Source organism: Rhipicephalus microplus, unplaced genomic scaffold (assembly GCF_043290135.1).
Source record: "Rhipicephalus microplus isolate Deutch F79 unplaced genomic scaffold, USDA_Rmic scaffold_12, whole genome shotgun sequence".
Classification (NCBI taxonomy): Eukaryota; Metazoa; Arthropoda; class Arachnida; order Ixodida; family Ixodidae; genus Rhipicephalus; species Rhipicephalus microplus.
In genome coordinates, this window is record NW_027464585.1 from 12,870,091 (window position 1) to 12,942,179 (window position 72,089).

Here is a 72,089-nt window from a genome sequence, read left to right on the forward strand (position 1 = left end):
CGCCCATCAAAACATATCTTCAAAGCTATCAGTGCAAAGAAAAAAGCAACAAACCACTCCCTGGAGGTCTCGAGGATTCAACCTTTCGAGTAACAGCCGATCGCGCTAGCCAATTGCGCCACCGAGATAGTCCTGCTCCACTCTCACCACCATTAGGACATAGCTTCAAAGCTATCAGCCCAAAGAAAAAAAAGCGCCGCTCCACCACCGGGTGGGCTCGAAACTCCGACCTTTCGGTTAACAGCCGATCACGCTAGCATTGCGCCACGGAGACAGTCCTGCTCCACTCTCACCACCATCAGAACATATCTTCAAACTATCAGCCCAAAGAAAAAAAAGCGCCGCACCACCACCGGGTGAGCTCGAACCTCCAACCTTTCGGTTAAGAGCCGATCGCGCTAGCTATTTGCGCCACGGAGACAGTCGTGCTTCACACTCACCACCATCAGAACATATCTTTAAAGCTATCAGCGCAAAGAAAAAAGCAACACACCGCTCCAGGGAGGGCTCGAAACTCCAACCTTTCGGTTGACAGCCGATTCAGCTAGTCAATTGCGCAACAGAGACAGTCTTGCTCCACTCTCACCACCATCAGAACATATCTTCAAAGCTATCATCCCAAAGAAAAAAAAGCAACACACCACTCCCGGGAAAGCTCTAACCTCCAACTTTTCGGTTAAACACCGATCGCGCTAGCCAATTGCGCCACGGAGACAGTCGTGCTCCACTCTCACCACCATCAGAACATATCTTCAAAGCTATCGGCGCAAAGAAAAAAAGCGCCGCACCACCACTGGGGTGGCTCGAACCTCCAACCTTTCGGTTAACAGCCGATCGCGCTAGCCAATTGCGCCACGGAGACAGTCCTGCTCCACTCTAACCACCATCAGAACATATCTCCAAAGCTGTCAGCGCAAAGAAAAAAAAGCGCCGCACAACCACCGTGTGGGCTCGAACCTCCAACTTTTCGGTTAAGAGCCGATCGCGCTAGCCATTTGCGGCACGGAGACAGTCGTGCTCCACTCTCACCACCATCAGAACATATCTTCAAAGCTGTCAGCGCAAAGAAAAAAAAGCGCCGCACAACCACCGTGTGGGCTCGAACCTCCAACTTTTTGGTTGACAACCGATCGCGCTACCCAATTGCGCCACGGAGACAGTCGTGCTCCACTCTCACCACCATCAAAACATATCTTCAAAGCTGTCAGCGCAAAGAAAAAAAAGCGCCGCACCACCACCGGGTGGGCTCGAACCTCCAATTTTTCGGTTAATAGCCGATCGCGCTAGCCAATTGCGCCACGGAGACAGTCCTGCTCCACTCTCACCACCATCAGAACATATCTTCAAAGCTATCAGCCTAAAGAAAATAAAAGCGCCACACCACCACCGGGTGGGCTCGAACTTCCAACCTTTTGGTTAACAGCCGATCGCGCTAGCCAATTGCGCCACGGAGACAGTCGTGCTCCACTCTCCCCACCATCAAAAAATATCTTCAAAGCTATCAGTGCAAAGAAAAAAGCAACAAACCACTCCCTGGAGGTCTCGAGGATTCAACCTTTCAGTTAACAGCCGATCGCGCTAGCCAATTGCGCCACCGAGATAGTCCTGCTCCACTCTCACCACCATTAGGACATAGCTTCAAAGCTATCAGCCCAAAGAAAAAAAAGCGCCGCTCCACCACCGGGTGGGCTCGAAACTCCGACCTTTCGGTTAACAGCCGATCACGCTAGCATTGCGCCATGGAGACAGTCCTGCTCCACTCTCACCACCATCAGAACATATCTTCAAACTATCAGCCAAAAGAAAAAAAAGCGCCGCACCACCACCGTGTGGGCTCGAACCTCCAACTTTTTGGTTGACAACCGATCGCGCTACCCAATTGCGCCACGGAGGCAGTCGTGCTCCACTCTCACCACCATCAGAACATATCTTCAAAGCTGTCAGCGCAAAGAAAAAACAGCGCCGCACCACCACCAGGTGGGCTCGAACCTCCAATTTTTCGGTTAATAGCCGATCGCGCTAGCCAATTGCGCCACGGAGACAGTCCTGCTCCACTCTCACCACCATCAGAACATATCTTCAAAGCTATCAGTGCAAAGAAAAAAGCAACAAACCACTCCCTGGAGGTCTCGAGGATTCAACCTTTCGGTTAACAGCCGATCGCGCTAGCCAATTGCGCCACCGAGATAGTCCTGCTCCACTCTCACCACCATTAGGACATAGCTTCAAAGCTATCAGCCCAAAGAAAAAAAAGCGCCGCTCCACCACCGGGTGGGCTCGAAACTCCGACCTTTCGGTTAACAGCCGATCACGCTAGCATTGCGCCACGGAGACAGTCCTGCTCCACCCTCACCACCATCAGAACATATCTTCAAACTATCAGCCCAAAGAAAAAAAAGCGCCGCACCACCACCGGGTGAGCTCGAACCTCCAACCTTTCGGTTAAGAGCCGATCGCGCTAGCTATTTGCGCCACGGAGACAGTCGTGCTTCACACTCACCACCATCAGAACATATCTTTAAAGCTATCAGCGCAAAGAAAAAAGCAACACACCGCTCCAGGGAGGGCTCGAAACTCCAACCTTTCGGTTGACAGCCGATTCAGCTAGTCAATTGCGCAACAGAGACAGTCTTGCTCCACTCTCACCACCATCAGAACATATCTTCAAAGCTATCATCCCAAAGAAAAAAAGCAACACACCACTCCCGGGAAAGCTCGAACCTCCAACTTTTCGGTTAAACACCGATCGCGCTAGCCAATTGCGCCACGGAGACAGTCGTGCTCCACTCTCACCACCATCAGAACATATCTTCAAAGCTATCGGCGCAAAGAAAAAAAGCGCCGCACCTCCACTGGGGTGGCTCGAACCTCCAACCTTTCGGTTAACAGCCGATCGCGCTAGCCAATTGCGCCACGGAGACAGTCCTGCTCCACTCTAACCACTATCAGAACAAATCTTCAAAGCTATCAGCTCAAAAAAAAGCGCCGCACCACCACCTTGTGTGCTCGAACCTCCAATTTTTCGGTTAAGAGCCGATCGCGCTAGCCATTTGCGGCACAGAGACAGTCATGCTCCACTCTCACCACCATCAGAACATATCTTCAAAGCTGTCAGCGCAAAGAAAAAAAAGCGCCGCACCACCACCGGGTGGGCTCGAAACTCCGACCTTTAGGTTAACAGCCGATCACGCTAGCATTGCGCCACGGAGACAGTCCTGCTCCACTCTCACCACCATCAGAACATATCTTCAAAGCTATCAGCCCAAAGAAAAAAAAGCGCCGCACGACCACCGGGTGAGCTCGAACCTCCAACCTTTCGGTTAAGAGCCGATAGCGCTAGCCAATTGCGCCACGGAGACAGTCCTGCTCCACTCTCACCACCATCTGAACATATCTTCAAAGCTATCAGCCCAAAGAATAAAAAGCACCGCACCACCACCGGGTGGGCTCGAACCTCCAACCTTTCAGTTAACAGCCGATCGCGCTAGCTAATTGCGCACTGGAGACAGTCGTGCTCCACACTCACCACCATCAGAACATATCTTTAAAGCTATCAGCGCAAAGAATAAAGCAACACACCGCTCCAGGGAGGGCTCGAAACTCCAACCTTTCGGTTGACAGCCGATTCAGCTAGTCAATTGCGCAACAGAGACAGTCTTGCTCCACTCTCACCACCATCAGAACATATCTTCAAAGCTATCAGCCTAAAGAAAAAAAAGCAACACACCACACCCGGGAAAGCTCGAACCTCCAACTTTTCGGTTAACAACCGATCGCGCTAGCCAATTGCGCCACGGAGACAGTCGTGCTCCACTCTCACCACCATCAGAACATATCTTCAAAGCTATCGGCGCAAAAAAGAGCGCTGCACCACCACCGGGGTGGCTCGAACCTCCAACCTTTCGGTTAACAGCCGATCGCGCTAGCCAATTGCGCCACGGAGACAGTCCTGCTCCTCTCTCACCACTATCAGAACATATCTTCAAAGCTATCAGCCAAAAAAAAAAGCGCCGCACCACCACCTTGTGGGCTCGAACCTCCAATTTTTCGGTTAAGAGCCGATCGCGCTAGCCAATTGCGCCACGGAGACAGTCGTGCCCCACTTTCACCACCATCAGAACATATCTTCAAAACTATCAGTCCAAAGAAAAAAAAGCGCCGCACAACCACCGTGTGGGCTCGAACCTCCAACTTTTTGGTTAACAACCGATCGCGCTACCCAATTGCGCAACGGAGACAGTCGTGCTCCACTCTCACCACCAACAGAACATATCTTCAAAGCTATCAGCCTAAACAAAATAAAAGCGCCACACCACCACCGGGTGGGCTCGAACCTCCAACCTTTTGGTTAACAGCCGATCGCGCTAGCCAATTGCGCCACGGAGACAGTCGTGCTCCACTCTCCCCACCATCAAAACATATCTTCCAAGCTATCAGTGCAAAGAAAAAAGCAACAAACCAGCACCGGGTGGGCTCGAACCTCCAATTTTTCGGTTAATAGCCGATCGCGCTAGCCAATTGCGCCACGGAGACAGTCCTGCTCCACTCTCACCACCATCAGAACATATCTTCAAAGCTATCAGCCTAAAGAAAATAAAAGCGCCACACCACCACCGGGTGGGCTCGAACCTCCAACCTTTTAGTTAACAGCCGATCGCGCTAGCCAATTGCGCCACGGAGACAGTCGTGCTCCACTCTCCCCACCATCAAAACATATCTTCAAAGCTATCAGTGCAAAGAAAAAAGCAACAAACCACTCCCTGGAGGTCTCGAGGATTCAACCTTTCGGTTAGCAGCCGATCGCGCTAGCCAATTGCGCCACCGAGATAGTCCTGCTCCACTCTCACCACCATTAGGACATAGCTTCAAAGCTATCAGCCCAAAGAAAAAAAAGCGCCGCTCCACCACCGGGTGGGCTCGAAACTCCGACCTTTCGATTAACAGCCGATCACGCTAGCATTGCGCCACGGAGACAGTCCTGCTCCACTCTCACCACCATCAGAACATATCTTCAAACTATCAGCCCAAAGAAAAAAAAGCGCCGCACCACCACCGGGTGAGCTCGAACCTCCAACCTTTCGGTTAAGAGCCGATCGCGCTAGCTATTTGCGCCACGGAGACAGTCGTGCTTCACACTCACCACCATCAGAACATATCTTTAAAGCTATCAGCGCAAAGAAAAAAGCAACACACCGCTCCAGGGAGGGCTCGAAACTCCAACCTTTCGGTTGACAGCCGATTCAGCTAGTCAATTGCGCAACAGAGACAGTCTTGCTCCACTCTCACCACCATCAGAACATATCTTCAAAGCTATCATCCCAAAGAAAAAAAAGCAACACACCACTCCCGGGAAAGCTCGAACCTCCAACTTTTCGGTTAAACACCGATCGCGCTAGCCAATTTCGCCACGAAGACAGTCGTGCTCCACTCTCACCACCATCAGAACATATCTTCAAAGCTATCAGCTCAAAAAAAAGCGCCGCACCACCACCTTGTGTGCTCGAACCTCCAATTTTTCGGGTAAGAGCCGATCGCGCTAGCCTTTTGCGGCACGGAGACAGTCGTGCTCCACTCTCACCACCATCAGAACATATCTTCAAAGCTGTCAGCGCAAAGAAAAAAAAGCGCCGCACCACCACCGGGTGGGCTCGAAACTCCGACCTTTCGGTTAACAGCCGATCACGCTAGCATTGCGCCACGGAGACAGTCCTGCTGCACTCTCACCACCATCAGAACATATCTTCAAAGCTATCAGCCCAAAGAAAAAAAAGCGCCGCACCACCACCGGGTGAGCTCGAACCTCCAACCTTTGGGTTAAGAGCCGATCGCGCTAGCCAATTGCGCCACGGAGACAGTCCTGCTCCACTCTCACCACCATCAGAACATATCTTCAAAGCTATCAGCCCAAAGAATAAAAAGCACCGCACCACCACCGGGTGGGCTCGAACCTCCAACCTTTCAGTTAACAGCCGATCGCGCTAGCTAATTGCGCAACGGAGACAGTCGTGCTCCACACTCACCACCATCAGAACATATCTTTAAAGCTATCAGCGCAAAGAATAAAGCAACACACCGCTCCAGGGAGGGCTCGAAACTCCAACCTTTCGGTTGACAGCCGATTCAGCTAGTCAATTGCGCAACAGAGACAGTCTTGCTCCACTCTCACCACCATCAGAACATATCTTCAAAGCTATCAGCCTAAAGAAAAAAAAGCAACACACCACTCCCGGGAAAGCTCGAACCTCCAACTTTTCGGTTAACAACCGATCGCGCTAGCCAATTGCGCCACGGAGACAGTCGTGCTCCACTCTCACCACCATCAGAAAATATCTTCAAAGCTATCGGCGCAAAAAAAAGCGCTGCACCACCACCGGGGTGGCTCGAACCTCCAACCTTTCGGTTAACAGCCGATCGCGCTAGCCAGTTGCGCCACGGAGACAGTCCTGCTCCTCTCTCACCACTATCAGAACATATCTTCAAAGCTATCAGCCCAAAAAAAAGCGCCGCACCACTACCTTGTGGGCTCGAACCTCCAATTTTTCGGTTAAGAGCCGATCGCGCTAGCCAATTGCGCCACGGAGACAGTCGTGCCCCACTTTCACCACCATCAGAACATATCTTCAAAACTATCAGTCCAAAGAAAAAAAAGCGCCGCACAACCACCGTGTGGGCTCGAACCTCCAACTTTTTGGTTAACAACTGATCGCGCTACCCAATTGCGCAACGGAGACAGTCGTGCTCCACTCTCACCACCATCAGAACATAACTTCAAAGCTGTCAGCGCAAAGAAAAAAAGTGCCGCACCACCACCGGGTGGGCTCGAACCTCCAATTTTTCGGTTAATAGCCGATCGCGCTAGCCAATTGCGCCACGGAGACAGTCCTGCTGCACTCTCACCACCATCAGAACATATCTTCAAAGCTATCAGCCTAAAGAAAATAAAAGCGCCGCACCACCACCGGGTGGGCTCGAACCTCCAACCTTTTGGTTAACAGCCGATCGCGCTAGCCAATTGCGCCACGGAGACAGTCGTGCTCCACTCTCCCCACCATCAAAACATATCTTCAAAGCTATCAGTGCAAAGAAAAAAGCAACAAACCACTCCCTGGAGGTCTCGAAGATCCAACCTTTCGGTTAACAGCCGATCGCGCTAGCCAATTGCGCCACCGAGATAGTCCTGCTCCACTCTCACCACCATTAGGACATAGCTTCAAAGCTATCAGCCCAAAGAAAAAAAAGCGCCGCACCTCCACCGGGTGGGCTCGAAACTCCGACCTTTCGGTTAACAGCCGATCACGCTAGCATTGCGCCACGAGACAGTCCTGCTCCACTCTCACCACCATCAGAACATATCTTCAAAGCTATCAGCCCAAAGAAAAAAAAGCGCCGCACCACCACCGGGTGAGCTCGAACCTCCAACCTTTCAGTTAACAGCCGATCGCGCTAGCTAATTGCGCCACGGAGACAGTCGTGCTCCAAACTCACCACCATCAGAACATATCTTTAAAGCTATCAGCGCAAAGAAAAAAGCAACACACCGCTCCAGGGAGGGCTCGAAACTCCAACCTTTCGGTTGACAGCCGATTCAGCTAGTCAATTGCGCAATAGAGATAGTCTTGCTCCACTCTCAACACCATCAGAACATATCTTCAAAGCTATCAGCCCAAAGAAAAAAAAGCAACACACCACTCCCGGGAAAGCTCGAACCTCCAACTTTTCGGTTAACAACCGATCGCGCTAGCCAATTGCGCCACGGAGACAGTCGTGCTCCACTCTCACCACCATCAGAACATATCTTCAAAGCTATCGGCGCAAAGAAAAAAAGCGCCGCACCACCACCGGGTGGGCTCGAACCTCCAACCTTTCAGTTAACAGCCGATCGAGCTAGCTAATTGCGCAACGGAGACAGTCGTGCTCCACACTCACCACCATTAGAACATATCTTTAAAGCTATCAGCGCAAAGAAAAAAGCAACACACCGCTCCAGGGAGGGCTCGAAACTCCAACCTTTCGGTTGACAGCCGATTCAGCTAGTCAATTGCGCAACAGAGACAGTCTTGCTCCACTCTCACCACCATCAGAACATATCTTCAAAGCTATCAGCCCAAAGAAAAAAAGCAACACACCACTCCCGGGAAAGCTCGAACCTCCAAATTTTCGGTTAACAACCGATCGCGCTAGCCAATTGCGCCACGGAGACACTCGTGCTCCACTCTCACCACCATCAGAACATATCTTCAAAGCTATCGGCGCAAAGAAAAAAAGCGCCGCACCACCACCGGGGTGGCTCGAACCTCCAACCTTTCGGTTAACAGCCGATCGCGCTAGCCAATTGCGCCACGGAGACAGTCCTGCTCCTCTCTCACCTATATCAGAACATATCTTCAAAGCTATCAGCCCAAAAAAAAGCGCCGCACCACCACCTTGTGGGCTCGAACCTCCAATTTTTCGGTTAAGAGCCGATCGCGCTAGCCATTTGCGGCACGGAGACAGTCGTGCTCCACTCTTACCACCATCAGAACATATCTTCAAAGCTATCAGCGCAAAGAAAAAAAGCGCCGCACCACCACCGGGGTGGCTCGAACCTCAGACCTTTCGGTTAACAGCCGAGCGCGCTAGCCAATTGCACCACGGAGACAGTCCTGCTCCTCTCTCACCACTATCAGAACATTTCTTCAGAGCTATCAGCCCAAAGAAAAAAAAGCGCCGCACCACCACCGGGTAAGCTCGAACCTCCAACCTTTCGGTTAACAGCCGATCGCGCTAGCCAATTGCGCCACGGAGACAGTCGTGCCCCACTTTCACCACCATCAGAACATATCTTCAAAGCTATCACCCCAAAGAAAAAAAAGAGCCGCACCACCACCGGGTGGGCTCGAACCTCCAACTTTCGGTTAACAACCGATCGCGCTAGCCAATTGCGCCCCAGAGATAGTCGTGCTCCACTCTCACCACCATCAGAACATATCTTCAAAGCTATCAGCGCAAAGAAAAAAAGCGCCGCACCACCACCGGGTGGGCTCGAACCTCCAACTTTTCGGTTAACAGCCGCACGCGCTAGCCAATTGCGCCACGGAGACAGACCTGCTCCTCTCTCACCACTATCAGAACATATCTTCAAAGCTATCAGCCCAAAAAAAAGCGCCGCACCACCACCTTGTGGGCTCGAACCTCCAACCTTTCGGTTAACAGCCGATCGCGCTAGCCAATTGCGCCACGGAGACAGTCCTGCTCCACTCTCACCACTATCAGAACATATCTTCAAAGCTATCAGCCCAAAGAAAAAAAAGCGCCGCACCACCACCGGGTGGGCTCGAACCTCCAACCTTTCGGTTAACAGCCGATCGCGCTAGCCAATTGCGCCACGGAGACAGTCGTGCCCCACTTTCACCACCATCAGAACATATCTTCAAAACTATCAGTCCAAAGAAAAAAAAGCGCCGCACAGCCACCGTGTGGGCTCGAACCTCCAACTTTTTGGTTAACAACCGATCGCGCTACCAAATTGCGCCACGGAGACAGTCGTGCTCCACTCTCACCACCATCAGAACATATCTTCAAAGCTGTCAGCGCAAAGAAAAAAAAGCGCCGCACCACCACCGGGTGGGCTCGAACCTCCAATTTTTCGGTTAATAGCCGATCGCGCTAGCCAATTGCGCCACGGAGACAGTTCTGCTCCACTCTCACCACCATCAGAACATATCTTCAAAGCTATCAGCCTAAAGAAAATAAAAGCGCCGCACCACCACCGGGTGGGCTCAAACCTCCAACCTTTTGGTTAACAGCCGATCGCGCTAGCCAATTGCGCCACGGAGACAGTCGTGCTCCACTCTCCCCACCATCAAAACATATCTTCAAAGCTATCAGTGCAAAGAAAAAAGCAACAAACCACGCCCTGGAGGTCTCGAAGATCCAACCTTTCGGTTAACAGCCGATCGCGCTAGCCAATTGCGCCACGGAGACAGTCCTGCTCCACTCTCACCACCATCAGAACATATCTTCAAAGCTATCAGCCCAAAGAATAAAAAGCACCGCACCACCACCGGGTGGGCTCGAACCTCCAACCTTTCAGTTAACAGCCGATCGCGCTAGCTAATTGCGCAACGGAGACAGTCGTGCTCCACACTCACCACCATCAGAACATATCTTTAAAGCCATCAGCGCAAAGAAAAAAGCAACACACCGCTCCAGGGAGGGCTCGAAACTCCAACCTTTCGGTTGACAGCCGATTCAGCTAGTCAATTGCGCAACAGAGACAGTCTTGCTCCACTCTCACCACCATCAGAACATATCTTCAAAGCTATCAGCCCAAAGAAAAAAAAAGCAACACACCACTCCCGGGAAAGCTCGAACCTCCAACTTTTCGGTTAACAACCGATCGCGCTAGCCAATTGCGCCACAGAGACAGTCGTGCTCCACTCTCACCACCATCAGAACATATCTTCAAAGCTATCGGCGCAAAGAAAAAAAGCGCCGCACCACCACCGGGGTGGCTCGAACCTCCAACCTTTCGGTTAACAGCCGATCGCGCTAGCCAATTGCGCCACGGAGACAGTCCTGCTCCTCTCTCACCACTATCAGAACATATCTTCAAAGCTATCAGCCCAAAAAAAAAGCGCCGCACCACCACCTTGTGGGCTCGAACCTCCAATTTTTCGGTTAAGAGCCGATCGCGCTAGCCAATTGCGCCACGGAGACAGTCGTGCCCCACTTTCACCACCATCAGAACATATCTTCAAAACTATCAGTCCAAAGAAAAAAAAAGCGCCGCACAACCACCGTGTGGGCTCGAACCTCCAACCTTTTGGTTAACAGCCGATCGCGCTAGCCAATTGCGCCACGGAGACAGTCGTGCTCCACTCTCCCCACCATCAAAACATATCTTCAAAGCTATCAGTGCAAAGAAAAAAAGCAACAAACCACTCCCTGGAGGTCTCGAAGATCCAACCTTTCGGTTAACAGCCGATCGCGCTAGCCAATTGCGCCACGGAGACAGTCCTGCTCCACTCTCACCACCATCAGAACATATCTTCAAAGCTATCAGCCCAAAGAAAAAAAAGCGCCGCACCACCACCGGGTGAGCTCGAACCTCCAACCTTTCGGTTAAGAGCCGATCGCGCTAGCCAATTGCGCCACGGAGACAGTCCTGCTCCACTCTCACCACCATCAGAACATATCTTCAAAGCTATCAGCCCAAAGAATAAAAAGCACCGCACCACCACCGGGTGGGCTCGAACCTCCAACCTTTCAGTTAACAGCCGATCGCGCTAGCTAATTGCGCAACGGAGACAGTCGTGCTCCACACTCACCACCATCAGAACATATCTTTAAAGCTATCAGCGCAAAGAAAAAAGCAACACACCGCTCCAGGGAGGGCTCGAAACTCCAACCTTTCGGTTGACAGCCGATTCAGCTAGTCAATTGCGCAACAGAGACAGTCTTGCTCCACTCTCACCACCATCAGAACATATCTTCAAAGCTATCAGCCCAAAGAAAAAAAGCAACACACCACTCCCAGGAAAGCTCGAACCTCCAACTTTTCGGTTAACAACCGATCGCGCTAGCCAATTGCTCCACGGAGACAGTCGTGCTCCACTCTCACCACCATCAGAACATATCTTCAAAGCTATCGGCGCAAAGAAAAAAAGCGCCGCACCACCACCGGGGTGGCTCGAACCTCCAACCTTTCGGTTAACAGCCGATCGCGCTAGCCAATTGCGCCACGGAGACAGTCCTGCTCCTCTCTCACCACTATCAGAACATATCTTCAAAGCTATCAGCCCAAAAAAAAGCGCCGCACCACCACCTTGTGGGCTCGAACCTCCAATTTTTCGGTTAAGAGCCGATCGCGCTAGCCAATTGCGCCACGGAGACAGTCGTGCCCCACTCTCACCACCATGAAAACATATCTTCAAAGCTATCAGCGCAAAGAAAAAAAGCGCCGCACCACCACCGGGTGGGCTCGAACCTCCAACCTTTCGGTTAACAGCCGCACGCGTTAGCCAATTGCGCCACGGAGACAGACCTGCTCCTCTCTCACCACTATCAGAACATATCTTCAAAGCTATCAGCCCAAAATAAAAGCGCCGCACCACCACCTTGTGGGCTCGAACCTCCAACCTTTCGGTTAACAGCCGATCGCGCTAGCCTATTGCGCCACGGAGACAGTCCTGCTCCACTCTCACCACCATCAGAACATATCTTCAAAGCTATCAGCCCAAAGAAAAAAAAAGCCGCACCACCACCGGGTGGGCTCGAACCTCCAACCTTTCAATTAACAGCCGATCGCGCTAGGCAATTGCGCCACGGAGACAGTCGTGCTCCACTCTCACCACCATCAGAACATATCTTCAAAGCTATCGGCGCAAAGAAAAAAAAGCGCCGCACCACCACCGGGGTGGCTCGCACCTCCAACCTTTCGGTTAACAACCGATCGCGCTACCCAATTGCGCCACGGAGACAGTCGTGCTCCACTCTCACCACCATCAGAACATATCTTCAAAGCTGTCAGCGCAAAGAAAAAAAAGCGCCGCACCACCACCGGGTGGGCTCGAACCTCCAATTTTTCCGTTAATAGCCGATCGCGCTAGCCAATTGCGCCACGGAGACAGTCCTGCTCCACTCTCACCACCATCAGAACATATCTTCAAAGCTATAAGCCTAAAGAAAATAAAAGCGCCGCACCACCACCGGGTGGGCTCGAACCTCCAACCTTTTGGTTAACAGCCGATCGCGCTAGCCAATTGTGCCACGGAGACAGTCGTGCTCCACTCTCCCCACCATCAAAACATATCTTCAAAGCTATCAGTGCAAAGAAAAAAGCAACAAACCACTCCCTGGAGGTCTCGAAGATCCAACCTTTCGGTTAACAGCCGATCGCGCTAGCCAATTGCGCCATCGAGATAGTCCTGCTCCACTCTCACCACCATTAGGACATAGCTTCAAAGCTATCAGCCCAAAGAAAAAAAAGCGCCGCACCACCACCGGGTGGGCTCGAAACTCCGACCTTTCGGTTAACAGCCGATCACGCTAGCATTGCGCCAAGGAGACAGTCTTGCTCCACTCTCACCACCATCAGAACATATCTTCAAAGCTATCAGCCCAAAGAAAAAAAAGCACCGCACCACCACCGGGTGAGCTCAAACCTTCAACCTTTCGGTTAAGAGCCGCTCGCGCTAGCCTATTGCGCCACGGAGACAGTCCTGTTCCACTCTCACCGTCATCAGAACATATCTTCAAAGCTATCAGCCCAAAGAATAAAAAGCGCCGCACCACCACCGGGTGGGCTCGAACCTCCAACCTTTCAGTTAACAGCCGATCGCGCTAGCTAATTGCGCCACGGAGACAGTCGTGCTCCACACTCACCACCATCAGAACATATCTTTAAAGCTATCAGCGCAAAGAAAAAAGCAACACACCGCTCCAAGGAGGGCTCGAAACTCCAACCTTTCGGTTGACAGCCGATTCAGCTAGTCAATTGCGCAACAGAGACAGTCTTGCTCCACTCTCACCGTCATCAGAACATATCTTCAAAGCTATCGGCGCAAAGAAAAAAAGCGCCGCACCACCACCGGGGTGGCTCGCACCTCCAACCTTTCGGTTAACAGCCGATCGCGCTAGCCAATTGCGCCACGGAGACAGTCCTGCTCCTCTCTTACCACTATCAGAACATATCTTCAAAGCTATCAGCCCAAAAAAAAAGCGCCGCACCACCACCTTGTGGGCTCGAACCTCCAATTTTTCGGTTAAGAGCCGATCGCGCTAGCCATTTGCGGCACGGAGACAGTCGTGCTCCACTCTCACCACCATCAGAACATATCTTCAAGGCTATCAGCGCAAAGAAAAAAAGCGCCGCACCACCAACGGGGTGGCTCGAACCTCCAACCTTTCGGTTAACAGCCGATCGCGCTAGCCAATTGCGCCACGGAGACAGTCCTGCTCCTCTCTATCCACTATCAGAACATTTCTTCAGAGCTATCAGCCCAAAGAAAAAAAAGCGCCGCACCACCACCGGGTGGGCTCGAACTTCCAACCTTTCGGTTAACAGCCGATCGTGCAAGCCAATTGCGCAACAGAGACAGTCATGCCGCACTTTCACCACCATCAGAACATATCTTCAAAGCTATCAGCCCAAAGAAAAAAAGCGCCCAACCACCACCGGGTGGGCTCGAACCTCCAACCTTTCGGTTAACAGCCGCACGCGCTGGCCAATTGCGCCACGAAGACAGTCCTGCTCCTCTCACCACTATCAGAACATATCTTCAAAGCTATCAGCCCCAAAAAAAAGCGCTGCACCACCACCTTGTGGGCTCGAACCTCCAACCTTTCGGTTAACAGCCGATCGCGCTAGAGAATTGCGCCACGGAGACAGTCCTGCTCCACTCTCACCACCATCAGAACATATCTTCAAAGCTATCAGCCCAAAGAAAAAAAGCGCCGCACCACCACCGGTGGGCTCGAACCTCCAACCTTTCGGTTAACAGCCGATCGCGCTAGCCAATTGCGCCACGGAGACAGTCGTGCCCCACTTTCACCACCATCAGAACATATCTTCAAAGCTATCAGCCCAAAGAAAAAAAAGCGCCGCACCCCCACCGTGTGGGCTCGAACCTCCAACTTTTTGGTTAACAACCGATCGCGCTACCCAATTGCGCCACGGAGACAGTCGTGCTCCACTCTCTCCACCATCAGAACATATCTTCAAAGCTATCAGCGCAAAGAAAAAAAAGCGCCGCACCACCACCGGGTGGGCTCGAACCTCCAATTTTTCGGTTAATAGCCGATCGCGCTAGCCAATTGCGCAACAGAGACAGTCTTGCTCCACTCTCACCACCATCAGAACATATCTTCAAAGCTATCAGCCCAAAGAAAAAAAAGCAACACACCACTCCCGGGAAAGCTCGAACCTCCAACTTTTCGGTTAACAACCGATCGCGCTAGCCAATTGCGCCACAGAGACAGTCGTGCTCCACTCTCACCACCATCAGAACATATCTTCAAAGCTATCGGCGCAAAGAAAAAAAGCGCCGCACCACCACCGGGGTGGCTCGAACCTCCAACCTTTCGGTTAACAGCCGATCGCGCTAGCCAATTGCGCCACGGAGACAGTCCTGCTCCTCTCTCACCACTATCAGAACATATCTTCAAAGCTATCAGCCCAAAAAAAAGCGCCGCACCACCACCTTGTGGGCTCGAACCTCCAATTTTTCGGTTAAGAGCCGATCGCGCTAGCCAATTGCGCCACGGAGACAGTCGTGCCCCACTTTCACCACCATCAGAACATATCTTCAAAACTATCAGTCCAAAGAAAAAAAAAGCGCCGCACAACCACCGTGTGGGCTCGAACCTCCAACCTTTTGGTTAACAGCCGATCGCGCTAGCCAATTGCGCCACGGAGACAGTCGTGCTCCACTCTCCCCACCATCAAAACATATCTTCAAAGCTATCAGTGCAAAGAAAAAAAGCAACAAACCACTCCCTGGAGGTCTCGAAGATCCAACCTTTCGGTTAACAGCCGATCGCGCTAGCCAATTGCGCCACGGAGACAGTCCTGCTCCACTCTCACCACCATCAGAACATATTGTCACGAGCGGTTGCAATGCACGGCGCATACAGCGCGAATGAACATTCAGAAAAAAAGGTGAAGAAGGAAGACGACGTTGGGTGTGCTGTCTCGAGACCCCTTGTGGAAGTAAACGCGAACCATCCAGGCTCGCCTGTTTTTCAACCTTTTCGTGTACTTCTTGCGTGTAACATTTGGTGGAGCTGTGCTGGGTACCTCCCACGACCTACGACGGAGCCGTCAGCACCAGAACTTCGTAGAAGCCGTCGCCTTGCCGGACTTTCGCCATCGCGCCCCGACATGTCTCTGGAGCAAAATGACCCCCTCAGCAATGCCTCGGCAAGACCACCGCTGTATCAGCATTACCGAGAGCCACGGCCGTTCTCAGCAAAGCCAGGGGAAGACTTCGATGAATGGCTGACCCATTACGAAAGGGTAAGCCAATGCAACAACTGGAACCCGGCCAGCCAGCTCAGGCATGTCGTTTTTTATTTGACGGACACGGTCCTGGTTTGGTATGAAAACCACGCCGACACGCTTACTACATGGAGCAGTCTTATTGAAGAAATGAAGAAGTGCTTTAGCGACTCGGACACTAAGAAGAAACGAGCGGAAACAGCTTTAGCTCAGAGAGCTCAGGTGATCGGCGAGACTTGCACGACATATATTGAAGAAGTTCTCAAGCTGTGTAAGACCATCGACTCTCGAATGCCCGAGGAAGATAAAGTGGGACACCTTTTAAAAGGTATTGCGGAAGACGTCTATAACTTCCTCATTGGAAAAGACAACCTGAACACCGTATCAGACGTGATTCGGCACTGCCGCACATTCGAGGCGCTGAAAACTCGCCGAATCACGCCGAAGTTTGGACGGCTAGCCAATGTCACGACTGTGGCCAGCGTTGACGCGAGTCCGCAGACAGACCTCTCAGCTACCATTCGGCAGATTGTCCGTGAGGAGCTCCTGCGGCACGAAGAACAAACGCGTTATGCGGTGCCGCGTTGCGCCTCCGTCGCTTTCCGAGACGCCGTCTGCGCATCTCCTCCGGCTACTTGGCAGCATTCGGTGAATGCTGCGGATTGTAACAGCTACCGACACGACCCGCATTATGGCCAGACCGAACAACGCCATTACGACTCGATTGATCGGCGTTTTGATCAGCATCCACGCGACGTTCGCCCACGAAGACCCAGCACTGCCTACGACATCCAAGGGGAGGGGATGAGTTACTCTCAGCCTGTGGCCGCTGTGGAATATTTCAATCAGCGTCCGGAAGTTCGCCCTCTGCCCGTGTGTTACAACTGTGGCACGCCTGGCCACATAGCTAGGTATTGTAACCGACGTCAGGCATTCAGCAATGGACAGTCGGGATCGTTTATGCAACACGGTGGTCGTGCAATGGACACTAATAGGCCAGGAAACACCACTTTTGAAGGCTACTTCCGAGAAGAAAGAAGCCGTCACTTCCCTCTGGACAGCTATTCTGGAGAACAAGAAAGGTATCGAAACCGTTACCGCTCTCCTGCCTCCGAACGTACTCTGACACCACCACCAGCTTTCCGAGCGTCTCGATCTCCATCTCCCAGACGGCGTGTGACGTCATCATCTCCTCGACGCCGCTTCGCGTCACCACCGCCGGGAAACTAGCCAGCGCGGCCGATGGAGGTGAGGTCGCTGGAAAATCTTTGCTGCCGACTCGGATACCTCCACCTATCTTCATGCTGAAGAATAAGGTTAATGTACTTATTGATGGCGTTTCTACCATGGCTTTAGTCGACACGGGAGCAACTGTTTCTGTCATGAGTGTGGTGTTCAAAAATCTGCTGGGACGCAAGGTTATGTTTCATTGGGACCACAGCACAAGCTTTCGTGGAGTGAGTGGGGACTCATTATACCCGGTTGGTGTGTGTAACGTGGATGTCTCCTTGGGTGGTCAAACCTTTAACACTGAGTTTACCGTGCTTCCGCGTTCCACACACGATGTAATTCTCGGCATTGACTTTTTGAAATTGTGTGGCGCCAATGTTGACTGCCGAACAGGAGAACTCAGTATTTGCGGAAGTGTGTCCTCTGCGCTCTTAGAAGAATCATCCCAGCAAGAGAGTGTGTTTTGTGTTTCTGAAGACACTGTTGTGCCCGCTTTATCCGCGATGCGCGTTCCTGTTGTTTGTTCGTCTTCTGTTAGTACTTCGTTCGATGTTGCGGTGGAACCGGTCCATAGAAACTGTCTTAAGAAAAATGTGTTGGTTCCGTATTGTATGGTTTCAGTTACCGATGGATGCGCAGGGCTATGGACGCTAAATTGCTCCACTGAAGCCGTAGTGCTGTCTCAAGGCCTAAAACTTGCTACGTTTCAGGGAGAGTCATTTATACCTATGGCAGTGCTTACAGAACTACCGGATACAGCACAAACCAGTGTCTCGCACACCGCAAACGAACACATGCTCGGAATGGTAGCTACATCGCTCAGTGACCATGAACGTCGTGTTTTGATGGCCCTGCTCTCGAAACACTCTTCAATATTCGACTTTGCACAGCACGACGGCCCCACATCGATTCCTGCATCCCGTACTCGCCATCGCATCAACACAGGATCCGCTGAACCGATTCGTCAAAAACCATATCGTGTGTCCTCTGCGGAGCGAAAGATCATCAGCGCTCAAGTCGAAGAAATGATGGGTAAAGGAGTAATTCGGGAATCGTCTAGCCCTTGGGCAGCTCCAGTGATACTGGTGAAGAAGAAAGACGGCACGTGGCGATTCTGTGTCGATTACCGTCGCCTAAATGCCGTTACTAGGAAAGACGTATACCCACTCCCACGAATTGACGACGCCATCGATTGCCTCTTTGCGGCTTCTTACTTCTCTTCTGTGGATTTACGATCAGGTTACTGGCAAATCCCTATGCACCCGGATGACAGAGAGAAGACCGCTTTTGTAACGCCCGATGGACTATTTGAATTCAACGTGATGCCTTTCGGGCTTTGTAACGCCCCCGCAACGTTTGAAAGGTTCATGGACACTATACTTCGCGGTTTGAAGTGGGAAGTTTGTATGTGCTACCTAGACGACGTTGTGATCTTCGGCCGAACATTTCGTGAGCATAACGAGCGCCTGGACTTGGTACTGAACTGCTTGAGGAAGGCCGGCCTTGTGCTTAATTCTAAAAAGTGCCATTTTGGTGAACGACAGACACTTGTGCTGGGACACCTGATCGACAAAGAAGGTATACGACCAGATCCACAAAAGACAACAGCTGTGGAGGCATTCGAGGCACCTCGCTCTGTGAAGCAGCTACGAAGTTTTTTAGGGTTATGCTCCTACTTTCGCCGTTTCATTCCCAAATTTGCTGACATAGCTCATCCGATCACATGCCTTCTCCAAAAAGGTGTTCCTTTCGAGTGGAGCTCGGAATGCGACTCATCGTTTCGGCAGCTAAAGCTACTGTTGACGTCCCAGCCTATTCTTCGCCACTTCAATCCGTCATCACCGACAGAAGTTCATACCGATGCTAGTGGTGTTGGCATTGGCGCCGTACTAGTTCAGCGTGTCGGCGACAGCGAGCATGTGATATCGTACGCTAGCCGCTCATTGAGTCGCCCCGAGCGCAACTACACTGTCACCGAACAAGAGTGTCTGGCGGTCGTCTTCGCTGTGCAACGGTTTCGATCGTATCTCTACGGGCGCCCCTTTACTGTCGTCACGGATCATCACTCTCTATGCTGGCTTGTGAATCTTCGGGATCCCTCTGGTCGACTAGCACGCTGGGCGCTCCGTCTGCAGGAGTATGATTTCGTTGTTTCCTACAAGAGCGGCCGGCGACACGCTGATGCTGATTGTCTCTCTCGCCTGCCACTCCCAACGACTGAATGTGACGCGGACAACTTTGATGAATACATCGCTTTTGTGTCCACGGGATTTCCGGATATGGATACCTTCATATCAGAGCAGAGGAAAGACGACAGCTTACAGCCGCTATTCGCGGCCGCGCGGGAGTCCGCTGCAGACAATCGTTTTCGCTTACGTGACGGCGCCCTATATAAGACGAACTTCTCGGCTACCGGTGCGCGCTACCTTTTGGTTGTCCCCAAGAGCCTTCGCAGTCACGTATTATCTGCCATGCACGACGAACCAACTTCCGGACATCTTGGATGCACAAGAACACTCTACCGTGCTCAGGAACGCTTTTATTGGCCCCGGATGCGCAATGATACCGAACGGTACGTCGCCAGCTGCACCCAATGTCAGCGTTACAAGCGACCAACTGACGCGCCGTCTGGTCGCCTTCAGCCTGTTTCGCCTCCTAGCACCCCCTTTGAGCAAGTTGGTATAGATCTTCTGGGCCCTTTTCCGCGATCCACAGACGGCAATCGTTGGGTCATCGTTTGCGTAGACCACTTAACCCGTTATTGTGAGACGGCAGCACTGCCGTCGGCCACAGCAAAAGACGTTTCCATCTTCTTGCTGTTTCAAGTTATCCTCAGACACGGACCTCCTCGCATCGTAATCAGCGACCGTGGGCGGCAATTTACCGCGGATGTTGTCGAAGAGACCCTTCGTCTGTGCTCATCAAGCTTCCGCCATTCCACTCCATACCATCCACAGACTAATGGTCTAGTGGAACGCACGAACCGAACGCTTGCCAACATGCTGTCCATGTACATCGACTCCGCGCACAAAAACTGGGACACAATTTTGCCTTTCATCACCTATGCTTTCAACACCGCAAGACATGAGACCACTGGTTACTCACCTTTCTTTCTCCTTTATGCTCGTCCACCACGCTATAATCTTGACACTATGCTTCCCTACTCTGCTCATCACAGTGAGCCGATCAACGAGATTCTCTGTAGAGCAGAAGAAGCGCGACGCCTCGCTCGGCTACGCACCGTCACCTCGCAAGACCGGTCAAAGATCCGCTATGACGACCGTCACCGACATGTTCACTTCAATCCTGGAGATCAGGTGTGGCTCTGGACGCCTTTACGGAAACGTGGCCTGTACCAGAAATTTCTCGCTCACTATGTCGGGCCCTACGTTATCCTCGAACGCCTCAGTGAGGTCAACTACCGCATAGCACGGCTCACAAGCACTGGACGGCGCTCGGCTAAAACAGAAGTGGCGCACGTCGCTCGCATGAAGCTATGCAATGCACGAACCACTGAGTGACTCGCCCGGCGGGCTTCGTCTGCCAACGGGGAAATGTCACGAGCGGTTGCAATGCACGGCGCATACAGCGCGAATGAACATTCAGAAAAAAAGGTGAAGAAGGAAGACGACGTTGGGTGTGCTGTCTCGAGACCCCTTGTGGAAGTAAACGCGAACCATCCAGGCTCGCCTGTTTTTCAACCTTTTCGTGTACTTCTTGCGTGTAACAATATCTTCAAAGCTATCAGCCCAAAGAAAAAAAAGCGCCGCACCACCACCGGGTGAGCTCGAACCTCCAACCTTTCGGTTAAGAGCCGATCGCGCTAGCCAATTGCGCCACGGAGACAGTCCTGCTCCACTCTCACCACCATCAGAACATATCTTCAAAGCTATCAGCCCAAAGAAAAAAAAAGCCGCACCACCACCGGGTGGGCTCGAACCTCCAACCTTTCAATTAACAGCCGATCGCGCTAGGCAATTGCGCCACGGAGACAGTCGTGCTCCACTCTCACCACCATCAGAACATATCTTCAAAGCTATCGGCGCAAAGAAAAAAAGCGCCGCACCACCACCGGGGTGGCTCGCACCTCCAACCTTTCGGTTAACAACCGATCGCGCTACCCAATTGCGCCACGGAGACAGTCGTGCTCCACTCTCACCACCATCAGAACATATCTTCAAAGCTGTCAGCGCAAAGAAAAAAAAGCGCCGCACCACCACCGGGTGGGCTCGAACCTCCAATTTTTCCGTTAATAGCCGATCGCGCTAGCCAATTGCGCCACGGAGACAGTCCTGCTCCACTCTCACCACCATCAGAACATATCTTCAAAGCTATAAGCCTAAAGAAAATAAAAGCGCCGCACCACCACCGGGTGGGCTCGAACCTCCAACCTTTTGGTTAACAGCCGATCGCGCTAGCCAATTGTGCCACGGAGACAGTCGTGCTCCACTCTCCCCACCATCAAAACATATCTTCAAAGCTATCAGTGCAAAGAAAAAAGCAACAAACCACTCCCTGGAGGTCTCGAAGATCCAACCTTTCGGTTAACAGCCGATCGCGCTAGCCAATTGCGCCATCGAGATAGTCCTGCTCCACTCTCACCACCATTAGGACATAGCTTCAAAGCTATCAGCCCAAAGAAAAAAAAGCGCCGCACCACCACCGGGTGGGCTCGAAACTCCGACCTTTCGGTTAACAGCCGATCACGCTAGCATTGCGCCAAGGAGACAGTCTTGCTCCACTCTCACCACCATCAGAACATATCTTCAAAGCTATCAGCCCAAAGAAAAAAAAGCACCGCACCACCACCGGGTGAGCTCAAACCTTCAACCTTTCGGTTAAGAGCCGCTCGCGCTAGCCTATTGCGCCACGGAGACAGTCCTGTTCCACTCTCACCGTCATCAGAACATATCTTCAAAGCTATCAGCCCAAAGAATAAAAAGCGCCGCACCACCACCGGGTGGGCTCGAACCTCCAACCTTTCAGTTAACAGCCGATCGCGCTAGCTAATTGCGCCACGGAGACAGTCGTGCTCCACACTCACCACCATCAGAACATATCTTTAAAGCTATCAGCGCAAAGAAAAAAGCAACACACCGCTCCAAGGAGGGCTCGAAACTCCAACCTTTCGGTTGACAGCCGATTCAGCTAGTCAATTGCGCAACAGAGACAGTCTTGCTCCACTCTCACCGTCATCAGAACATATCTTCAAAGCTATCGGCGCAAAGAAAAAAAGCGCCGCACCACCACCGGGGTGGCTCGCACCTCCAACCTTTCGGTTAACAGCCGATCGCGCTAGCCAATTGCGCCACGGAGACAGTCCTGCTCCTCTCTTACCACTATCAGAACATATCTTCAAAGCTATCAGCCCAAAAACAAAGCGCCGCACCACCACCTTGTGGGCTCGAACCTCCAATTTTTCGGTTAAGAGCCGATCGCGCTAGCCATTTGCGGCACGGAGACAGTCGTGCTCCACTCTCACCACCATCAGAACATATCTTCAAGGCTATCAGCGCAAAGAAAAAAAGCGCCGCACCACCAACGGGGTGGCTCGAACCTCCAACCTTTCGGTTAACAGCCGATCGCGCTAGCCAATTGCGCCACGGAGACAGTCCTGCTCCTCTCTATCCACTATCAGAACATTTCTTCAGAGCTATCAGCCCAAAGAAAAAAAAGCGCCGCACCACCACCGGGTGGGCTCGAACTTCCAACCTTTCGGTTAACAGCCGATCGTGCAAGCCAATTGCGCAACAGAGACAGTCATGCCGCACTTTCACCACCATCAGAACATATCTTCAAAGCTATCAGCCCAAAGAAAAAAAGCGCCGCACCACCACCGGGTGGGCTCGAACCTCCAACCTTTCGGTTAACAGCCGCACGCGCTGGCCAATTGCGCCACGAAGACAGTCCTGCTCCTCTCACCACTATCAGAACATATCTTCAAAGCTATCAGCCCCAAAAAAAAGCGCTGCACCACCACCTTGTGGGCTCGAACCTCCAACCTTTCGGTTAACAGCCGATCGCGCTAGACAATTGCGCCACGGAGACAGTCCTGCTCCACTCTCACCACCATCAGAACATATCTTCAAAGCTATCAGCCCAAAGAAAAAAAGCGCCGCACCACCACCGGTGGGCTCGAACCTCCAACCTTTCGGTTAACAGCCGATCGCGCTAGCCAATTGCGCCACGGAGACAGTCGTGCCCCACTTTCACCACCATCAGAACATATCTTCAAAGCTATCAGCCCAAAGAAAAAAAAGCGCCGCACCCCCACCGTGTGGGCTCGAACCTCCAACTTTTTGGTTAACAACCGATCGCGCTACCCAATTGCGCCACGGAGACAGTCGTGCTCCACTCTCTCCACCATCAGAACATATCTTCAAAGCTATCAGCGCAAAGAAAAAAAAGCGCCGCACCACCACCGGGTGGGCTCGAACCTCCAATTTTTCGGTTAATAGCCGATCGCGCTAGCCAATTGCGCCACGGAGACAGTCCTGCTCCACTCTCACCACCATCAGAACATATCTTCAAAGCTATCAGCCTAAAGAAAATAAAAGCGCCGCACCACCACCGGGTGGGCTCGAACCTCCAACCTTTTTGGTTAACAGCCGATCGCGCTAGCCAATTGCGCCACGGAGACAGTCGTGCTCCACTCTCCCCACCATCAAAACATATCTTCAAAGCTATCAGTGCAAAGAAAAAAGCAACAAACGACTCCATGGAGGTCTCGAAACTCCAACCTTTCGGTTAACAGACGATCGCGCTAGCCAATTGCGCCACCGAGATTGTCCTGCTCCACTCTCACCACAATTAGGACATAGCTTCAAAGCTATCAGCCCAAAGAAAAAAAAGTGCCGCACCACCACCGGGTGGGCTCGAAACTCCGACCTTTCGGTTAACAGCCGATCACGCTAGCATTGCGCCACGGAGACTGTCCTGCTCCTCTCTCACCACCATCAGAACATATCTTCAAAGCTATCAGCCCAAAGAAAAAAAAGCGCCGCACCACCACCGGGTGAGCTCGAACCTCCAACCTTTCGGTTAAGAGCCGATCGCGCTAGCCAATTGCGCCACGGAGACAGTCCTGTTCCACTCTCACTATCATCAGAACATATCTTCAAAGCTATCAGCCCAAAGAATAAAAAGCGCCGCACCACCACCGGGTGGGCTCGAACCTCCAACCTTTCAGTTAACAGCCGATCGCGCTAGCTAATTGCGCCACGGAGACAGTCGTGCTCCACACTCACCACCATCAGAACATATCTTTAAAGCTATCATCGCAAAGAAAAAAGCAACACACCGCTCCAGGGAGGGCTCGAAACTCCAACCTTTCGGTTGACAGCCGATTCAGCTAGTCAATTGCGCAACAGAGACAGTCTTGCTCCACTCTCACCACCATCAGAACATATCTTCAAAGCAATCAGCCCAAAGAAAAAAAAGCAACACACCACTCCCGGGAAAGCTCGAACCTCCAACTTTTCGGTTAACAACCGATCGCGCTAGCCAATTGCGCCACGGAGACAGTCCTGCTCCTCTCTCACCACTATCAGAACATATCTTCAAAGCTATCGGCGCAAAGAAAAAAAGCGCCGCACCACCACCGGGGTGGCTCGCACCTCCAACCTTTCGGTTAACAGCCGATCGCGCTAGCCAATTGCGCCACGGAGACAGTCCTGCTCCTCTCTTACCACTATCAGAACATATCTTCAAAGCTATCAGCCCAAAAAAAAAGCGCCGCACCACCACCTTGTGGGCTTGAACCTCCAATTTTTCGGTTAAGAGCCGATCGCGCTAGCCATTTGCGACACGGAGACAGTCGTGCTCCACTCTCACCACCATCAGAACATATCTTCAAGGCTATCAGCGCAAAGAAAAAAAGCGCCGCACCACCAACGGGGTGGCTCGAACCTCCAACCTTTCGGTTAACAGCCGATCGCGCTAGCCAATTGCGCCACGGAGACAGTCCTGCTCCTCTCTATCCACTATCAGAACATTTCTTCAGAGCTATCAGCCCAAAGAAAAAAAAGCGCCGCACCACCACCGGGTGGGCTCGAACTTCCAACCTTTCGGTTAACAGCCGATCGTGCAAGCCAATTGCGCAACAGAGACAGTCATGCCGCACTTTCACCACCATCAGAACATATCTTCAAAGCTATCAGCCCAAAGAAAAAAAGCGCCGCACCACCACCGGGTGGGCTCGAACCTCCAACCTTTCGGTTAACAGCCGCACGCGCTGGCCAATTGCGCCACGAAGACAGTCCTGCTCCTCTCACCACTATCAGAACATATCCTTAAAGCTATCAGCCCAAAAAAAAAGCGCTGCACCACCACCTTGTGGGCTCGAACCTCCAACCTTTCGGTTAACAGCCGATCGCGCTAGACAATTGCGCCACGGAGACAGTCCTGCTCCACTCTCACCACCATCAGAACATATCTTCAAAGCTATCAGCCCAAAGAAAAAAAGCACCGCACCACCACCGGGTGGGCTCGAACCTCCAACCTTTCGGTTAACAGCCGATCGCGCTAGCCAATTGCGCCACGGAGACAGTCGTGCCCCACTTTCACCACCATCAGAACATATCTTCAAAGCTATCAGCCCAAAGAAAAAAAAGCGCCGCACCCCCACCGTGTGGGCTCGAACCTCCGACTTTTTGGTTAACAACCGATCGCGCTACCCAATTGCGCCACGGAGACAGTCGTGCTCCACTCTCTCCACCATCAGAACATATCTTCAAAGCTATCAGCGCAAAGAAAAAAAAGCGCCGCACCACCACCGGGTGGGCTCGAACCTCCAATTTTTCGGTTAATAGCCGATCGCGCTAGCCAATTGCGCCACGGAGACAGTCCTGCTCCACTCTCACCACCATCAGAACATATCTTCAAAGCTATCAGCCTAAAGAAAATAAAAGCGCCGCACCACCACCGGGTGGGCTCGAACCTCCAACCTTTTTGGTTAACAGCCGATCGCGCTAGCCAATTGCGCCACGGAGACATTCGTGCTCCACTCTCCCCACCATCAAAACATATCTTCAAAGCTATCAGTGCAAAGAAAAAAGCAACAAACGACTCCCTGGAGGTCTCGAAACTCCAACCTTTCGGTTAACAGACGATCGCGCTAGCCAATTGCGCCACCGAGATTGTCCTGCTCCACTCTCACCACAATTAGGACATATCTTCAAAGCTATCAGCCCAAAGAAAAAAAAGCGCCGCACCACCACCGGGTGAGCTCGAACCTCCAACCTTTCGGTTAAGAGCCGATCGCGCTAGCCAATTGCGCCACGGAGACAGTCCTGTTCCACTCTCACTATCATCAGAACATATCTTCAAAGCTATCAGCCCAAAGAATAAAAAGCGCCGCACCACCACCGGGTGGGCTCGAACCTCCAACCTTTCAGTTAACAGCCGATCGCGCTAGCTAATTGCGCCACGGAGACAGTCGTGCTCCACACTCACCACCATCAGAACATATCTTTAAAGCTATCATCGCAAAGAAAAAAGCAACACACCGCTCCAGGGAGGGCTCGAAACTCCAACCTTTCGGTTGACAGCCGATTCAGCTAGTCAATTGCGCAACAGAGACAGTCTTGCTCCACTCTCACCACCATCAGAACATATCTTCAAAGCAATCAGCCCAAAGAAAAAAAAGCAACACACCACTCCCGGGAAAGCTCGAACCTCCAACTTTTCGGTTAACAAACGATCGCGCTAGCCAATTGCGCCACGGAGACAGTCCTGCTCCTCTCTCACCACTATCAGAACATTTCTTCAGAGCTATCAGCCCAAAGAAAAAAAAAGCGCCGCACCACCACCGGGTGGGCTCGAACCTCCAACCTTTCGGTTAACAGCCGATCGTGCAAGCCAATTGCGCCACGGAGACAGTCATGCCCCACTTTCACCACCATCAGAACATATCTTCAAAGCTATCAGCCCAAAGAAAAAAAGCGCCGCACCACCACCGGGTGGGCTCGAACCTCCAACCTTTCGGTTAACAGCCGCACGCGCTAGCCAATTGCGCCACGGAGACAGTCCTGCTCCTCTCTCACCACTATCAGAACATATCTTCAAAGCTATCAGCCCAAAAAAAAGCGCCGCACCACCACCTTGTGGGCTCGAACCTCCAACCTTTCGGTTAACAGCCGATCGCGCTAGCCAATTGCGCCACGGAGACAGTCCTGCTCCACTCTCACCACCATCAGAACATATCTTCAAAGCTATCAGCCCAAAGAAAAAAAAAGCGCCGCACCACCACCGGGTGGGCTCGAACCTCCAACCTTTCGGTTAACAGCCGATCGCGCTAGCCAATTGCGCCACGGAGACAGTCGTGCCCCACTTTCACCACCATCAGAACATATCTTCAAAGCTATCAGCCCAAAGAAAAAAAAGCGCCGCACCACCACCGGGTGGGCTCGAACCTCCAATTTTACGGTTAATAGCCGATCGCGCTAGCCAATTGCGCCACGGAGACAGTCCTGCTCCACTCTCTCCACCATCAGAACATATCTTCAAAGCTATCAGCCAAAAGAAAATAAAAGCGCCGCACCACCACCGGGTGGGCTCGAACCTCCAACCTTTTGGTTAACAGCCGATCGCGCTAGCCAATTGCACCACGGAAACAGTCGTGCTCCACTCTCCCCACCATCAAAACATATCTTCAAAGCTATCAGTGCAAAGAAAAAAGCAACACACCGCTCCAGGGAGGGCTCGAAACTCCAACCTTTCGGTTGACAGCCGATTCAGCTAGTCAATTGCGCAACAGAGACAGTCTTGCTCCACTCTCACCACCATCAGAACATATCTTCAAAGCTATCAGCCCAAAGAAAAAAAAGCAACACACCACTCCCGGGAAAGCTCGAACCTCAATCTTTTTGGTTAAAAGCCGATCGCGCTAGCTAATTGCGCCACGGAGACAGTCGTGCTCCACTTGCAACACCATCAGAACATATCTTCAAAGCTATCAGCCCAAAGAAAAAAAAAGCCGCACAACCACCGGGTGGGCTCGAACCTCCAACCTTTCGGTTAACAGCCGATCGCGCAAGCCAATCGCGCCACGGAGACAGTCGTGCTCCACCCTCACCACCATTAGAACATATCTCCAAAGCTATCAGCGCAAAGAAAAAAAGCAACACACCACTCTCGGGAGGGCTCCAACCTCCAACTTTACGGTTAACAGCCGATCGCGCTAGCCAATTGCCCCACGGAGACAGTCCTGCTCCACTCTCACTGCCATAAGAACATATCTTCAAAGCTATCAGCCCAAAGAAAAAAAAGCGTCGCCCGACCACCGTGTGTGCTCGAACCTCCAACCTTTCGGTTAACAGCCGATCGCGCTAGCCATTTGCCCCACGGAGACAGTCGTGCTCCACTCTCACCACCATCAGAACATTTCTTCAGAGCTATCAGCCCAAAGAAAAAAAAGCGCTGCACCACCACCGGGTGGGCTTGAACCTCCAACCTTTCGGTTAACAGCCGATCGTGCAAGCCAATTGTGCCACGGAGACAGTCATGCCCCAATTTCACCACCATCAGAACATATCTTCAAAGTTATCAGCCCAAAGAAAAAAAAGAGCCACACCACCACCGGGTGGGCTCGAACCTCCAGCTTTTCGGTTAACAACCGATCGCGCTAGCCAGTTGCGCCACGGAGACAGTCATGCTGCACTCTCACCACCATCAGAACATATCTTCAAAGCTATCAGCGCAAAGAAAAAAAGCGCCGCACCACCACCGGGGTGGCTCGAACCTCCAACCTTTCGGTTAACAGCCGATCGCGCTAGCCAATTGCGCCACGGAGACAGTCGTGCTCCACACTCACCACCATTAGAACATATCTTCAAAGCTATCAGCGCAAAATAAAAAAAACAACACACCACTCCCGGGAGGGCTCGAACCTCAAACCTTTCGGTTAAGAGCCGATCGCGCTAGCCATTTGTGGCACGGAGACAGTCCTGCTCCATTCTCACCCCCATCAGAACATAACTTCAAAGCTATCAGCCCAAAGAAAAAAAAGAGCCGCACTACCACCGGGTGGGCTCGAAACTCCAACCTTTCGGTTAACAGCCGATCGCGCTAGCCAATTGCGCCACGAAGACAGTCGTGGTCCGCTCTCACAACCATCAGAACATTTCTTCAGAGCTATCAGCCCAAAGGAAAAAAAGCGCCGCACCACCACCGGGTGGGCTCGAACCTCCAACCTCTCGGTTAACAGCCGATCGCGCTAGCCGATTGCGCCACAGAGACAGTCATGCTCCACTCTCACCACCATCAGAACATATCTTCAATGCTATCAGCCCAAAGAAAAAAAAAGCGCCGCACCATCACCGGGTGGGCTCGAACCTCCAACCTTTCAGTTAACAGCCTATCGCGCTAGCTAATTGCGCCACGGAGACAGTCGCGCTTCACACTCACCACCATTAGAACATATCTTCAAAGCTATCAGCCCAAAATAAAAAAAGCAACACACCACTCCCGGGAGGGCTCGAACCTCAAACCTTTCGGTTAACAGCCGATCGAGCTAGCCAATTGCGCCACGGAGACAGTCGTGCTCCACTCTCACCACCATCAGAACATATCTTCAAAGCTATCAGCCTAAAGAAAAAAAAGTGCCCCGCCTTCACCGGGTGGGCTCGTACCTCCAACCTTTCGGTTAACAGCCGATCGCGCTAGCCAATTGCGCCACGGAGACAGTCGTGCTCCACTCTCACCACCATCAGAACATATCTTCAAAGCTATCAGCCCAAAGAAAGAAAAGCACCGCACCACCACCGGGTGAGCTCGAACCTCCAACCTTTCGGTTAACAGCCGATCGCGCTAGCCAATTGCGCCACGGAGACAGTCCTGCTCACCTCTCACCACCATCAGAACATATCTTCAAAGCTATCAGCCCAAAGAAAAAAAAAGCGCCACACCACCACCGGGTGGGCTCAAACCTTCAACCTTTCAGTTAACAGCCGATCGCGCTGGTTAATTGCGCCATGGAGACAGTCGTGCTCCACACTCACCACCATCACAACATATCTTTAAAGCTATCAGCGCAAAGAAAAAAGCAACACACCACTCCAGGGAGGGCTCGAAACTCCAACCTTTCGGTTGACAGCCGATTCAGCTAGTCAATTGCGCCACAGAGACAGTCTTGCTCCACTCTCACTACCATCAGAACATATCTTCAAAGCTATCAGCCCAAAGAAAAAAAAGCAACAAACCACTCCCGGGAATGCTCGAACCTCAAACTTTTCAGTTAAAAGCCGATCGCGCTAGCTAATTGCGCCACGGAGACAGTCGTGCTCTACTTTCACTACCATCAGAACATATCTTCAAAGCTATCAGCCCAAAGAAAAAAAAAGCCGCACAACCACCAGGTGGGCTCGAACCTCCAACCTTTTGGTTAACAGCCGATCGCGCAAGCAAATCGCGCCACGGAGACAGTCGTGCTCCACACTCATCACCATTAGAACATATCTTCAAAGCTATGAGCGCAAAGAAAAAAGCAACACACCACTCTCGGGAGGGCTCCAACCTCCAACTTTACGTTCAACAGCCGATCGCGCTAGCCAATTGCGCCACGGAGACAGTCGTGCTCCACTCTCACCACCATCAGAACATATCTTCAAAGCTATCAGCGCAAAGAAAAAAAGCGCCTTACCACCACCGGGTGGGCTCGAACCTCCAACCTTTCGGTTAACAGCCGATCGCGCTAGCCAATTGCGCCACGGAGACAGTCCTGCTCCTCTCTCACCACTATCAGAACATATCTTCAAGGCTATCAGCCCAAAGAAAAAAAAGCGCCGCCCAACCACCGTGTGGGCTCGAACCTCCAACCTTTCGGTTAACAGCCGATCGCGCTAGCCATTTGCGCCACGGAGACAGTCGTGTGCCACTCTCACCACCGTCAGAACATTTCTTCAGAGCTATCAGCCCAAAAAAAAGCCCCGCACCACCACCGGGTGGGCTCGAACCTCCAACCTTTCGGTTAACAGCCGATCGTGCAAGCCAATTGCGCCACGGAGACAGTCGTGCTCCACTCTCTTCACCATCAGAACATATCTTCAAAGCTATCAGCGCAAAGAAAAAAAAGCGCCGCACCACCACCGGGTGGGCTCGAACCTCCAATTTTTCGGTTAATAGCCGATCGCGCTAGCCAATTGCGCCACGGAGACAGTCCTGCTCCACTCTCACCACCATCAGAACATATCTTCAAAGCTATCAGCCTAAAGAAAATAAAAGCGCCGCACCACCACCGGGTGGGCTCAAACCTCCAACCTTTTTGGTTAACAGCCGATCGCGCTAGCCAATTGCGCCACGGAGACAGTCGTGCTCCACTCTCCCCACCATCAAAACATATCTTCAAAGCTATCAGTGCAAAGAAAAAAGCAACAAACGACTCCCTGGAGGTCTCGAAACTCCAACCTTTCGGTTAACAGACGATCGCGCTAGCCAATTGCGTCACCGAGATTGTCCTGCTCCACTCTCACCACAATTAGGACATAGCTTCAAAGCTATCAGCCCAAAGAAAAAAAAGCGCCGCACCACCACCGGGTGGGCTCGAAACTTCGACCTTTCGGTTAACAGCCGATCACGCTAGCATTGCGCCACGGAGACAGTCCTGCTCCTCTCTCACCACCATCAGAACATATCTTCAAAGCTATCAGCCCAAAGAAAAAAAAGCGCCGCACCACCACCGGGTGAGCTCGAACCTCCAACCTTTCGGTTAAGAGCCGATCGCGCTAGCCAATTGCGCCACGGAGACAGTCCTGTTCCACTCTCACTATCATCAGAACATATCTTCAAAGCTATCAGCCCAAAGAATAAAAAGCGCCGCACCACCACCGGGTGGGCTCGAACCTCCAACCTTTCAGTTAACAGCCGATCGCGCTAGCTAATTGCGCCACTGAGACAGTCGTGCTCCACACTCACCACCATCAGAACATATCTTTAAAGCTATCATCGCAAAGAAAAAAGCAACACACCGCTCCAGGGAGGGCTCGAAACTCCAACCTTTCGGTTGACAGCCGATTCAGCTAGTCAATTGCGCAACAGAGACAGTCTTGCTCCACTCTCACCACCATCAGAACATATCTTCAAAGCAATCAGCCCAAAGAAAAAAAAGCAACACACCACTCCCGGGAAAGCTCGAACCTCCAACTTTTCGGTTAACAACCGATCGCGCTAGCCAATTGCGCCACGGAGACAGTCCTGCTCCTCTCTCACCACTATCAGAACATATCTTCAAAGCTATCAGCCCAAAAAAAAAGCGCCGCACCACCACCTTGTGGGCTCGAACCTCCAATTTTTCGGTTAAGAGCCGATCGCGCTAGCCATTTGCGGCACGGAGACAGTCGTGCTCCACTCTCACCACCATCAGAACATATCTTCAAAGCTATCAGCGCAAAGAAAAAAAGCGCCGCACCACCACCGGGGTGGCTCGAACCTCCAACCTTTCGGTTAACAGCCGATCGCGCTAGCCAATTGCGCCACGGAGACAGTCCTGCTCCTCTCTATCCACTATCAGAACATTTCTTCAGAGCTATCAGCCCAAAGAAAAAAAAGCGCCGCACCACCACCGGGTGGGCTCAAACCTCCAACCTTTCGGTTAACAGCCGATCGTGCAAACCAATTGCGCCACGGAGACAGTCATGCCCAACTTTCACCACCATCAGAACTTATCTTCAAAGCTATCAGCCCAAAGAAAAAAAGCGCCGCACCACCACCGGGTGGGCTCGAACCTCCAACCTTTCAGTTAACAGCCGCACGCGCTAGCCAATTGCGCCACGGAGACAGTCCTGCTCCTCTCTCACCACTATCAGAACATATCTTCAAAGCTATCAGCCCAAAAAAAAGCGCCGCACCACCACCTTGTGGGCTCGAACCTCCAACCTTTCGGTTAACAGCCGATCGCGCTAGCCAATTGCGCCACGGAGACAGTCCTGCTCCACTCTCACCACCATCAGAACATATCTTCAAAGCTATCAGCCCAAAGAAAAAAAAAGCGCCGCACCACCACCGGGTGGGCTCGAACCTCCAATTTTACGGTTAATAGCCGATCGCGCTAGCCAATTGCGCCACGGAGACAGTCCTGCTCCACTCTCACCACCATCAGAACATATCTTCAAAGCTATCAGCCAAAAGAAAATAAAAGCGCCGCACCACCACCGGGTGGGCTCGAACCTCCAACCTTTTGGTTAACAGCCGATCGCGCTAAACAATTGCGCAACGGAGACAGTCGTGCTCCACTCTCCCCACCATCAAAACATATCTTCAAAGCTATCAGTGCAAAGAAAAAAGCAACAAACCAATCCCTGGAGGTCTCGAAACTCCAACTATTCGGATAACAGACGATCGCGCTAGCCAATTGCGCCACCGAGATAGTCCACTCCACTCTCACCACCATTAGGACATAGCTTCAAAGGTATCAGCCCAAAGAAAAAAAAAGCGCCGCACCACCACCGGGTGGGCTCGAAACTCCGACCTTTCGGTTAACAGCCGATCACGCTAGCATTGCGCCACGGAGACAGTCCTGCTCCACTCTCACCGCCATCAGAACATATCTTCAAAGCTATCAGCCCAAAGAAAAAAAAGCGCCGCACCACCACCGGGTGAGCTCGAACCTCCAACCTTTCGGTTAAGAGCCGATCGCGCTAGCCAATTGCGCCACGGAGACAGTCCTGTTCCACTCTCACCATCATCAGAACATATCTTCAAAGCTATCAGCCCAAAGAATAAAAAGCGCCGCACCACCACCGGGTGGGCTCGAACCTCCAACCTTTCAGTTAACAGCCGATCGCGCTAGCTAATTGCGCCACGGAGACAGTCGTGCTCCACACTCACCACCATCAGAACATATCTTTAAAGCTATCATCGCAAAGAAAAAAGCAACACACCGCTCCAGGGAGGGCTCGAAACTCCAACCTTTCGGTTGACAGCCGATTCAGCTAGTCAATTGCGCAACAGAGACAGTCTTGCTCCACTCTCACCACCATCAGAACATATCTTCAAAGCTATCAGCCCAAAGAAAAAAAAGCAACACACCACTCCCGGGAAAGCTCGAACCTCCAACTTTTCGGTTAAGAGCCGATCGTGCTAGCCATTTGCGGCACGGAGACAGTCGTGCTCCACTCTCACCACCATCAGAACATATCTTCAAAGCTATCAGCGCAAAGAAAAAAAGCGCCGCACCACCACCGGGGTGGCTCGAACCTCCAACCTTTCGGTTAACAGCCGATCGCGCTAGCCAATTGCGCCACGGAGACAGTCCTGCTCCTCTCTATCCACTATCAGAACATTTCTTCAGAGCTATCAGCCCAAAGAAAAAAAAAGCGCCGCACCACCACCGGGTGGGCTCGAACCTCCAACCTTTCGGTTAACAGCCGATCGTGCAAGCCAATTGCGCCACGGAGACAGTCATGCCCCACTTTCACCACCATCAGAACATATCTTCAAAGCTATCAGCCCAAAGAAAAAAAGCGCCGCACCACCACCGGGTGGGCTCGAACCTCCAACCTTTCGGTTAACAGCCGCACGCGCTAGCCAATTGCGCCACGGAGACAGTCCTGCTCCTCTCTCACCACTATCAGAACATATCTTCAAAGCTATCAGCCCAAAAAAAAGCGCCGCACCACCACCTTGTGGGCTCGAACCTCCAACCTTTCGGTTAACAGCCGATCGCGCTAGCCAATTGCGCCACGGAGACAGTCCTGCTCCACTCTCACCACCATCAGAACATATCTTCAAAGCTATCAGCCTAAAGAAAAAAAAGTGCCCCGCCTTCACCGGGTGGGCTCGTACCTCCAACCTTTCGGTTAACAGCCGATCGCGCTAGCCAATTGCGCCACGGAGACAGTCGTGCTCCACTCTCACCACCATCAGAACATATCTTCAAAGCTATCAGCCCAAAGAAAGAAAAGCACCGCACCACCACCGGGTGAGCTCGAACCTCCAACCTTTCGGTTAACAGCCGATCGCGCTAGCCAATTGCGCCACGGAGACAGTCCTGCTCACCTCTCACCACCATCAGAACATATCTTCAAAGCTATCAGCCCAAAGAAAAAAAAAGCGCCACACCACCACCGGGTGGGCTCAAACCTTCAACCTTTCAGTTAACAGCCGATCGCGCTGGTTAATTGCGCCATGGAGACAGTCGTGCTCCACACTCACCACCATCACAACATATCTTTAAAGCTATCAGCGCAAAGAAAAAAGCAACACACCACTCCAGGGAGGGCTCGAAACTCCAACCTTTCGGTTGACAGCCGATTCAGCTAGTCAATTGCGCCACAGAGACAGTCTTGCTCCACTCTCACTACCATCAGAACATATCTTCAAAGCTATCAGCCCAAAGAAAAAAAAGCAACAAACCACTCCCGGGAAAGCTCGAACCTCAAACTTTTCAGTTAAAAGCCGATCGCGCTAGCTAATTGCGCCACGGAGACAGTCGTGCTCTACTTTCACTACCATCAGAACATATCTTCAAAGCTATCAGCCCAAAGAAAAAAAAAGCCGCACAACCACCAGGTGGGCTCGAACCTCCAACCTTTTGGTTAACAGCCGATCGCGCAAGCAAATCGCGCCACGGAGACAGTCGTGCTCCACACTCATCACCATTAGAACATATCTTCAAAGCTATCAGCGCAAAGAAAAAAGCAACACACCACTCTCGGGAGGGCTCCAACCTCCAACTTTACGGTCAACAGCCGATCGCGCTAGCCAATTGCGCCACGGAGACAGTCGTGCTCCACTCTCACCACCATCAGAACATATCTTCAAAGCTATCAGCGCAAAGAAAAAAAGCGCCTTACCACCACCGGGTGGGCTCGAACCTCCAACCTTTCGGTTAACAGCCGATCGCGCTAGCCAATTGCGCCACGGAGACAATCCTGCTCCTCTCTCACCACTATCAGAACATATCTTCAAGGCTATCAGCCCAAAGAAAAAAAAGCGCCGCCCAACCACCGTGTGGGCTCGAACCTCCAACCTTTCGGTTAACAGCCGATCGCGCTAGCCATTTGCGCCACGGAGACAGTCGTGTGCCACTCTCACCACCGTCGGAACATTTCTTCAGAGCTATCAGCCCAAAAAAAAGCCCCGCACCACCACCGGGTGGGCTCGAACCTCCAACCTTTCGGTTAACAGCCGATCGTGCAAGCCAATTGCGCCACGGAGACAGTCATGCCCCACTTTCACCACCATCAGAACAAATCTTCAAAGCTATCAGCCCAAAGAAAAAAAAAGAGCCGCACCACCACCGGGTGGGCTCGAACCTCCAACTTTCGGTTAACAACCGATCGCGCTAGCCAATTGCGCCACGGAGACAGTCCTGCTCCTCTCTCACCACTATCAGAACATATCTTCAAGGCTATCAGCCCAAAAAAAAGCGCCGCACCACCACCTTGTGGGCTCGAACCTCCAACCTTTCGGTTAGCCGATCGCGCTAGCCAATTGCGCCACGGAAACAGTCCTGCTCCTCTCTCACCACTATCAGAACATATCTTCAAGGCTATCAGCCCAAAAAAAGCGCCGCACCACCACCTTGTGGGCTCGAACCTCCAACCTTTCGGTTAACAGCCGATCGCGCTAGCCAACTGCGCCACGGAGACAGTCGTGCCCCACTTTCACCACTATCAGAACATATCTTCAAAGCTATCAGCCCAAAGAAAAAAAAGCGCCGCACCACCACCGTGTGGGCTCGAACCTCCAACTTTTTGGTTAACAGCCGATCGCGCTACCCAATTGCGCCACGGAGACAGTCGTGCTCCACTCTCACCACCATCAGAACATATCTTCAAAGCTATCAGCGCAAAGAAAAAAAAGCGCCGAACCACCACCGGGTGGGCTCGAACCTTCAATTTTTCGGTTAATAGCCGATCGCGCTAGCCAATTGCGCCACGGAGACAATCCTCTTCCACTCTCCTCACCATCAAAACATATCTTCAAAGCTATCAGTGCAAAAAAAAAGCAACAAACCACTCCCTGGAGGTCTCGAAACTCCAACCTTTCGGTTAACAGACGATCGCGCTAGCCAATTGCGCCACCGAGATAGTCCTGCTCCACTCTAACCACCATTAGGACATAGCTTCAAAGCTATCAGCCCAAAGAAAAAAAAGCGCCGCACCACCACCGGGTGGGCTCGAAACTCCGACCTCTCGGTTAACAGCCGATCACGCTAGCATTGCGCCACGGAGACAGTCCTGCTCCACTCTCACAACCATCAGAACATATCTTCAAAGCTATCAGCCCAAAGAAAAAAAAGCGCCGCACCACCACCGGGTGAGCTCGAACCTCCAACCTTTCGGTTAAGAGCCGATCGCGCTAGCCAATTGCGCCACGGAGACAGTCCTGCTCCACTCTCACCACCATCAGAACATATTTTTAAAGCTATCAGCGCAAAGAAAAAAGCAACACACCGCTCCAGGGAGGGCTCGAAACTCCAACCTTTCGGTTGACAGCCGATTCAGCTAGTCAATTGCGCAACAGAGACAGTCTTGCTCCACTCTCACCACCATCAGAACATATCTTCAAAGCTATCAGCCCAAAGAAAAAAAAGCAACACACCACTCCCGGGAAAGCTCGAACCTCAATCTTTTTGGTTAAAAGCCGATCGCGCTAGCTAATTGCGCCACGGAGACAGTCGTGCTCCACTTGCACCACCATCAGAACATATCTTCAAAGCTATCAGCCCAAAGAAAAAAAAAGCCGCACAACCACCGGGTGGGCTCGAACCTCCAACCTTTCGGGTAACAGCCGATCGCGCAAGCCAATCGCGCCACGGAGACAGTCGTGCTCCACTCTCACTGCCATAAGAACATATCTTCAAAGCTATCAGCCCAAAGAAAAAAAAGCGCTGCACCACCACCGGGTGGGCTTGAACCTCCAACCTTTCGGTTAACAGCCGATCGTGCAAGCCAATTGTGCCACGGAGACAGTCATGCCCCACTTTCACCACCATCAGAACATATCTTCAAAGTTATCAGCCCAAAGAAAAAAAGAGTCACAACACCACCGGGTGGGCTCGAACCTTCAACCTTTCAGTTAACAGCCGATCGCGCTAGCTAATTGCGCCACGGAGACAGTCGCGCTCCACACTCACCACCATTAGAACATATCTTCAAAGCTATCAGCCCAAAATAAAAAAAGCAACACACCACTCCAGGGAGGGCTCGAAACTCCAACCTTTCGGTTGACAGCCGATTCAGCTAGTCAATTGCGCCACAGAGACAGTCTTGCTTTCACTCTCACCACCATCAGAACATATCTTCAAAGCTATCAGCCCAAAGAAAAAAAAGCAACACACCACCTCGGGAAAGCTCGAACCTCAAACTTTTCGGTTAAAAGCCGATCGCGCTAGCTAATTGCGCCACGGAGACAGTCGTGCTCTACTTTCACTACCATCAGAACATATCTTCAAAGCTATCAGCCCAAAGAAAAAAAAAGCCGCACAACCACCAGGTGGGCTCGAACCTCCAACCTTTTGGTTAACAGCCGATCGCGCAAGCAAATTGCGCCACGGAGACAGTCGTGCTCCACACTCATCACCATTAGAACATATCTTCAAAGCTATAAGCGCAAAGAAAAAAGCAACACACCACTCTCGGGAGGGCTCCAACCTCCAACTTTACGGTTAACAGCCGATCGCGCTAGCCAATTGCCCCACGGGGACAGTCCTGCTCCACTCTCACTGCCATAAGAACATATCTTCAAAGCTATCAGTCCAAAGAAAAAAAAGCGCCGCCCGACCACCGTGTGGGCTCGAACCTCCAACCTTTCGGTTAACAGCCGATCGCGCTAGCCATTTGCGCCACGGAGACAGTCGTGCGCCACTCTCACAACCGTCAGAACATTTCTTCAGAGCTATCAGCCCAAAGAAAAAAAAGCGCCGCACCACCACCGGGTGGGCTCGAACCTCCAACCTTTCGGTTAACAGCCGATCGTGCAAGCCAATTGCGCCACGGAGACAGTCATGCCCCACTTTCACCACATTCAGAACAAATCTTCAAAGCTATCAGCCCAAAGAAAAAAAGAGCCGCACCACCACCGGGTGGGCTCGAACCTCCAACTTTCGGTTAACAACCGATCGCGCTAGCCAATTGCGCCACGGAGACAGTCGTGCTCCACTCTCACCACCATCAGAACATATCTTCAAAGCTATCAGCGCAAAGAAAAAAAGCGCCTTACCACCACCGGGTGGGCTCGAACCTCCAACCTTTCGGTTAACAGCCGATCGCGCTAGCCAATTGCGCCACGGAGACAGTCCTGCTCCTCTCTCACCACTATCAGAACATATCTTCAAAGCTATCAGCCCAAAAAAAAGCGCCGCACCACCACCTTGTGGGCTCGAACCTCCAACCTTTCGGTTAACAGCCGATCGCGCTAGCCAATTGCGCCACGGAGACAGTCCTGCTCCACTCTCACCACCATCAGAACATATCTTCAAAGTTATCAGCCCAAAAAAAAAGCGCCGCACCACCACCGGGTGGGCTCGAACCTCCAACCTTTCGGTTAACAGCCGATCGCGCCAGCCAATTGCGCCACGGAGACAGTCGTGCCCCACTTTCAAAACTATCAGAACATATCTTCAAAGCTATCAGCCCAAAGAAAAAAAAGCGCCGCACCACCACCGAGTGGGCTCGAACCTCCAACTTTTTGGTTAACAGCCGATCGCGCTACCCAACTGCGCCACGGAGACAGTCGTGCTCCACTCTCACCACCATCAGAACATATCTTCAAAGCTATCAGCGCAAAGAAAAAAAAGCGCCGAACCACCACCGGGTGAGCTTGAACCTTCAATATTTCGGTTAATAGCCGATCGCGCTAGCCAATTGCGCCACGGAGACAATCCTCTTCCACTCTCCTCACCATCAAAACATATCTTCAAAGCTATCAGTGCAAAGAAAAAAGCAACAAACCACTCCCTGGAGGTCTCGAAACTCCAACCTTTCGGTTAACAGCCGATCGCGCTAGCCAATTGCGCCACGGAGACAGTCCTGCTCCACTCTCACCACCATCAGAACATATCTTCAAAGCTATCAGCCCAAAGAAAAAAAAGCGCCCCACCACCACCGGGTGAGCTCGAACCTCCAACCTTTCGGTTAAGAACCGATCGCGCTAGCCAATTGCGCCACGGAGACAGTCCTGCTCCACTCTCACTGCCATAAGAACATATCTTCAAAGCTATCAGCCCAAAGAAAAAAAAGCGCCGCCCGACCACCGTGTGGGCTCGAACCTCCAACCTTTCGGTTAACAGCCGATCACGCTAGCCATTTGCGCCACGGAGACAGTCGTGCGCCACTTTCACCACCGTCAGAACATTTCTTCAGAGCTATCAGCCCAAAGAAAAAAAAGCGCCGCACCACCACCGGGTGAGCTCGAACCTCCAACCTTTCAGTTAACAGCCGATCACGCTAGCTATTGCGCCACGGAGACAGTCGTGCTCCACACTCACCACCATCAGAACATATCTTTAAAGCTATCAGCCCAAAGAAAAAAAAGCGCCGCACCACCACCGGGTGAGCTCGAACCTCCAACCTTTCAGTTAACAGCCGATCACGCTAGCTATTGCGCCACGGAGACAGTCGTGCTCCACACTCACCACCATCAGAACATATCTTTAAAGCTATCAGCGCAAAGAAAAAAGCAACAAACCACTCCCTGGAGGTCTCGAAACTCCAACCTTTCGGTTAACAGCCGATCGTGCAAGCCAATTGCGCCATTGAGACAGTCCTGCTCCTCTCTCACCATTATCAGAACATATCTTCAAAGCTATCAGCCCAAAAAAAAGCGCCGCACCACCACCTTGTGGGCTCGAACCTCCAACCTTTCGGTTAACAGCCGATCGCGCTAGCCAATTGCGCCACCGAGATAGTCCTGCTCCACTCTCACCACCATTAGGACATAGCTTCAAAGCTATCAGCCCAAAGAAAAAAAAGCGCCGCACCACCACCGGGTGGGCTCGAAACTCCGACCTTTCGGTTAACAGCCGATCACGCTAGCATGGCGCCACGGAGACAGTCCTGCTCCACTCTCACCACCATCAGAACATATCTTCAAAGCTATCAGCCCAAAGAAAAAAAAGCGCCGCACCACCACCGGGTGAGCTCGAACCTCCAACCTTTCAGTTAACAGCCGATCACGCTAGCTATTGCGCCACGGAGACAGTCGTGCTCCACACTCACCACCATCAGAACATATCTTTAAAGCTATCAGCGCAAAGAAAAAAGCAACACACCGCTCCAGGGAGGGCTCGAAACTCCAACCTTTCGGTTGACAGCCGATTCAGCTAGTCAATTGCGCAACAGAGACAGTCTTGCTCCACTCTCACCACCATCAGAACATATCTTCAAAGCTATCAGCCCAAAGAAAAAAAAGCAACATACCACTCCCGGGAAAGCTCGAACCTCAATCTTTTCGGTTAACAGCCGATCGTGCAAGCCAACTGTGCCACGGAGACAGTCATGCCCCACTTTCACCACCATCAGAACATATCTTCAAAGCTATCAGCCCAAAGAAAAAAAAGAGCCACACCACCACCGGGTGGGCTCGAACCTCCAACTTTTCGGTTAACAACCGATCGCGCTAGCCAATTGCGCCACAGAGACAGTCGTGCTCCACTCTCACCACTATCAGAACATATCTTCAAAGCTATCAGCCCAAAAAAAAAGCCGCACCACCACCTTGTGGGCTCGAACCTCCATTTTTTCGGTTAAGAGCCGATCGCGCTAGCCATTTGCGGCACGGAGACAGTCCTGCTCCTCTCTCACCACTATCAGAACATATCTTCAAAGCTATCAGCCAAAAAAAGCGCCGCACCACCACCTTGTGGGCTCGAACCTCCAACCTTTCGGTTAACAGCCGATCGCGCTAGCCAATTGCGCCACGGAGACAGTCCTGCTCCACTCTCACCACCATCAGAACATATCTTCAAAGTTATCAGCTCAAAAAAAAAAGCGCCGCACCACCACCGGGTGGGCTCGAACCTCCAACCTTTCGGTTAACAGCCGATCGCGCCAGCCAATTGCGCAACGGAGACAGTCGTGCCCCACTTTTACCACTATCAGAACATATCTTCAAAGCTATCAGCCCAAAGAAAAAAAAGCGCCGCACCACCACCGTGTGGGCTCGAACCTCCAACTTTTTGGTTAACAGCCGATCGCGCTACCCAATTGCGCCACGGAGACAGTCGTGCTCCACTCTCACCACCATCAGAACATATCTTCAAAGCTATCAGCGCAAAGAAAAAAAAGCGCCGAACCACCACCGGGTGGGCTCGAACCTCCAATTTTTCGGTTAATAGCCGATCGCGCTAGCCAATTGCGCCACGGAGACAGTCCTGCTCCACTCTCCACACCATCAAAACATATCTTCAAAGCTATCAGTGCAAAGAAAAAAGCAACAAACCACTCCCTGGAGGTCGCGAAACTCCAACCTTTCGGTTAACAGCCGATCGCGCAAGCCAATTGTGCCACGGAGACAGTCATGCCCCACTTTCACCACCATCAGAACATATCTTCAAAGTTATCAGCCCAAAGAAAAAAAAGAGCCACACCACCACCGGGTGGGCTCGAACCTCCAACTTTTCGGTTAACAACCGATCGCGCTAGCCAGTTGCGCCACGGAGACAGTCATGCTCCACTCTCACCACCATCAGAACATATCTTCAAAGCTATCAGCGCAAAGAAAAAAAGCGCCGCACCACCACCGGGGTGGCTCGAACCTCCAACCTTTCGGTTAACAGCCGATCGCGCTAGCCAATTGCGCCACGGAGACAGTCGTGCTCCACACTCACCACCATTAGAACATATCTTCAAAGCTATCAGCGCAAAATAAAAAAAACAACACACCACTCCCGGGAGGGCTCGAACCTCAAACCTTTCGGTTAAGAGCCGATCGCGCTAGCCATTTGCGGCACGGAGACAGTCCTGCTCCATTCTCACCCCCATCAGAACATAACTTCAAAGCTATCAGCCCAAAGAAAAAAAAGAGCCGCACTACCACCGGGTGGGCTCGAAACTCCAACCTTTCGGTTAACAGCCGATCGCGCTAGCCAACTGCGCCACGAAGACAGTCGTGCTCCGCTCTCACAAACATCAGAACATTTCTTCAGAGCTATCAGCCCTTAGGAAAAAAAGCGCCGCACCACCACCGGGTGGGCTCGAACCTCCAACCTCTCGGTTAACAGCCGATCGCGCTAGCCGATTGCGCCACAGAGACAGTCATGCTCCACTCTCACCACCATCAGAACATATCTTCAATGCTATCAGCCCAAAGAAAAAAAAAGCGCCGCACCATCACCGGGTGGGCTCGAACCTCCAACCTTTCAGTTAACAGCCTATCGCGCTAGCTAATTGCGCCACGGAGACAGTCGCGCTCCACACTCACCACCATTAGAACATATCTTCAAAGCTATCAGCCCAAAATAAAAAAAGCAACACACCACTCCCGGGAGGGCTCGAACCTCAAACCTTTCGGTTAACAGCCGATCGAGCTAGCCAATTGCGCCACGGAGACAGTCGTGCTCCACTCTCACCACCATCAGAACATATCTTCAAAGCTATCAGCCTAAAGAAAAAAAAGTGCCCCGCCTTCACCGGGTGGGCTCGTACCTCCAACCTTTCGGTTAACAGCCGATCGCGCTAGCCAATTGCGCCACGGAGACAGTCGTGCTCCACTCTCACCACCATCAGAACATATCTTCAAAGCTATCAGCCCAAAGAAAGAAAAGCACCGCACCACCACCGGGTGAGCTCGAACCTCCAACCTTTCGGTTAACAGCCGATCGCGCTAGCCAATTGCGCCACGGAGACAGTCCTGCTCACCTCTCACCACCATCAGAACATATCTTCAAAGCTATCAGCCCAAAGAAAAAAAAGCGCCACACCACCACCGGGTGGGCTCAAACCTTCAACCTTTCAGTTAACAGCCGATCGCGCTGGTTAATTGCGCCATGGAGACAGTCGTGCTCCACACTCACCACCATCACAACATATCTTTAAAGCTATCAGCGCAAAGAAAAAAGCAACACACCACTCCAGGGAGGGCTCGAAACTCCAACCTTTCGGTTGACAGCCGATTCAGCTAGTCAATTGCGCCACAGAGACAGTCTTGCTCCACTGTCACCACCATCAGAACATATCTTCAAAGCTATCAGCCCAAAGAAAAAAAAGCAACAAACCACTCCCGGGAAAGCTCGAACCTCAAACTTTTCGGTTAAAAGCCGATCGCGCTAGCTAATTGCGCCACGGAGACAGTCGTGCTCTACTTTCACTACCATCAGAACATATCTTCAAAGCTATCAGCCCAAAGAAAAAAAAGCCGCACAACCACCAGGTGGGCTCGAACCTCCAACCTTTTGGTTAACAGCCGATCGCGCAAGCAAATCGCGCCACGGAGACAGTCGTGCTCCACACTCATCACCATTAGAACATATCTTCAAAGCTATCAGCGCAAAGAAAAAAGCAACACACCACTCTCGGGAGGGCTCCAACCTCCAACTTTACGGTCAACAGCCGATCGCGCTAGCCAATTGCGCCACGGAGACAGTCGTGCTCCACTCTCACCACCATCAGAACATATCTTCAAAGCTATCAGCGCAAAGAAAAAAAGCGCCTTACCACCACCGGGTGGGCTCGAACCTCCAACCTTTCGGTTAACAGCCGATCGCGCTAGCCAATTGCGCCACGGAGACAGTCCTGCTCCTCTCTCACCACTATCAGAACATATCTTCAAGGCTATCAGCCCAAAGAAAAAAAAGCGCCGCCCAACCACCGTGTGGGCTCGAACCTCCAACCTTTCGGTTAACAGCCGATCGCGCTAGCCATTTGCGCCACGGAGACAGTCGTGTGCCACTCTCACCACCGTCAGAACATTTCTTCAGAGCTATCAGCCCAAAAAAAAGCCCCGCACCACCACCGGGTGGGCTCGAACCTCTAACCTTTCGGTTAACAGCCGATCGTGCAAGCCAATTGCGCCACGGAGACAGTCATGCCCCACTTTCACCACCATCAGAACAAATCTTCAAAGCTATCAGCCCAAAGAAAAAAAAGAGCCGCACCACCACCGGGTGGGCTCGAACCTCCAACTTTCGGTTAACAACCGATCGCGCTAGCCAATTGCGCCACGGAGACAGTCCTGCTCCTCTCTCACCACTATCAGAACATATCTTCAAGGCTATCAGCCCAAAAAAAAGCGCCGCACCACCACCTTGTGGGCTCGAACCTCCAACCTTTCGGTTAACAGCCGATCGCGCTAGCCAATTGCGCCACGGAGACAGTCCTGCTCCTCTCTCACCACTATCAGAACAAATCTTCAAGGCTATCAGCCCAAAAAAAAGCGCCGCACCACCACCTTGTGGGCTCGAACCTCCAACCTTTCGGTTAACAGCCGATCGCGCTAGCCAATTGCGCCACGGAGACAGTCGTGCCCCACGTTCACCACTATCAGAACATATCTTCAAAGCTATCAGCCCAAAGAAAAAAAAGCGCCGCACCACCACCGTGTGGGCTCGAACCTCCAACTTTTTGGTTAACAGCCGATCGCGCTACCCAATTGCGCCACGGAGACAGTCGTGCTCCACTCTCACCACCATCAGAACATATCTTCAAAGCTATCAGCGCAAAGAAAAAAAAGCGCCGAACCACCACCGGGTGGGCTCGAACCTTCAATTTTTCGGTTAATAGCCGATCGCGCTAGCCAATTGCGCCACGGAGACAATCCTCTTCCACTCTCCTCACCATCAAAACATATCTTCAAAGCTATCAGTGCAAAGAAAAAAGCAACAAACCACTCCCTGGAGGTCTCGAAACTCCAACCTTTCGGTTAACAGACGATCGCGCTAGCCAATTGCGCCACCGAGATAGTCCTGCTCCACTCTCACCACCATTAGGACATAGCTTAAAAGCTATCAGCCCAAAGAAAAAAAAGCGCCGCACCACCACCGGGTGGGCTCGAAACTCCGACCTTTCGGTTAACAGCCGATCACGCTAGCATTGCGCCACGGAGACAGTCCTGCTCCACTCTCACAACCATCAGAACATATCTTCAAAGCTATCAGCCCAAAGAAAAAAAAGCGCCGCACCACCACCGGGTGAGCTCGAACCTCCAACCTTTCGGTTAAGAGCCGATCGCGCTAGCCAATTGCGCCACGGAGACAGTCCTGCTCCACTCTCACCACCATCAGAACATATTTTTAAAGCTATCAGCGCAAAGAAAAAAAGCAACACACCGCTCCAGGGAGGGCTCGAAACTCCAACCTTTCGGTTGACAGCCGATTCAGCTAGTCAATTGCGCCACAGAGACAGTCTTGCTTTCACTCTCACCACCATCAGAACATATCTTCAAAGCTATCAGCCCAAAGAAAAAAAAAGCAACACACCACCTCGGGAAAGCTCGAACCTCAAACTTTTCGGTTAAAAGCCGATCGCGCTAGCTAATTGCGCCACGGAGACAGTCGTGCTCTTCTTTCACTACCATCAGAACATATCTTCAAAGCTATCAGCCCAAAGAAAAAAAAAGCCGCACAACCACCAGGTGGGCTCGAACCTCCAACCTTTTGGTTAACAGCCGATCGCGCAAGCAAATTGCGCCACGGAGACAGTCGTGCTCCACACTCATCACCATTAGAACATATCTTCAAAGCTATCAGCGCAAAGAAAAAAGCAACACACCACTCTCGGGAGGGCTCGAACCTCCAACTTTCGGTTAACAACCGATCGCGCTAGCCAATTGCGCCACGGAGACAGTCGTGCTCCACTCTCACCACCATCAGAACATATCTTCAAAGCTATCAGCGCAAAGAAAAAAAGCGCCTTACCACCACCGGGTGGGCTCGAACCTCCAACCTTTCGGTTAACAGCCGATCGCGCTAGCCAATTGCGCCACGGAGACAGTCCTGCTCCTCTCTCACCACTATCAGAACATATCTTCAAAGCTATCAGCCCAAAAAAAAAGCGCCGCACCACCACCTTGTGGGCTCGAACCTCCAACCTTTCGGTTAACAGCCGATCGCGCTAGCCAATTGCGCCACGGAGACAGTCCTGCTCCACTCTCACCACCATCAGAACATATCTTCAAAGTTATCAGCCCAAAAAAAAAGCGCCGCACCACCACCGGGTGGGCTCGAACCTCCAACCTTTCGGTTAACAGCCGATCGCGCCAGCCAATTGCGCCACGGAGACAGTCGTGCCCCACTTTCAAAACTATCAGAACATATCTTCAAAGCTATCAGCCGAAAGAAAAAAAAGCGCCGCACCACCACCGTGTGGGCTCGAACCTCCAACTTTTTGGTTAACAGCCGATCGCGCTACCCAATTGCGCCACGGAGACAGTCGTGCTCCACTCTCACCACCATCAGAACATATCTTCAAAGCTATCAGCGCAAAGAAAAAAAAGCGCCGAACCACCACCGGGTGGGCTTGAACCTTCAATATTTCGGTTAATAGCCGATCGCGCTAGCCAATTGCGCCACGGAGACAATCCTCTTCCACTCTCCTCACCATCAAAACATATCTTCAAAGCTATCAGTGCAAAGAAAAAAGCAACAAACCACTCCCTGGAGGTCTCGAAAGTCCAACCTTTCGGTTAACAGCCGATCGCGCTAGCCAATTGCGCCACGGAGACAGTCCTGCTCCACTCTCACCACCATCAGAACATATCTTCAAAGCTATCAGCCCAAAGAAAAAAAAGCGCCCCACCACCACCGGGTGAGCTCGAACCTCCAACCTTTCGGTTAAGAACCGATCGCGCTAGCGTATTGCGCCACGGAGACAGTCCTGCTCCACTCTCACTGCCATAAGAACATATCTTCAAAGCTATCAGCCCAAAGAAAAAAAAGCGCCGCCCGACCACCGTGTGGGCTCGAACCTCCAACCTTTCGGTTAACAGCCGATCACGCTAGCCATTTGCGGCACGGAGACAGTCGTGCGCCACTTTCACCACCGTCAGAACATTTCTTCAGAGCTATCAGCCCAAAGAAAAAAAAGCGCCGCACCACCACCGGGTGAGCTCGAACCTCCAACCTTTCAGTTAACAGCCGATCACGCTAGCTATTGCGCCACGGAGACAGTCGTGCTCCACACTCACCACCATCAGAACATATCTTTAAAGCTATCAGCCCAAAGAAAAAAAAGCGCCGCACCACCACCGGGTGAGCTCGAACCTCCAACCTTTCAGTTAACAGCCGATCACGCTAGCTATTGCGCCACGGAGACAGTCGTGCTCCACACTCACCACCATCAGAACATATCTTTAAAGCTATCAGCGCAAAGAAAAAAGCAACAAACCACTCCCTGGAGGTCTCGAAACTCCAACCTTTCGGTTAACAGCCGATCGTGCAAGCCAATTGCGCCATGGAGACAGTCCTGCTCCTCTCTCACCATTATCAGAACATATCTTCAAAGCTATCAGCCCAAAAAAAAGCGCCGCACCACCACCTTGTAAGCTCGAACCTCCAACCTTTCGGTTAACAGCCGATCGCGCTAGCCAATTGCGCCACCGAGATAGTCCTGCTCCACTCTCACCACCATTAGGACATAGCTTCAAAGCTATCAGCCCAAAGAAAAAAAAGCGCCGCACCACCACCGGGTGGGCTCGAAACTCCGACCTTTCGGTTAACAGCCGATCACGCTAGCATGGCGCCACGGAGACAGTCCTGCTCCACTCTCACCACCATCAGAACATATCTTCAAAGCTATCAGCCCAAAGAAAAAAAAGCGCCGCACCACCACCGGGTGAGCTCGAACCTCCAACCTTTCAGTTAACAGCCGATCACGCTAGCTATTGCGCCACGGAGACAGTCGTGCTCCACACTCACCACCATCAGAACATATCTTTAAAGCTATCAGCGCAAAGAAAAAAGCAACACACCGCTCCAGGGAGGGCTCGAAACTCCAACCTTTCGGTTGACAGCCGATTCAGCTAGTCAATTGCGCAACAGAGACAGTCTTGCTCCACTCTCACCACCATCAGAACATATCTTCAAAGCTATCAGCCCAAAGAAAAAAAAGCAACATACCACTCCCGGGAAAGCTCGAACCTCAATCTTTTCGGTTAACAGCCGATCGTGCAAGCCAACTGTGCCACGGAGACAGTCATGCCCCACTTTCACCACCATCAGAACATATCTTCAAAGCTATCAGCCCAAAGAAAAAAAAGAGCCACACCACCACCGGGTGGGCTCGAACCTCCAACTTTTCGGTTAACAACCGATCGCGCTAGCCAATTGCGCCACAGAGACAGTCGTGCTCCACTCTCACCACTATCAGAACATATCTTCAAAGCTATCAGCCCAAAAAAAAGCGCCGCACCACCACCTTGTGGGCTCGAACCTCCATTTTTTCGGTTAAGAGCCGATCGCGCTAGCCATTTGCGGCACGGAGACAGTCCTGCTCCTGTCTCACCACTATCAGAACATATCTTCAAAGCTATCAGCCAAAAAAAGCGCCGCACCACCACCTTGTGGGCTCGAACCTCCAACCTTTCGGTTAACAGCCGATCGCGCTAGCCAATTGCGCCACGGAGACAGTCCTGCTCCACTCTCACCACCATCAGAACATATCTTCAAAGTTATCAGCTCAAAAAAAAAAAGCGCCGCACCACCACCGGGTGGGCTCGAACCTCCAACCTTTCGGTTAACAGCCGATCGCGCCAGCCAATTGCGCAACGGAGACAGTCGTGCCCCACTTTTACCACTATCAGAACATATCTTCAAAGCTATCAGCCCAAAGAAAAAAAAGCGCCGCACCACCACCGTGTGGGCTCGAACCTCCAACTTTTTGGTTAACAGCCGATCGCGCTACCCAATTGCGCCACGGAGACAGTCGTGCTCCACTCTCACCATCATCAGAACATATCTTCAAAGCTATCAGCGCAAAGAAAAAAAAGCGCCGAACCACCACCGGGTGGGCTCGAACCTCCAATTTTTCGGTTAATAGCCGATCGCGCTAGCCAATTGCGCCACGGAGACAGTCCTGCTCCACTCTCCACACCATCAAAACATATCTTCAAAGCTATCAGTGCAAAGAAAAAAGCAACAAACCACTCCCTGGAGGTCTCGAAACTCCAACCTTTCGGTTAACAGCCGATCGCGCAAGCCAATTGCGCCACCGAGATAGTCCTGCTCCACTCTCACCACCATTAGGACATAGCTTCAAAGCTATCAGCCCAAAGAAAAAAAAGCGCCGCACCACCACCGGGTGGGCTCGAAACTCCGACCTTTCGGTTAACAGCCGATCACGCTAGCATTGCGCCACGGAGACAGTCCTGCTCCACTCTCACCACCATCAGAACATATCTTCAAAGCTATCAGCCCAAAGAAAAAAAAGCGCCGCACCACCACCGGGTGAGCTCGAACCTCCAACCTTTCGGTTAAGAGCCGATCGCGCTAGCCAATTGCGCCACGGAGACAGTCCTGCTCCACTCTCACTGCCATAAGAACATATCTTCAAAGCTATCAGCCCAAAGAAAAAAAAGCGCCGCCCGACGACCGTGTGGGCTCGAACCTCCAACCTTTCGGTTAACAGCCGATCACGCTAGCCATTTGCGCCACGGAGACAGTCGTGCGCCACTTTCACCACCGTCAGAACATTTCTTCAGAGCTATCAGCCCAAAGAAAAAAAAGCGCCGCACCACCACCGGGTGGGCTCGAACCTCCAACCTTTCGGTTAACAGCCGATCGTGCAAGCCAATTGCGCCACGGAGACAGTCATGCCCCACTTTCACCACCTTCAGAACATATCTTCAAAGCTATCAGCCCAAAGAAAAAAAAGAGCCGCACCACCACCGGGTGGGCTCGAACCTCCAACTTTCGGTTAACAACCGATCGCGCTAGCCAATTGCGCCACGGAGACAGTCGTGCTCCACTCTCACCACCATCGGAACATATCTTCAAACTATCAGCCCAAAGAAAAAAAAGCAACATACCACTCCCGGGAAAGCTCGAACCTCAATCTTTTCGGTTAACAGCCGATCGTGCAAGCCAACTGTGCCACGGAGACAGTCATGCCCCACTTTCACCACCATCAGAACATATCTTCAAAGCTATCAGCCCAAAGAAAAAAAAGAGCCACACCACCACCGGGTGGGCTCGAACCTCCAACTTTTCGGTTAACAACCGATCGCGCTAGCCAATTGCGCCACAGAGACAGTCGTGCTCCACTCTCACCACTATCAGAACATATCTTCAAAGCTATCAGCCCAAAAAAAAAGCGCCGCACCACAACCTTGGGGGCTCGAACCTCCATTTTTTCGGTTAAGAGCCGATCGCGCTAGCCATTTGCGGCACGGAGACAGTCCTGCTCCTCTCTCACCACTATCAGAACATATCTTCAAAGCTATCAGCCAAAAAAAGCGCCGCACCACCACCTTGTGGGCTCGAACCTCCAACCTTTCGGTTAACAGCCGATCGCGCTAGCCAATTGCGCCACGGAGACAGTCCTGCTCCACTCTCACCACCATCAGAACATATCTTCAAAGTTATCAGCTCAAAAAAAAAGCGCCGCACCACCACCGGGTGGGCTCGAACCTCCAACCTTTCGGTTAACAGCCGATCGCGCCAGCCAATTGCGCAACGGAGACAGTCGTGCCCCACTTTTACCACTATCAGAACATATCTTCAAAGCTATCAGCCCAAAGAAAAAAAAGCGCCGCACCACCACCGTGTGGGCTCGAACCTCCAACTTTTTGGTTAACAGCCGATCGCGCTACCCAATTGCGCCACGGAGACAGTCGTGCTCCACTCTCACCACCATCAGAACATATCTTCAAAGCTATCAGCGCAAAGAAAAAAAAGCGCCGAACCACCACCGGGTGGGCTCGAACCTCCAATTTTTCGGTTAATAGCCGATCGCGCTAGCCAATTGCGCCACGGAGACAGTCCTGCTCCACTCTCCACACCATCAAAACATATCTTCAAAGCTATCAGTGCAAAGAAAAAAGCAACAAACCACTCCCTGGAGGTCTCGAAACTCCAACCTTTCGGTTAACAGCCGATCGCGCAAGCCAATTGCGCCACCGAGATAGTCCTGCTCCACTCTCACCACCATTAGGACATAGCTTCAAAGCTATCAGCCCAAAGAAAAAAAAGCGCCGAACCACCACCGGGTGGGCTCGAAACTCCGACCTTTCGGTTAACAGCCGATCACGCTAGCATTGCGCCACGGAGACAGTCCTGCTCCACTCTCACCACCATCAGAACATATCTTCAAAGCTATCAGCCCAAAGAAAAAAAAGCGCCGCACCACCACCGGGTGAGCTCGAACCTCCATCGTTTCGGTTAAGAGCCGATCGCGCTAGCCAATTGCGCCACGGAGACAGTCCTGCTCCACTCTCACTGCCATAAGAACATATCTTCAAAGCTATCAGCCCAAAGAAAACAAAGCGCCGCCCGACCACCGTGTGGGCTCGAACCTCCAACCTTTCGGTTAACAGCCGATCACGCTAGCCATTTGCGCCACGGAGACAGTCGTGCGCCACTTTCACCACCGTCAGAACATTTCTTCAGAGCTATCAGCCCAAAGAAAAAAAAGCGCCGCACCACCACCGGGTGGGCTCGAACCTCCAACCTTTCGGTTAACAGCCGATCGTGCAAGCCAATTGCGCCACGGAGACAGTCATGCCCCACTTTCACCACCATCAGAACATATCTTCAAAGCTATCAGCCCAAAGAAAAAAAAGAGCCGCACCACCACCGGGTGGGCTCGAACCTCCAACTTTCGGTTAACAACCGATCGCGCTAGCCAATTGCGCCACGGAGACAGTCGTGCTCCACTCTCACCACCATCGGAACATATCTTCAAAGCTATCAGCGCAAAGAAAAAAAGCGCCGCACCACCACCCGGTGGGCTCGAACCTCCAACCTTTCGGTTAACAGCCGATCGCGCTAGCCAATTGCACCATGGAGACAGTCCTGCTCCTCTCTCACCACTATCAGAACATATCTTCAAAGCTATCAGCCCAAAAAAAAGCGCCGCACCACCACCTTGTGGGCTCGAACCTCCAACGTTTTGGTTAACAACCGATCGCGCTACCCAATTGCGCCACGGAGACAGTCGTGCTCCACTCTCACCACCATCAGAACATATCTTCAAAGCTATCAGCGCAAAGAAAAAAAAGCGCCGCACCACCACCGGGTGGGCTCGAACCTCCAATTTTTCGGTTAATAGCCGATCGCGCTAGCGAATTGCGCTACGGAGACAGTCCTGCTCAACTCTCCTCACCATCAGAACATATCTTCAAAGCTATCAGCCCAAAGAAAAAAAAGAGCCGCACCACCACCGGGTGGGCTCGAACCTCCAACTTTCGGTTAACAGCCAATCGCGCTAGCCAATTGCGCCACGGAGACAGTCCTGCTCCACTCTCACCACCATCAGAACATATCTTCAAAGTTATCAGCCCAAAGAAAAAAACAGCGCCGCACCACCACCGGGTGGGCTCGAACCTCCAACCTTTCGGTTAACAGCCGATCGCGCCAGCCAATTGCGCCACGGAGACAGTCGTGCCCCACTTTCACCACTATCAGAACATATCTTCAAAGCTATCAGCCCAAAGAAAAAAAAGCGCCGCACCACCACCGTGTGGGCTCGAACCTCCAACGTTTTGGTTAACAACCGATCGCGCTACCCAATTGCGCCACGGAGACAGTCGTGCTCCACTCTCACCACCATCAGAACATATCTTCAAAGCTATCAGCGCAAAGAAAAAAAAGCGCCGCACCACCACCGGGTGGGCTCGAACCTCCAATTTTTCGGTTAATAGCCGATCGCGCTAGCGAATTGCGCTACGGAGACAGTCCTGCTCAACTCTCCTCACCATCAAAACATATCTTCAAAGCTATCAGTGCAAAGAAAAAAGCAACAAACCACTCCCTGGAGGTCTCGAAACTCCAACCTTTCGGTTAACAGCCGATCGCGCTAGCCAATTGCGCCACCGAGATAGTCCTGCTCCACACTCACCAACATTAGGACATAGCTTCAAAGCTATCAGCCCAAAGAAAAAAAAGCGCCGCACCACCACCGGGTGGGCTCGAAACTCCGACCTTTCGGTTAACAGCCGATCACGCTAGCATGGCGCCACGGAGACAGTCCTGCTCCACTCTCACCACCATCAGAACATATCTTCAAAGCTATCAGCCCAAAGAAAAAAAAGCGCCGCACCACCAACGGGTGAACTCGAACCTCCAACCTTTCAGTTAACAGCCGATCACGCTAGCTATTGCGCCACGGAGACAGTCATGCTCCACACTCACCACCATCAGAACATAGCTTTAAAGCTATCAGCGCAAAGAAAAAAGCAACACACCGCTCCAGGGAGGGCTCGAAACTCCAACCTTTCGGTTGACAGCCGATTCAGCTAGTCAATTGCGCAACAGAGACAGTCTTGCTCCACTCTCACCACCATCAGAACATATCTTCAAAGCTATCAGCCCAAAGAAAAAAAGCAACATACCACTCCCGGGAAAGCTCGAACCTCAATCTTTTCGGTTAACAGCCGATCGTGCAAGCCAATTGTGCCACGGAGACAGTCATGCCCCACTTTCACCACCATCAGAACATATCTTCAAAGCTATCAGCCCAAAAAAAAAAAGAGCCACACCACCACCGGGTGGGCTCGAACCTCCAACTTTTCGGTTAACAACCGATCGCGCTAGCCAAATGCGCCACAGAGACAGTCGTGCTCCACTCTCACCACTATCAGAACATATCTTCAAAGCTATCAGCCCCAAAAAAAAGCGCCGCACCACCACCTTGTGGGCTCGAACCTCCATTTTTTCGGTTAGGAGCCGATCGCGCTAGCCATTTGCGGCACGGAGACAGTCCTGCTCCTCTCTCACCACTATCAGAACATATCTTCAAAGCTATCAGCCAAAAAAAGCGCCGCACCACCACCTTGTGGGCTCGAACCTCCAACCTTTCGGTTAACAGCCGATCGCGCTAGCCAATTGCGCCACGGAGACAGTCCTGCTCCACTCTCACCACCATCAGAACATATCTTCAAAGTTATCAGCCCAAAAAAAAAGCGCCGCACCACCACCGGGTGGGCTCGAACCTCCAACCTTTCGGTTAACAGCCGATCGCGCCAGCCAATTGCGCAACGGAGACAGTCGTGCCCCACTTTTACCACTATCAGAACATATCTTCAAAGCTATCAGCCCAAAGAAAAAAAAGCGCCGCACCACCACCGTGTGGGCTCGAACCTCCAACTTTTTGGTTAACAGCCGATCGCGCTACCCAATTGCGCCACGGAGACAGTCGTGCTCCACTCTCACCACCATCAGAACATATCTTCAAAGCTATCAGCCCAAAGAAAAAAACAGCGCCGCACCACCACCGGGTGGGCTCGAACCTCCAACCTTTCGGTTAACAGCCGATCGCGCCAGCCAATTGCGCCACGGAGACAGTCGTGCCCCACTTTCACCACTATCAGAACATATCTTCAAAGCTATCAGCCCAAAGAAAAAAAAGCGCCGCACCACCACCGTGTGGGCTCGAACCTCCAACGTTTTGGTTAACAACCGATCGCGCTACCCAATTGCGCCACGGAGACAGTCGTGCTCCACTCTCACCACCATCAGAACATATCTTCAAAGCTATCAGCGCAAAGAAAAAAAAGCGCCGCACCACCACCGGGTGGGCTCGAACCTCCAATTTTTCGGTTAATAGCCGATCGCGCTAGCGAATTGCGCTACGGAGACAGTCCTGCTCAACTCTCCTCACCATCAAAACATATCTTCAAAGCTATCAGTGCAAAGAAAAAAGCAACAAACCACTCCCTGGAGGTCTCGAAACTCCAACCTTTCGGTTAACAGCCGATCGCGCTAGCCAATTGCGCCACCGAGATAGTCCTGCTCCACACTCACCAACATTAGGACATAGCTTCAAAGCTATCAGCCCAAAGAAAAAAAAGCGCCGCACCACCACCGGGTGGGCTCGAAACTCCGACCTTTCGGTTAACAGCCGATCACGCTAGCATGGCGCCACGGAGACAGTCCTGCTCCACTCTCACCACCATCAGAACATATCTTCAAAGCTATCAGCCCAAAGAAAAAAAAGCGCCGCACCACCAACGGGTGAACTCGAACCTCCAACCTTTCAGTTAACAGCCGATCACGCTAGCTATTGCGCCACGGAGACAGTCATGCTCCACACTCACCACCATCAGAACATAGCTTTAAAGCTATCAGCGCAAAGAAAAAAGCAACACACCGCTCCAGGGAGGGCTCGAAACTCCAACCTTTCGGTTGACAGCCGATTCAGCTAGTCAATTGCGCAACAGAGACAGTCTTGCTCCACTCTCACCACCATCAGAACATATCTTCAAAGCTATCAGCCCAAAGAAAAAAAGCAACATACCACTCCCGGGAAAGCTCGAACCTCAATCTTTTCGGTTAACAGCCGATCGTGCAAGCCAATTGTGCCACGGAGACAGTCATGCCCCACTTTCACCACCATCAGAACATATCTTCAAAGCTATCAGCCCAAAAAAAAAAAGAGCCACACCACCACCGGGTGGGCTCGAACCTCCAACTTTTCGGTTAACAACCGATCGCGCTAGCCAAATGCGCCACAGAGACAGTCGTGCTCCACTCTCACCACTATCAGAACATATCTTCAAAGCTATCAGCCCCAAAAAAAAGCGCCGCACCACCACCTTGTGGGCTCGAACCTCCATTTTTTCGGTTAGGAGCCGATCGCGCTAGCCATTTGCGGCACGGAGACAGTCCTGCTCCTCTCTCACCACTATCAGAACATATCTTCAAAGCTATCAGCCAAAAAAAGCGCCGCACCACCACCTTGTGGGCTCGAACCTCCAACCTTTCGGTTAACAGCCGATCGCGCTAGCCAATTGCGCCACGGAGACAGTCCTGCTCCACTCTCACCACCATCAGAACATATCTTCAAAGTTATCAGCCCAAAAAAAAAGCGCCGCACCACCACCGGGTGGGCTCGAACCTCCAACCTTTCGGTTAACAGCCGATCGCGCCAGCCAATTGCGCAACGGAGACAGTCGTGCCCCACTTTTACCACTATCAGAACATATCTTCAAAGCTATCAGCCCAAAGAAAAAAAAGCGCCGCACCACCACCGTGTGGGCTCGAACCTCCAACTTTTTGGTTAACAGCCGATCGCGCTACCCAATTGCGCCACGGAGACAGTCGTGCTCCACTCTCACCACCATCAGAACATATCTTCAAAGCTATCAGCGCAAAGAAAAAAAAGCGCCGAACCACCACCGAGTGGGCTCGAACCTCCAGTTTTTCGGTTAATAGCCGATCGCGCTAGCCAATTGCGCCACGGAGACAGTCCTGCTCCACTCTCCACACCATCAAAACATATCTTCAAAGCTATCAGTGCAAAGAAAAAAGCAACAAACCACTCCCTGGAGGTCTCGAAACTCATACCTTTCGGTTAACAGCCGATCGCGCAAGCCAATTGCGCCACCGAGATAGTCCTGCTCCACTCTCACCACCATTAAGACATAGCTTCAAAGCTATCAGCCCAAAGAAAAAAAAGCGCCGCACCACCACCGGGTGGGCTCGAAACTCCGACCTTTCGGTTAACAGCCGATCACGCTAGCATTGCGCCACGGAGACAGTCCTGCTCCACTCTCACCACCATCAGAACATATCTTCAAAGCTATCAGCCCAAAGAAAAAAAAGCGCCGCACCACCACCGGGTGAGCTCGAACCTCCAACCTTTCGGTTAAGAGCCGATCGCGCTAGCCATTTGCGCCACGGAAACAGTCGTGCGCCACTCTCACCACCGTCAGAACATTTCTTCAAAGCTATCAGCCCAAAGAAAAAAAAGCGCCGCACCACCACCGGGTGGGCTCGAACCTCCAACCTTTCGGTTAACAGCTGATCGCGCTAGCCAATTGCGCCACGGAGACAGTCCTGCTCCTCTCTCACCACTATCAGAACATGTCTTCAAAGCTATCAGCCCAAAAAAAAGCGCCGCACCACCACCTTGTGGGCTCGAACCTCCAACCTTTCGGTTAACAGCCGATCGCGCTAGCCAATTGCGCCACGGAGACAGTCCTGCTCCACACTCACCACCATCAGAACATATCTTCAAAGTTATCAGCCCAAAGAAAAAAAAAGCGCCGCACCACCACCGTGTGGGCTCGAACCTCCAACGTTTTGGTTAACAACCGATCGCGCTACCCAATTGCGCCACGGAGACAGTCGTGCTTCACTTTCACCACCATCAGAACATATCTTCAAAGCTATCAGCGCAAAGAAAAAAAAGCGCCGCACCACCACCGGGTGGGCTCGAACATCCAATTTTTCGGTTAATAGCCGATCGCGCTAGCCAATTGCGCCACGGAGACAGTCCTGCTCAACTCTCCTCACCATCAAAACATATCTTCAAAGCTATCAGTGCAAAAAAAAAAGCAACAAACCACTCCCTGGAGGTCTCGAAACTCCAACCTTTCGGTTAACAGCCGATCGCGCTAGCCAATTGCGCCACCGAGATAGTCCTGCTCCACTCTCACCACCATTAGGACATAGCTTCAAAGCTATCAGCCCAAAGAAAAAAAAGCGCCGCACCACCACCGGGTGAGCTCGAACCTCCAACCTTTCAGTTAACAGCCGATCACGCTAGCTATTGCGCCACGGAGACAGTCGTGCTCCACACTCACCACCATCAGAACATATCTTTAAAGCTATCAGCGCAAAGAAAAAAGCAACACACCGCTCCAGGGAGGGCTCGAAACTCCAACCTTTCGGTTGACAGCCGATTCAGCTAGTCAATTGCGCAACAGAGACAGTCTTCCTCCACTCTCACCACCATCAGAACATATCTTCAAAGCTATCAGCCCAAAGAAAAAAAAAGCAACATACCACTTCCGGGAAAGCTCGAACCTCAATCTTTTCGGTTAAAAGCCGATCGCGCTAGCTAATTGCGCCACGGAGACAGTCGTGCTCCACTTTCACCACCATCAGAACATATCTTCAAAGCTATCAGCCCAAAGAAAAAAAAGCCGCACAACCACCGGGTGGGCTCGAACTTCCAACCTTTCGGTTAACAGCCGATCGCGCAAGCCAATCGCGCCACGGAGACAGTCGTGCTCCACCCTCACCACCATTAGAACATATCTTCAAAGCTATCAACGCAAAGAAAAAAGCAACACACCACTCTCGGGAGGGCTCCAACCTCCAAATTTACGGTTAACAGCCGATCGCGCTAGCCAATTGCCCCACGGAGACAGTCCTGCTCCACTCTCACTGCCATAAGAACATATCTTCAAAGCTATCAGCCCAAAGAAAAAAAAGCGCCGCACCACCACCGGGTGGGCTTGAACCTCCAACCTTTCGGTTAACAGCCGATCGTGCAAGCCAATTGTGCCACGGAGACAGTCATGCCCCACTTTCACCACTATCAGAACATATCTTCAAAGCTATCAGCCCAAAGAAAAAAAAGCGCCGCACCACCACCGTGTGGGCTCGAACCTCCAACTTTTTGGTTAACAGCCGATCGCGCTAGCCAATTGCGCCACGGAGACAGTCCTGCTCCTCTCTCACCACTATCAGAACATATCTTCAAAGCTATCAGCCCAAAAAAAGCGCCGCACCACCACCTTGTGGGCTCGAACCTCCATTTTTTCGGTTAAGAGCCGATCGCGCTAGCCATTTGCGGCACGGAGACAGTCCTGCTCCTCTCTCACCACTATCAGAACATATCTTCAAAGCTATCAGCCCAAAAAAAAGCGCCGCACCACCACCTTGTGGGCTCGAACCTCCAACCTTTCGGTTAACAGCCGATCGCGCTAGCCAATTGCGCCACGGAGACAGTCCTGCTCCACTCTCACCACCATCAGAACATATCTTCAAAGTTATCAGCCCAAAAAAAAGCGCCGCACCACCACCGGGTGGGCTCGAACCTCCAACCTTTCGGTTAACAGCCGATCGCGCCAGCCAATTGCGCCACGGAGACAGTCGTGCCCCACTTTCACCACTATCAGAACATATCTTCATAGCTATCAGCCCAAAGAAAAAAAAGCGCCGCACCACCACCGTGTGGGCTCAAACCTCCAACTTTTTGGTTAACAGCCGATCGCGCTACCCAATTGCGCCACGGAGACAGTCGTGCTCCACTCTCACCACCATAAGAACATATCTTCAAAGCTATCAGCGCAAAGAAAAAAAAGCGCCGAACCACCACCGGGTGGGCTCGAACCTCCAACTTTTCGGTTAATAGCCGATCGCGCTAGCCAATTGCGCCACGGAGACAGTCCTGCTCCACTCTCCTCACCATCAAAACATATCTTCAAAGCTATCAGTGCAAAGAAAAAAGCAACAAACCACTCCCTGGAGGTCTCGAAACTCCAACCTTTCGGTTAACAGCCGATCGCGCTAGCCAATTGCGCCACCGAGATAGTCCTGCTCCACTCTCACCACCATTAGGACATAGCTTCAAAGCTATCAGCCCAAAGAAAAAAAAGCGCCGCACCACCACCGGGTGGGCTCGAAACTCCGACCTTTCGGTTAACAGCCGATCACGCTAGCTTTGCGCCACGGAGACAGTCCTGCTCCACTCTCACCACGATCAGAACATATCTTCAAAGCTATCAGCCCAAAGCAAAAAAAGCGCCGCACCACCACCGGGTGAGCTCGAAACTCCAACCTTTCGGTTAAGAGCCGATCGCGCTAGCCAATTGCGCCACGGAGACAGTCCTGCTCCACTCTCACTGCCATAAGAAGATATCTTCAAAGCTATCAGCCCAAAGAAAAAAAAAGCGCCGCCCGACCACCGTGTGGGCTCGAACCTCCAACCTTTCGGTTAACAGCCGATCACGCTAGCCATTTGCGCCACGGAGACAGTCGTGCGCCACTCTCACCACCGTCAGAACATTTCTTCAGAGCTATCAGCCCAAAGAAAAAAAAGCGCCGCACCACCACCGGGTGGGCTCGAACCTCCAACCTTTCGGTTAACAGCCGATCGTGCAAGCCAATTGCGTTACGGAGACAGTCATGCCCCACTTTCACCACCATCAGAACATATCTTCAAAGCTATCAGCCCAAAGAAAAAAAAGAGCCGCACCACCACCGGGTGGGCTCGAACCTCCAACTTTTGGTTAACAACCGATCGCGCTAGCCAATTGCGCCACGGAGACAGTCGTGCTCCACTCTCACCACCATCAGAACATATCTTCAAAGCTATCAGCACAAAGAAAAAAAGCGCCGTACCACAACCGGGTGGGCTCGAACCTCGAACCTTTCGGTTAACAGCCGATCGCGCTAGCCAATTGCGCCACGGAGACAGTCCTGCTCCTCTCTCACCACTATCAGAACATATCTTCAAAGCTATCAGCCCAAAAAAAAGCGCCGAACCACCACCTTGTGGGCTCGAACCTCCAACCTTTCGGTTAACAGCCGATCGCGCTAGCCAATTGCGCCACGGAGACAGTCCTGCTCCACTCTCACCACCATCAGAACATATCTTCAAAGTGATCAGCCCAAAGAAAAAAAAAAGGCGCCGCACCACCACCGGGGGGGCTCGAACCTCCAACCTTTCGGTAAACAGCCGATCGCGCCAGCCAATTGCGCCACGGAGACAGTCGTGCCCCACTTTCACCACTATCAGAACATATCTTCAAAGCTATCAGCCCAAAGAAAAAAAGCGCCGCACCACCACCGTGTGGGCTCGAACCTCCTACTTTTTGGTTAACAACCGATCGCGCTACCCAATTGCGCCACGGAGACAGTCGTGCTCCACGCTCACCACCATCAGAACATATCTTCAAAGCTATCAGCGCAAAGAAAAAAAAGCGCCGCACCACCACTGGGTGGGCTCGAACCTCCAATTTTTTGGTTAATAGCCGATCGCGCTAGCCAATTGCGCCACGGAGACAGTCCTGCTCAACTCTCCTCACCATCAAAACATATCTTCAAAGCTATCAGTGCAAAGAAAAAAGCAACAAACCACTCCCTGGAGGTCTCGAAACTCCAACCTTTCGGTTAACAGCCGATCGCCCTAGCCAATTGCGCCACCGAGATAGTCCTGCTCCACTCTCACCACCATTAGGACATAGCTTCAAAGCTATCAGCCCATAGAAAAAAAAGCGCCGCACCACCACTGGGTAGGCTCGAAACTCCGACCTTTCGGTTAACAGCCGATCACGCTAGCATTGCGCCACGGAGACAGTCCTGCTCCACTCTCACCACCATCAGAACATATCTTCAAACCTATCAGCCCAAAGAAAAAAAAGCGCCGCACCACCACCGGGTGAGCTCGAACCTCCAGCCTTTCAGTTAACAGCCGATCACGCTAGCTATTGCGCCACGGAGACAGTCGTGCTCCACACTCACCACCATCAGAACATATCTTTAAAGCTATCAGCGCAAAGAAAAAAGCAACACACCACTCCAGGGAGGGCTCGAGACTCCAACCTTTCGGTTGACAGCCGATTCAGCTAGTCAATTGCGCAACAGAGACAGTCTTGCTCCACTCTCACCACCATCAGAACATATCTTCAAAGCTATCAGCCCAAAGAAAAAAAAGCAACACACCACTCCCGGGAAAGCTCGAACCTCAAACTTTTCGGTTAAAAGCCGATCGCGCTAGCTAATTGCGCCACGGAGACAGTCGTGCTCCACTTTCACCACTATCAGAACATATCTTCAAAGCTATCAGCCCAAAGAAAAAAAAAAGTCGCACAACCACCAGGTGGGCTCGAACCTCCAACCTTTCCGTTAACAGCCGATCGGGCTAGCCAATTGCGCCACGGAGACAGTCGTGCTCCACACTCACCACCATTAGAACATATCTTCAAAGCTATCAGCGCAAAGAAAAAAGCAACACACCACTCTCGGGAGGGCTCCAACCTCAAACTTTACGGTTAACAGCCGATCGCGCTAGCCAATTGCCCCACGGAGACAGTCCTGCTCCACTCTCACTGCCATAAGAACATATCTTCAAAGCTAACAGCCCAAAGAAAAAAAAGCGCCGCCCGACCACCGTGTGGGCTCGAACCTCCAACGTTTCGGTTAACAGCCGATCGCGCTAGCCATTTGCGCCACGGAGACAGTCGTGCTCCACTCTCAACACCGTCAGAACATTTCCTCAGAGCTATCAGCCCAAAGAAAAAAAAGCGCCGCACCACCACCGGGTGGGCTCGAACCTCCAACCTTTCGGTTAACAGCCGATCGTGCAAGCCGATTGCGCCATGGAGACAGTCATGCCCCACTTTCACCACCATCAGAACATATCTTCAAAGCTCTCAGCCCAAAGAAAAAAAAGAGCCGCACCACCCCCGGGTGGGCTCGAACCTCCAACTTTTCGGTTAACAACCGATCGCGCTAGCCAATTGCGCCACGGAGACAGTCGTGCTCCACTCTCACCACCATCAGAACATATCTTCCAAGCTATCAGCGCAAAGAAAAAAAGCGCCGCACCACCACCGCGTGGGCTCGAACCTCCAACCTTTCGGTTAACAGCTGATCGCGCTAGCTAATTGCGCCACGGAGACAGTCCTGCTCCTCTCTCCCCACTATCAGAACATATCTTCAAAGCTATCAGCCCAAAAAAAAGCGCCGCACCACCACCTTGTGGCCTCGAACTTCCAATTTTTCGGTTAAGAGCCGATCGCGCTAGCCATTTGCGGCACGGAGACAGTCCTGCTCCATTCTCACCACCATCAGAACATAACTTCAAAGCTTTCAGCCCGAAGAAAAAAAAGCGCCGCACTACCACCGGGTGGGCTCGAAACTCCAACCTTTCGGTTAACATCCGATCGCGCTAGCCAATTGCGCCACGGAGACAGTCCTGCTCCACTCTCACCACCATCAGAACATATCTTCAAATCTATCAGCCCAAAGAAAAAAAAAGCGCCGCACCACCACCGGGTGGGCTCGAACCTCCAACATTTCGGTTAACAGCCGATCGCGCTAGCCAATTGCGCCACGGAGACAGTCGTGCCCCACTTTCACCACCATCAGAACATATCTTCAAAGCTATCAGCCCAAAGAAAAAAAAGCGCCGCACCACCACCGTGTGGGCTCGAACCTCCAACTTTTTGGTTAACAACCGATCACGCTACCCAATTGCGCCACGGAGACAGTCGTGCTCCACTCTCACCACCATCAGAACATATCTTCAAAGCTATCAGCGCAAAGAAAAAAAAGCGCCGCACCACCACCGGGTGGGCTCAAACCTCCAATTTTTCGGTTAACAGCCGATCGCGCTAGCCAATTGCGCCACGGAGACAGTCCTGCTCCACTCTCACCACCATCAGAACATATCTTCAAAGCTATCAGCCTAAAGAAAATAAAAGCGCCGCACCACCACCGAGTGGGCTCGAACCTCCAATATTTTGGTTAACAGCCGATTGCGCTAGCCAATTGCGCCATGGAGACAGTCGTGCTCCACACTCACCACCATCAGAACATATCTTTAAAGCTATCAGCGCAAAGAAAAAAGCAACACACCACTCCAGGGAGGGCTCGAAACTCCAACCTTTCGGTTGACAGCCGATTCAGCTAGTCAATTGCGCAACAGAGACAGTCTTGCTCCACTCTCACCACCATAAGAACATATCTTCAAAGCTATCAGCCCAAAGAAAAAAAAGCAACACACCACTCCCGGGAAAGCTCGAACCTCAAACTTTTCGGTTAAAGCGGATCGCGCTAGCTAATTGCGCCACGGAGACAGTCGTGCTCCACTCTCACCACCATCAGAACATATCTTCAAAGCTATCAGCCCAAAGAAAAAAAAGCGCCGCACCACCACCGGGTGAGCTCGAACCTCCAACCTTTCGGTTAACAGCCGATCGCGCTAGCCAATTGCGCCACGGAGACAGTCCTGCTCCACTCTCACCACCATCAGAACATATCTTCAAAGCTATCAGCCGAAAAAATAAAAAGCGCCGCACCACCACCGGATGGGCTCAAGCCTCCAACCTTTCAGTTAACAGCCGATCGCGCTAGCTAATTGCGCCATGGAGACAGTCGTGCTCCACACTCACCACCATCAGAACATATCTTTAAAGCTATCAGCGCAAAGAAAAAAGCATCACACCACTCCAGGGAGGGCTCGAAACTCCAACCTTTCGGTTGACAGCCGATTCAGCTAGTCAATTGCGCAACAGAGACAGTCCTGCTCCACTCTCACCACCATCAGAACATATCTTCAAAGCTATCAGCTCAAAAAATAAAAAGCGCCGCACCACCACCGGATGGGCTTAAACCTCCAACCTTTCAGTTAACAGCCGATCGCGCTAGCCAATTGCGGCACGGAGACACTCCTGCTCAACTCTCCTCACCATCAAAACATATCTTCAAAGCTATCAGTGCAAAGAAAAAAGCAACAAACCACTCCCTGGAGGTCTCGAAACTCCAACCTTTCGGTTAACAGCCGATCGCGCTAGCCCATTGCGCCGCCGAGATAGTCCTGCTCCACTCTCACCACCATTAGGACATAGCTTCAAAGCTATCAGCCCATAGAAAAAAAAGCGCCGCACCACCACCGGGTGGGCTCGAAACTCCGACCTTTCGGTTAACAGCCGATCACGATAGCATTGCGCCACGGAGACAGTCTTGCTCCACTCACACCACCATCAGAACATATCTTCAAAGCTATCAGCCCAAAGAAAAAAAAGCGCCGCACCACCACCGGGTGAGCTCGAACCTCCAGCCTTTCAGTTAACAGCCGATCACGCTAGCTATTGCGCCACGGAGACAGTCGTGCTCCACACTCACCACCATCAGAACATATGTTTAAAGCTATCAGCGCAAAGAAAAAAGCAACACACCACTCCAGGGAGGGCTCCAACCTCAAACTTTACGGTTAACAGCCGATCGCGCTAGCCAATTGCCCCACGGAGACAGTCCTGCTCCACTCTCAGTGCCATAAGAACATATCTTCAAAGCTATCAGCCCAAAGAAAAAAAAGCGCCGCCCGACCACCGTGTGGGCTTGAACCTCCAACGTTTCGGTTAACAGCCGATCGCGCTAGCCATTTGCGCCACGGAGACAGTCGTGCTCCACTCTCACCACCGTCAGAACATTTCTTCAGAGCTATCAGCCCAAAGAAAAAAAAGCGCCGCACCACCACCGGGTGGGCTCGAACCTCCAACCTTTCGGTTAACAGCCGATCGTGCAAGCCGATTGCGCCACGGAGACAGTCATGCCCCACTTTCACCACCATCAGAACATATCTTCAAAGCTCTCAGCCCAAAGAAAAAAAAAGAGCCGCACCACCCCCGGGTGGGCTCGAACCTCCAACTTTTCGGTTAACAACCGATCGCGCTAGCCAATTGCGCCACGGAGACAGTCGTGCTCCACTCTCACCACCATCAGAACATATCTTCAAAGCTATCAGCCCAAAGAAAAAAAAGCGCTGCACTACCACCGGGTGGGCTCGAAACTCCAACCTTTCGGTTAACAGCCGATCGCGCTAGCCTATTGCGCCACGGAGACAGTCCTGCTCCACTCTCACCACCATCAGAACATATCTTCAAATCTATCAGCCCTAAGAAAAAAAAAGCGCCGCACCACCACCGGGTGGGCTCGAACCTCCAACATTTCGGTTAACAGCCGATCGCGCTAGCCAATTGCGCCACGGAGACAGTCGTGCCCCACTTTCACCACCATCAGAACATATCTTCAAAGCTATCAGCCCAAAGAAAAAAAGCGCCGCACCACCACCGTGTGGGCTCGAACCTCCAACTTTTTGGTTAACAACCGATCGCGCTACCCAATTGCGCCACGGAGACAGTCGTGCTCCACTCTCACCACCATCAGAACATATCTTCAAAGCTATCAGCGCAAAGAAAAAAAAGCGCCGCACCACCACCGGGTGGGCTCGAACCTCCAATTTTTCGGTTAACAGCCGATCGCGCTAGCCAATTGCGCCACGGAGACAGTCCTGCTCCACTCTCACCACCATCAGAACATATCTTCAAAGCTATCAGCCTAAAGAAAATAAAAGCGCCGCACCACCACCGGGTGGGCTCGAACCTCCAATCTTTTGGTTAACAGCCGATTGCGCTAGCCAATTGCGCCACGGAGACAGTCGTGCTCCACTCTCCCCACCATCAAAACATATCTTCAAAGCTATCAGTGCAAAGAAAAAAGCAACAAACCACTCCCTGGAGGTCTCGAAACTCCAACCTTTCGGTTAACAGCCGATCGCGCTAGCCAATTGCGCCACCGAGACAGTCCTGCTCCACTCTCACCACCATTAGGACATAGCTTCAAAGCTATCAGCCCAAAGAAAAAAAAGTGCCGCACCACCACCGGGTGGGCTCGAAACTCCAACCTTTCAGTTAACAGCCGATCGCGCTAGCTAATTGCGCCATGGAGACAGTCGTGCTCCACACTCACCACCATCAGAACATATCTTTAAAGCTATCAGCGCAAAGAAAAAAGCAACACACCACTCCAGGGAGGGCTCGAAACTCCAACCTTTCGGTTGACAGCCGATTCAGCTAGTCAATTGCGCAACAGAGACAGTCTTGCTCCACTCTCACCACCATCAAAACATATCTTCAAAGCTATCAGCCCAAAGAAAAAAAAGCAACACACCACTCCCGGGAAAGCTCGAACCTCAAACTTTTCGGTTAAAGCGGATCGCGCTAGCTAATTGCGCCACGGAGACAGTCGTGCTCCACTCTCACCACCATCAGAACATATCTTCAAAGCTATCAGCCCAGAGAAAAAAAAAGCGCCGCACCACCACCGGGTGAGCTCGAACCTCCAACCTTTCGGTTAACAGCCAATTGCGCTAGCCAATTGCGCCACGGAGACAGTCCTGCTCCACTCTCACCACCATCAGAACATATCTTCAAAGCTATCAGCCGAAAAAATAAAAAGCGCCGCACCACCACCGGATGGGCTCAAACCTCCAACCTTTCAGTTAACAGCCGATCGCGCTAGCTAATTGCGCCATGGAGACAGTCGTGCTCCACACTCACCACCATAAGAACATATCTTCAAAGCTATCAGCCCAAAGAAAAAAAAGCGCCGCACCACCACCGGGTGAGCTCGAACCTCCAACCTTTCGGTTAACAGCCGATCGCGCTAGCCAATTGCGCCACGGAGACAGTCCTGCTCCACTCTCACCACCATCAGAACATATCTTCAAAGCTATCAGCCCAAAAAATACAAAGCGCCGCACCACCACCGGATGGGCTCAAACCTCCAACCTTTCAGTTAACAGCCGATCGCGCTAGCTAATTGCGCCATGGAGACAGTCGTGCTCCACACTCACCACCATCAGAACATATCTTTAAAACTATCAGCGCAATGAAAAAAGCATCACACCCCTCCAGGGAGGGCTCGAAGCTCCAACCTTTCGGTTGACAGCCGATTCAGCTAGTCAATTGCGCAACAGAGACAGTCTTGCTCCACTCTCACCACCATCAGAACATATCTTCAAAGCTATCAGCCCAAAGAAAAAAAAAAGCAACACACCACTCCCGGGAAAGCTCGAACCTCAAACTTTTCGGTTAAAAGCCGATCGCGCTAGCTAATTGGGCCACAGAGACAGTCGTGCTCCACTTTCACCACCATCAGAACATATCTTCAAAGCTATCAGCCCAAAGAAAAAAAAAAGCCGCACAACCACCGGGTGGGCTGGAACCTCCAACCTTTCGGTTAACAGCCGATCTCGCAAGCCAATCGCTCCACGGAGACAGTCGTGCTCCACACTCACCACCATTAGAACATATCTTCAAAGCTATCAGCGCAAAGAAAAAAGAAACACACCACTCTCGGGAGGGCTCCAACCTCCAACTTTACGGTTAACAGCCGATCGCGCTAGCCAATTACCCCACGGAGACAGTCCTGCTGCACTCTCACTGCCATAAGAACATATCTTCAAAGCTATCAGCACAAAAAGAAGCGCCGCCCGACCACCGTGTGGGCTCGAACCTCCAACCTTTCGGTTAACAGCCGATCGCGCTAGCCATTTGCGCCACGGAGACAGTCGTGCCCCACTTTCACCACCATCAGAACATATCTTCAAAGCTATCAGCCCAAAGAAAAAAAAGCGCCGCACCACCACCGTGTGGGCTCGAACCTCCAACTTTTGGTTAACAACCGATCGCGCTAGCCATTTGCGCCACGGAGACAGTCGTGCTCCACTCTCACCACCGTCAGAACATTTCTTCAGAGCTATCAGCCCAAAGAAAAAAAAGCGCCGCACCACCACCGGGTGGGCTCGAACCTCCAATTTTTCGGTTAACAGCCGATCGCGCTAGCCAATTGCGCCACGGAGACGGTCCTGCTCCACTCTCACCACCATCAGAACATATCTTCAAAGCTATCAGCCTAAAGAAAATAAAAGTGCCGCACCACCACCGGGTGGGCTCGAACCTCCAACCTTTTGGTTAACAGCCGATCGCGCTAGCCAATTGCGCCACGGAGACAGTCGTGCTCCAGTCTCCCCACCATCAAAACATATCTTCAAAGCTATCAATGCAAAGAAAAAAGCAACAAACCACCCCCTCGAGGTCTCGAAACTCCAACCTTTCGGTTAACAGCCGATCGCGCTAGCCAATTGCGCCACCGAGACAGTCCTGCTCCACTCTCACCACCATTAGGACATAGCTTCAAAGCTATCAGCCCAAAGAAAAAAAAAGCGCCGCACCACCACCGGGTGGGCTCGAAACTCCGACCTTTCGGATAACAGCCGATCACGCTAGCCAATTGTGCCACGGAGACAGTCCTGCTCCACTCTCACCACCATCAGAACATATCTTCAAAGCTATCAGCCCAAAGAAAAGAAGCGCCGCACCACCTCCGGGTGAGCTCGAACCTCCAACCTTTCGGTTAACAGCCGATCGCGCTAGCCAATTGCGCCACGGAGACAGTCCTGCTCCACTCTCACCACCATCAGAACACATCTTCAAAGCTATCAGCCCAAAAAATAAAAAGCGCCGCACCACCACCGGGTGGGCTCGAACCTCCAACCTTTCAGTTAACAGCCGATCGCGCTAGCTAATTGCGCCATGGAGACAGTCGTGCTCCACACTCACCACCATCAGAACATATCTTTAAAGCTATCAGCGCAAAGAAAAAAGCAACACACCACTCCAGGGAGGGCTCGAAACTCCAACCTTTCGGTTGACAGCCGATTCAGCTAGTCAATTGCGCAACAGAGACAGTCTTGCTCCACTCTCACCACCATCAGAACATATCTTCCAAGCTATCAGCCCAAAGAAAAAAAAAGCAACACACAACTCCCGGGAAAGCTCGAACCTCCAACCCTTCGGTTAACAGCCGATCGCGCTAGCCAATTGCGCCACGGAGACAGTCGTGCTCCACACTCACCACCATTAGAACATATCTTCAAAGCTATCAGCGCAAAGAAAAAAGCAACACACCACTCTCGGGAGGGCTCCAACCTCAAACTTTACGGTTAACAGCCGATCGCGCTAGCCATTTGCCCCACGGAGACAGTCCTGCTCCACTCTCACTGCCATAAGAACACATCTTCAAAGCTATCAGCCCAAAGAAAAAAAAGCGCCGCCCGACCACCGTGTGGGCTCGAACCTCCAACCTTTCGGTTAACAGCCGATCACGCTAGCCATTTGCGCCACGGAGACAGTCATGCTCCACTCTCACCACCGTCAGAACATTTCTTCAGAGCTATCAGCCCAAAGAAAAAAAAAGCGCCGCACAACCACCGGGTGGGCTCGAACCTCCAACCTTTCGGTTAACAGCCGATCGCGCTAGCCAATTGCGTCACGGAGACAGTCGTGCCCCACTTTCACCACCGTCAGAACATATCTTCAAAGCTATCAGCCCAAAGAAAAAAAAAGCGCCGCACTACCACCGGGTGGGTTCGAAACTCCAACCTTTCGGTTAACAGCCGATCGCGCTAGCCAATTGCGCCACGGAGACAGTCCTGCTCCACTCTCACCCCCATCAGAACATATCTTCAAAGCTATCAGCCCAAAGAAAAAAAAAGCGCCGCACCACCATCGGGTGGGCTCGAACCTCCAACCTTTCAGTTAACAGCCGATCGCGCTAGCCAATTGCGTCACGGAGACAGTCGTGCCCCACTTTCACCACCATCAGAACATATCTTCAAAGCTATCAGCCCAAACAAAAAAAGCGCCGCACCACCATCCTGTGGGCTCGAACCTCCAACATTTTGGTTAACAACCGATCGCGCTACCCAATTGCGCCACGGAGACAGTCGTGCTCCACTCTCACCACCATCAGAACATATCTTCAAAGCTATCAGCGAAAAGAAAAAAAAGCGCCGCACCACCACCGGGTGGGCTCGAACCTCCAATTTTTCGGTTAACAGCCGATCGCGCTAGCCAATTGCGCCACGGAGACAGTCCTGCTCCACTCTCACCACCATCAGAACATATCTTCAAAGCTATCAGCCTAAAGAAAATAAAAGCGCCGCACCACCACCGGGTGGGCTCGAACCTCCAACTTTTTGGTTAACAACCGATCGCGCTACCCAATTGCGCCACGGAGACAGTCGTGCTCCACTCTCCCCACCATCAAAACATATCTTCAAATCTATCAGTGCAAAGAAAAAAGCAACAAACCACTCCCTGGAGGTCTCGAAACTCCAACCTTTCGGTTAACAGCCGATCGCGCTAGCCAATTGCGCCACCGAGACAGTCCTGCTCCACTCTCACCACCATTAGGACATAGCTTCAAAGCTATCAGCCCAAAGAAAAAAAAGCGCCCCACTACCACCGGGTGGGCTCGAAACTCCAACCTTTCCGTTAACAGCCGATCGCGCTAGCCAATTGCGCCACCGAGGCAGTCCTGCTCCACTCTCACCACCATCAGAACATATCTTCAAAGCTATCAGCCCAAAGAAAAAAAAGCGCCGCACTACCACCGGGTGGGCTCGAAACTCCAACCTTTCGGTTAACAGCTGATCGCGCTAGCCAATTGCGCCACGGAGACAGCCCTGCTCCACTCTCACCACCATCA